We start from the raw sequence: 72,089 nt of genomic DNA on the forward strand, positions 1-72,089 counted from the left end.
TTCGATTCCAGCCTCAGGTGACCAGCTGGGTGGAGTTTGCACATTCTCCCATGTCTGCGTAGGTTAGCTGCCATAATCTGACAACATACAGGTTTGGGGAAATGCAGGGTTATGGGGACAGAGTCTGGGTGGCTTGCTGTTTGGATGGGACATTGTGGACTTGATGGGCCGAATGGCCTGCTTCCGCACTGTAGGGATTCTATGAACCAGGAGGGACAAAGAAAGTCCTTGTCTAATGCTCTTCTTTGAGCAACCACACCTTTGACATCTTAAACCCACAATCTTCCTGAAGTGATGGTGGTGTATTGGTAATGTCGCCCACACTCTGCTAGTAATTCAGAGATTAATAGATTGGGCCCATAGGTTCGAGTTTCACTGCAGCACTAAGGCTCTGGTGACTGTGTGTTAGTGTGTCTACCTCTGAGCCGGATTGAAGTCCCACTGCTCCAGATGTGTGTCATAACATCTCTGAACAAGTTGTTTAGGAAAGTGTCTGATCTCAAGGAGGTGAGACTGTTACTGCGCAACGACTGATAGGCCTGAAACATTAACACTGTTGCTCTGTCCACAGATGTTGCCAGACCCACTGAGAGTTTCCCACACTTTGTTATTATTGGAACATTAACGTATTGCATTACAAAATTTCCAACACAGAACTGCAGTCGAAAGCAGCTCACTTTTTCCCTCCATGTGGAGCTGAAGGAAGGTGCTGACATTTTCCTTGCTAGGGGTAGGGGAAGGGGGATTGGTCTGACTGAACTATCTCTCGCCCCTTCTGTACACAGATGTGGGTTTACTGTGCAAGCTGAACATGTCCTTTTACACAGCTCAGACAAGTCACACATGTGGATATGAAAAAATGGTCAATTTTTATTTAAAAACAAATCTGAATATCCAGGTACAAAGATATCAAAAAAAACAAACAAAATAATTCACATGCAATTTGGCGCAAACATTCACGGTCAAAGCTTCAATCATCTGAGGGCAAATGTTGGACCGAGTGAGTGAGCAAAAGCAGCACATCATGACAGCATTCACCTTAGTGTTCGAAAGAGGTTAGCACCAGGATCAGTGCCATGGAGATGGACAAACGCAAATTACAGGTGGGAACTGATCGAGTTGCCTCCCAGATGGAAGACATCACCTCTGGTTAACAGATTGAATAAGCATGCTTGTTGTACACATTAAACATGGGAAATGGATCATAGCCCAGTCCTGGACTTACCAGAGGATGCATTCAAAAACAACACTCACTGGAAAGTGAGAGGTAGGGTTGCTAGATGATTTGTTATAGCCATTCACCACCAAATATAAACTCATTCCTTTTCACCAAGACTTGGCTATGCCTTTTGACTGTGTAGAATTGGTGGCCGGAATCTGGGACCTGCCTATTGAAGACTGGGTAAAACGTATCAGATCCGGTGGTACATTTCACACACTGAGCCATTAAAGTTTGGGGCGGGGGGGGGAGGGCCCTCATGTTCAACCGGTTTCACACCTCCTTAGGTCTGTTTGACAGAAAGTAAGATTTACTCTGAAGTCTCCAATCTCGGGCGGCTCTTATTTGATGCCAACAAGCCGGTTAGGTGCCATTTCTGAACACTAGCATGGTCTCCATCAATCACACAAAATAGTCCTTTTTATTCTCGTAATACATTTAAAAGTTAGGATCTGCTCTCAAATTCAAAGGGGTAGGGGTAACAATCTCCCAAAAAGCCCAGGCTCGGGTAGCAAGTAGCTTTCTCCACACCCCCACCAGACCCCTTACTGTCAATGTTTCTGAAGTTTTAAACAAGTATAAAAATGTGTGTTTCATAAACATTAAAAAAGTTACAATGCAAGATAACAAGGCTATATTAAAAACAAGGCACTGGCTTTCACCAAATACATTCTGCTCAAACATGCCTTTGCAGAATGTTGGTAGATCAACCTGGAATCTGCTGTGCAAACATCTGACTGCCTTACTGAATACTTCAAATTCAATTTGTGAATCAGAAAGAATTTGTAAAACGTCTAGTTACCCAGGTGATCATTTTCAATCAAAAGATTAAAAGGATTATTTTTTGGTGGTAAGGCATTCAGAAAAGTGGAGGTTTGACTCACCAGAGGTATTTAGAATAAGCAACGATGTGAATTGCTCCCTGGAAGATAACTTAATCCCTTCCACTGTATTTTTATACTTTTCAATATTGAGATGACAGAACAGTGCATTGTGGAATGGTTTACAAATAGACATGGTTCACATAATTAAAAACAATAAAAAGCTATTACAAATTTCTGTCATTTGCCTGAATCTAGTGTCTGAGTTCCCTTACAAAGGATCACTGAGGCAGTTGGTGTTTGAGAGTTTTGGCAGTCTTGCATTTTGGATTGAACAAGAAAGGCAAGACAGAGGAGTAATAAAAAGTCAAATCATTGCGTCCCTTAAAAATCTTCAATAAAGTGCATAGAGTAACAGTCTCCCACAAATCCAGGAAACCAGGGCTAGGTACAAGGTGGTCTTCTGTCCCCACACCTCTTGTCCTCATTCCTGCATCTATAAAACAAACATAAAAACAAAAATGCAATGTGTATAGACATGAATTTCCTTTGTTACTTTTAACACGATCATTTGAGATATTCAGACCAAACAGTGGGGTTCACTTCCATGGAAGCAACATTCAAAAACAGAAAAGTTCTGTTAAAACTTGTACAAAACCTTGGTTTCACTTTATGGAAGTCAGAGCTGTGCACATTGTAAAGACACACTGGTGAGGGTGTGTAAAAAAAAAAGAACTTACAAGGATAACGCCAGATCAAGTGAGGTCACAGCTATCAGGGATATTTGAACAGACTGGGTCCCTTAAAAAGAGAAGACCAAAAGGGACACACTAGAAGTCCTTTATATTTGCTTGTATTTACACATGAACAGGTATGCAAGTAGACCATTGCGTCCCTCTAGTTTACTTAGTCAATAAGGCCATGGTTGGTGTCTCGGATTTCAAATTTCACATTCCCATGTGCACCCAATAACCTTACACATCTATTTAACACCACCTTAAAAAAATATTAAAATTAGCCAACCATCTGAGACAAGAAGGTGCACCACCCTTCGAAGAAAGCTATCTCCCTATCCCTGTCATAAAAGAGAAGCGTCTAAATTTTAAAACATTGCCCCCTCATTCTCAGCTGGGCCACAACAGGAACGATCCTTTCGATGTCCACCTCAACAAGATCTTTCAGGATCTTATACACTTCAATCCAGGCACCCCCTCAGTCTTCTAAACTCCAGTGCAGACAAGTTCAGTCTGTCCAATCTTTCCTGCTTGGACAATTCCAAGTGTTGATCTAGTAAAGCCTTCAATGCATTTACCTCCTTTTCTAAATAAAGAGACAAAAATTGTACACAGCATTCGAGATGTGGCCTCTCCAGTGCCCTGTAATAACTGAAGTAGAATGTTTTTACTTTTATGTTCAATCCCTCACAAAGGACAGCCACCCATTAACCTACTTGATTACATGCCTGGTTGCAAACTAAATATTTTGGCACCTCAGAATTCCATTCTTCTCAATTTAAGTAATACTCAGTTTCTTCATTCATCCTGCTACAGCAAACAACTTCACAATTTCCAATGTTACACTCAGCCGGTCAGAGTTTCGCCCACTCAACAAACTATCCATATCTGCAAACTCCTCACGTCTTCTTCACAACATATTTTCCTACCCGTCTTGGTGTGGTCTCTGAATTTAGCTACCACGCCTTCACTCCCCACATCTAAGCCATTAACGTAAATTGTAAAATGTAGATGTCCCAGCACAATTCCCTACGCAACTCCATTTGTCATAGCTTGCCAAATCAGAAAGTGACCCATTACTGTTATTTTGCCAGCCAGAGAATCTTTTACCCAAATAAATCTACTACTCCATACCACGAGCTTTTATTTCCCCACAGTAAATGTTTCATGGGGCACTTTCACAAATGCTTTCTGAAAATCCAAAACAGTACAGGGCAGCCTGGTGGTTCAGTGGTTAGCACTGCCGCCTAACCCTGGTCCCTAGCAGTGTGAGAGTCCCTCCTCAGGCAATTCTATGTGTGGAATTTGCACATTGTCCCCAGGTCTGCGTGGGTTTCCTCCAGAAACTCTGGTTTTTTCTCAGTCCAAAGACATACAGGTCAGGTGGCTTGGGTATGCTAAGTTGCTGTAGCGTCCAGGAACGTGCAGGCTGGGTGGATTACCCATGAGAAATGCAGGATGATAGAGTGGGGAGGAGGAGGGGGGGGGGAACTAGGTGGTATGCTTTTCTGAGGGTTGGCATAGACTCAATGGGCTGAATGGCCTGCTTCCACACTTTAGGAATGCTATTCCACATCTACAGGCCCCCATCGTCCATTGCACATGCCACTCCTCCAAAAACATACCAATAAGATGGTTAAACAAAACAATGTTGAGTTTACAAAGCCTTGTTGACCCTTCCCAATTGCCTCAAGTCTTTCTAAAAAAGTGTGTAGTTATAACCTTAAGGGATACCACTTTCCAATTGTCAGATTAGCCGGGAGTTGCTGTTTTTTGCCTCCCTTACTCCTTGTATGAGAAAGTTATACTTGTCGCTTCTCATTCTGAAATGGAGGGAATGTTCAAAAATAATCACCAACACCAACCACTTCCTCATTACCAACCTCTTAAGACCCTAGGATCAAGTCTATCAGAATCCAAAGGTTTGTCAACTCACAACACCCCCAGTTTGTCTGGTGATATTACAGTCAGGATGGAGGCAGTACGGAGTTCTCCTATCCCTTCCACCTCCTGACTTACAGCTAATACTGAAACTTTTTTTTATATTCTTGATAGCGAAGACAGAAGCAAAATATTTGTCCAGTTCACCTGCTATTTTCTTATGAGCAGCAGCAGATTCAAGGAGGCACTTTCTGAAGGGCAACTGGAGATGGGCACCACATGCTGGCCCAGTTAGTGATGCCCAAGAACAAAATTAACTATAGCAAACATTTTCTTAACCAGCAACTATGGGAACAGGAGTGCGCCGATTGATTAATTATTTCAGATAATCAAGAGGTCCATAATCAATGCAAAAAGACTAAGTAATAAGAAACGTAATGCAGGAGATAAACACACCACTAATATACTTATTTTTTCCTCAAAGCATAAATCAATTAAGTAATAATGCAACTTCGCCTTAAATAAAACTTAACAAAAGAGAATCTACTCACTCGTACTCTCAACTGACTACTCGGACATTGTGGAGTTCGTGATAATAAAGTAAACTTCCAGTATTTCGGAAGTATAATTTTTGCCAGTCTATCAAGAGTGCTGGTTCATGACGTGCTGGTTAAATCAAAGTTTGCTGTACTAACTTTCCAAGCTCACTCTCTGGAGGACCAACACTCACTTTACTCGCTCTGTCACATCAATGGGTAAGCTGTGCACCCACCAACCCATACAGAGTTCAGTGTCCAAGGTGGCACAGGTATTAACCTGCAAAGAGCAGGACCATTCTTAACATGAAGTGCTGTGAGGATAGTTTATCAGGTGCAGCACCCAGTAACATTTCCAATCAACTCCATTCAAATCCTGGAAACATGATTCCCTGGTCACCCCGCTCGCCATCTTTCTGATTTTCCGGCTCCTACCCCCTTACTGCCCACCTGCCACTCACAATCCATTCCCTCACGTACAGGGAGTTGTGAACAGTCAGGGAGTGGGGCACAGAGAGGCAGACAGGCAGTGAGGGGGGCAGCAGGGAGATGGTCACGGAGCTAACAAATGGGACCACGAGTCAAGTACTGAGCAATTTTTATTTGCTCTAAGCAAATGTTGTTTGTTACTAGGACAGCAATTGTTGGACTTTTTGTGACTGGTCGATTGTTCAGCAATACACTGCTGCTCCAATCTTAACTTCTGTTTCTAAACACAAGGAGAGTCTTTAGTTTAAAGATCCCATATTATCATAAAGACTTTCAGACACTAGTCAGTCCTGCCTGTCTCTCCCCATATTACAGCAAGATTAATTTGCTAACTCGCTCTGAATTTTATTCGACTGATTTCAACTTCATATCTTCCTCTGAATTACTTGCACTTGTTCCATAATTAGTGTGGCCACTAGGTGGCAGGACAACACTGTGTAAGAGTGTCAGCCCAACGTAGATGCAGACACTGCAAAGGGGGTGGGAGCAGAGAGAGGGAACGATTAAAAAGGTGGGATGGAGAGAGGAGAGGATGAGGGGTGGGGGAAGACAGGGAAGGAAGAGGGCGGAGCGAAGAGCATGAGGGATGGGCAGAGAGGGAGGGAAGGGGCAAATAGACAGAGAAAGGGTCAGAGAGAGAGAGAGCGAAAGGGTCAGAGGAAGAAGAGGATAAGGGGTCGAGAAGAGGCAAAGAGGGGAACAGAAAGGGAGAATGAGCTGGGGCAGACAAAAGAGCAAGACTTGGGGATACAGAGGAGGTGGGGGACACACGATCGAACTGGGAAAAAATGGTGTGGTGAAAGTGGAGGGTTGGCTGCTAACAGGAGAGCAGGTAACGATCAGGAACAGGAACTGTAGTTGCTTCTCCTTAGCCTTGAGGTAATAAGGCCATTTCCATCACTAGGGTCCAACGACTCTCCAGCTGCCTCTCGAAATAACAAATGGATTGGACTTCTGTTTAGTTTTATATTGAACCATGATGTACAAAGAATGCAGAAGAGTGATTGTGATGGTGTGGACCAGGTGCATTCTGGGTCTGATGACAGGGAGTTGGGATCAATGCCCTCCTGCACTTACGTTTAGGACTTGGTAGATCCAATCCAGCATTGCGCCCACGTTGCTGTAAACTCCAGGACGGTTTGGGCGGGCACAGCCACTACCCCAGCTCACAATCCCAATTAGCCGCCAACTCTTCACATGCAGAACTAACGGACCCCCACTGTCCCCCTGGAAGGAAACCAGACGGTACATTCAACAGAATTCATCTGACGTCATAAATGAAGGGGTCAGCATCATCTACAGCTGTCCACAGGGAAGAACAGGAGAGACCAGTCAGAGGTCACCCTGACCCCCGAACCTGTCCCTGAATTGGCCACATCATTCATGAACACCCATGACTCCCCCAAATTCCACAATAATTCACTTAAAATTAATCAGCTACTGAACCCCGTTGTAACAGCGTTTAAAATTCATTCATTGGATGTGGGCATCACAGACTAGGCCAGTAATTATTGCCTCCATTCCTGATAGAGTAGGCTGCAGAGAGCGGTCTTCCTGAACCACGGCACATGACATAGATCCCCTCAGGGACGGAGGGAGTTTAACCCAGGAACAAATATATATATGCTGCTGTTATGATCAAGTATTGGCTGTGAAGGGAGTATTTGCTGAACCTGGGGGTTGGGGAACCAATCAAGTGGGCTGCTTTGTTCTGAATGGGGTCAAGTTTCTGGAGTATTGTTGGGGCTGCACCCATCCAGGCAAGTGGGGAGTATTCCATCACACTCCTGACTTGTGCCTGGTAGATTAGGAGTGGATGGGTTTAGGGAAGTCAGCAGGTGAGTTACTCGCTGCAGAATTCCTAGCCTCGGACTCGCTCTTGTAGCCACTGTGTTCACAAGGCAGCACTTTCATGTGGTGGGAATGGCAGCTGCTAATTACCAGCCCAAGCCCGGTATATTGTCTGAAATATTGTCTGGGATCTGCTGCATGTGAACACAGACTAACGCAGTATTTGTTTGTTCTGAATGATGGTCAACATTGTGGGATGTCCAATGCACCACAGACAAATTTCAGCAAAGTGAGGTGGTCCCTTTGGTAAGGGAAACAAAGAGACCGCTTACTCCCTGGACATTAAGAGCTGAGCAGTGACCTTAGATGGGATTTTAAGGCAATAGAAAAAGGGATTTAAATAAGATTCTGCTAATTACCAGAGAATTTGAAGGGATCCAAAAACAAAGAATAACTATTACATCTGAGAAACAAATCTGGTAGAAGTAAGATTAGATTAGATTACTTACGGTGTGGAAACAGGCCCTTCGGCCCAACAAGTCCACACCGACCCGCCAAAGCCACCCATACCCCTACATTTACTCCTTACCTAACACTACGGGCAATTTAGCATGGCCAATTCACCTGACCCGCACATCTTTGTGACGGTTGGAGGAAACCGGAGCACCCGGAGGAAACCCACGCAGACACGGGGAGAACGTGCAAACTCCACACAGTCAGTCGCCTGAGTCGGGAATTGAACCCGGGTCTCAGGCGCTGTGAGGCAGCAGTGCTAACCACTGTGCCACCGTGCCGCCCCAAAGCTGGAGCACAGGCTCGCAAAGACAGTCAGCTCAACCCAACAGCCTGCAAACTTTATAATGGACGCGAGGAATGTTGGATCAACCGTAATTCTATTGAATGGCGGAGCAGGCTCAAGGGACTGAGTGGCAATTCCTGCTCCTTATTCTTACACTGTGACCCCTCACTGTCACTCAGATTGCTCTGTAACCTGCTGCCTCTCTCAGGGATCTGCCATCACATTGGTCTTCATACCTGGCATGCATCCACTTTACCAGCCTGGTAGCCTGCACACAGCATTTGCTCAGTGATCTGCCCACTGTAATACTGCAAACTGTTACAAATCTCCCGTCCAATCACCGAGACATTCGCCTGTTGAAGCGCTGTTGACACTTGACCTATTCAATACAATAGAAAACAAAATTACATCAGAGCGATACCTGGGTGGAGAAGTTGGACGCAGTACAGAGAGAATTCTGCCTTATCAGATAAAAATGTTAACTGTTACTTGGTCTGCCTGCTCAGATCCAACAGCAAGTGTCTGCTCCAACTCCCCGTCACCATTTGTCCCAGTCAATATCCCTTTTGTAAAATGGCCTGGCCATCATCACACCCACATTTGTAGGGGCTAGTTGTTGAAGAGTTGTCAAAGTAACTCAAAAGCTCTGCATTTTTCCAATTCTGCCTCTTGCACATCCAAGATTACCTCATCCCACCGCTGACACTCATTCCCACAACTGTTGCAACCCAAGGGGCTGAACTGCTTCTGTAAACTCCTGCACCTCGCTCCCCACTCCGCCTTAAAACCCAAATCCTTGACCAACCTCCTTAATCTCTTGTGTGTTTCTGATAGCACTATTGTGGAACCTCTTGGGAGATGTGACAAGGTGAAAAAAGGTGCTAAACAAATGCAGATTGGCATTTCCCAGGTGGTCAGTCACAGATGCAGTGTGGTTGTTTGAGGGGGCAGGTGGATGGGAGAACTGGAGGTAAGTGATCACAGGATGAAGCCTCCCAGGACAGGCTCAAACACATCTGGCAATTGTGTGTGTGTGTGTGTGTGTGTGTGTGTGTGTGTGTGTGTGTGTGTGTGTGTTTAGAATACTGTTCTTCCTGACTTCCTCAGTGCCGGATAAATCTTAAATTGGAACCCCAAAATCTGTCAATGAGACCAACTGAGATCTCTAGGATGTAGCAGTAAAATTAAAGACTTTCCACAAAGACATGAAACCCTATGCCCCTGATGCAGTGCATGGGGAAACTCCCTTCTTTCCTACTATCTTCAAAACAATGATCTCATTTCATATCCATAGTGATAATTACCAAATTCTTTAGTGTAGCCCCAGCCAGTGACCCACGCCAAAATTTTCTTTGGAACTGGAGAAGCGTAGTTAGGTAAACAAACAGGCCGAATGTAATCTAGACAGAGAAGAGAAAGAGAGAGAGAAAAAATGATTCAATAGAAAGAAACAGCATTCCTAACATCAACAACGATTGGGCATCCTGGAATATTATGTCCTTTCCAAAGGGAGCAGCTTTTTACTGGGTTAGAGAAACCAGCTTTGTAAATTCAGTGTGAGAAAGGCAAGAGCCACTGACATATTCAACATTGGATATCCATCACGAACTGCCTCTGAACTGGTGGTGGGTAACCACACCCACCCCCTTCAATTGGCTTGTTCAGCCGTTTCAGAGGGAGGCTAGTGGAGAACATGGAGTCACACGCAGGCCAGACCAGGTAAAGGTGGCAGATTGCCCTCTCCCCAGGGCATTAGTGAACCAGATGGGCTTTTACTGAGACTAGCACCTTCTCTCCAGAGCACTGGTCCAGACTTCTGGGTTATCACTCAAACAGAATCGTTATCTAAGTGTTTCCCAGTCCGACATGACTAACATCTAAGCCAAGTGACAACAACATTACATTGGCAAGGATGGGTGGAGGGAGAGAGAGAGAGAGAGCGCGAGAGAGAGAGAGCGCGAGAGAGAGAGAAACAAGTGGGAGGGGGGGGAAAGAGAGCATGAGTGAGAGAATGGGAATATCCTGTTCCCATTTAGTTTTGGGATTTACTGACCGGGTCACTACAAACAGGTCAAGGATCCTTATGGTAGCCTTGGTTGATCTCAGCCAGTTGGTCATCCTACAACTGGATCCACCCCTCAGTGATCACTGCCACAGCCACAAGTGTGCACAGGAAGCGATTACCTGGAAACCCTGCTCATGCCCACAGACTGAAACCAGGATTCAGCTGGACTGTGATGTTCCCACAGTTGAATATCTTTCCAATAGAGCCTGAAATAACCAAAGTGCCACTGCCGTGTAACTGTGCTCCAGTGAGGGGCAAGTGTTACAGTGGTGAGGGTTAGTGCCAGTCTCTCAGGAAAAATGCACCACCAGGTCAGTAAGAAGCAAGCTGCCCTAACAAAGCTGTTTGACGGTCTCACCTGAGAAAGGGACAGAGTGGTGTTAGATCTTTAACAATCTGATAACACAGCCATGCGCTCGGTTTTATACTCAGCTTGAGCCTCACCTGTGAATGGTAGCGGTGACCTAACTTTAATGAGGGCTATATCGTAGTTGCTGGTCACTGAATTGTACTTGGCGTTGATGACAACTTTCATAATGGAGAAGGTGCTTCCCCCAGAGTAGAGAACATCACTGCCAGCAAACACTCTCCAGTTTGCAATCTGGTTATACTCCCTGAAATAAACACCACCATTCAGAAAATCATTCCATAAAGAAAAGCAGTGCAGTGAGACTTTTACTCAATGTCTAATCCAGCGCTGTCTGTGTCCTGGGAGCTTTCAATGTGGATGATGTGGAGGAGCCTTACTTTCTGTTTAGAAAAGGTGTAGGAGAAGCTTTGCTTGCAGTTTGGGGGAAAAAAAAACAGTATGAGAGCTTTAGATTAGATTACCTACAGTGTGGAAACAGGCCCTTTGGCCCGACAAGTCCACACCGACCCGCCGAAGCGCAACCCACCCATACCCCTACATATACCCCTTACCTAACACTATGGGCAATTTAGCATGGCCAATTCACCTGACCCGCACATCTTTGTGACTGTGGGAGGAAACCGGAGCACCCGGAGGAAACCCACGCAGACACGGGGAGAACGTGCAAACTCCACACAGTCAGTCGCCTGAGGCGGGAATTGAACCCAGGTCCCTGGCGCTGTGAGGCAGCAGTGCTAACCACTGTGCCACCGTGCCGCCCTGCATCCAACCCCACCCTGTCCCTGACCTGGGAGTGTATGATGGGAGAGAGTGTAGAGGGAGCTTTACTCTGTATCTAATCCCACACGGTCCCTGTCCTGGGAGTGTATGATGGGAGAGAGTGTAGAGGGAGCTTTACTCTGCATCCAATCCCACACTGTCCTGGGAGTGTATGATGGGAGAGAGTGTAGAGGCAGCTTTACTCTGTATCTAATCCCATGCTGTCCCTGTCATGGGAGTGTATGATGGGGAACACTGGAGAAGGAGCTTTACTCTGTATCTAACCCCGTGCTGTCCTGTCCTGGGAGTGTTTGATGAGGGATGGTGTAGAAAGATCAATTGGCGGGTGATGGAGTGTTCGGTGATATTTGTGGGGAGCGGGTGGTGTTGCGGCGTGATAGTTACTTACTCTGGGAAACAGTGAGCAGCAGTCAGGATCCACCGGTGGTTTATGATACTCCCACCACACAGATGCTGTTTCTTGTACTGAAGGCTGACCTGCCAGGGCCATTCATCAATACTAGCATCCGTACCCCCAACTATCCGGTCAGTGGCACTCCGCTCACATCCTGAAATAATGCAGCACAAAAAAACAAACCCAGTAGGTATTCAAACAGAAAACACAGTCTCAGGAAAATCCAAATACAAAATACTCCTTGGAACACCATACAACATAGAACATAGAACATAGAAGGATACAGCGCAGTACAGGCCCTTCGGCCCTCGATGTTGCGCCGACCGAATCCTACCTAACCTATACTAGCCCAATAACTTCCAAATGCCTATCCAATGCCCGCTTAAATGACCATAAAGAAGGAGAGTTCACCACTGATACGGGCAGGGCATTCCATGAACTCACAACCCACTGTGTGAAGAATCTACCCCTAACATCTGTCCTATACCTACCACCCCTTAATTTAAAGCTATGTCCCCTAGTAACACCTGACTCCATTAGCGGTAAAAGGTTCTTAGTATCTAAACCCCTAATCATCTTATACACTTCTATCAGATCTCCCCTAAACCTTCTCTTCTCCAATGAGAACAGCCCCAAGTGCCTCAGCCTTTCCTCATAAGATTTTCCTACCATTCCAGGCAACATCCTGGTAAACCTCCTCTGCACTCGTTCTAAAGCTTCCACATCCTTCCTATAGTATGGCGACCAAAACTGCACACAATACTCCAGATGAGAAGTTGTAGTAGCAGGAAAACCCCCTTTGATCCAGATGTCCTTTTTTGCAATCTGAATATACTCCTTAAAATAAACAACTCCATTCATAAAGTCATTTCAAAAAAGGAATCATTGATTAACAATAAACAGAGAAAACAGGAATACATCTAATTGACTTAAGTTAGTTGGTTTATTTTATGTAAGTGGATTGTACATTGTGACTTATCTAGATTTGAACAGCCACCATTCCCCTACTTGGAACAGCCAGCAGAGCAGGTCAGAGGCTGGGAGTTCTGCATGAACTCATCTCCTGACCCCCCAAAGTCTGCCCATCATTGATAAGGCACAAGTCAGGAGTGTGAGGGAATATCCCACACTTGCCTGGAAGGGGGCAACTAACACTGTGGATGAACAACACCATCCAGAACAAAGTAGCTCCACTTGAATGGCCCCACTGGCTTCAACATGTCCTCCCTGCATCACAGGAGTGTGTACCATCTGCATGAATGCACTACAGCAGAGTACTGTGCCTCTTTACGCCACCATCCAGGCCTGTAATTTCTACCCCTTGAAGGACAAGTCACAGGGCAAAACCACCACCAGCTCCAGGTTCAGCCAGTGCACACACTACCTTCACACTTGGAAAGGCTCTGCTGTCCCTTAATCAGAACTGGGTCAAAACATGTGTGCTCTCTTCCTAACTACATTGCTGGAGGTAGCATTAATGACACAGGCTGCAGCAGTTCACCACAGCCTTAGAGAGTCATATAACATGGAAGGAGACCCTTCGGTTCAATGCATCCCTGCCAACGAGGTTTCCCAAGCTAAACTAGTCCCATTTGCTTTCATTTGGCCCATATCCCTCTAAATCATTCCTATTCATGTACTTGTAGAGTCATAGAGCAGAACGGAAACAGACCCTTTGGTCCAACCCGTCCACGCCGACCAGATATCCCAACCCAATCTAGTCCCACCTGCCAGCACGCAGCCCATATTCCTCCAAACCCTTCCTATTCATATACCCATCCAAATGTCTTTTAAATGTTATGACTGTACCAACCACCACCTCTGGCCGCTCATTCCACAGATGTACCACCCTCTGTGTGAAAAAGTTGCCCCTTAGGTCTCTTTATATCTTTCCCCTCTCACCCTAAACCTATGCCCTCTAGTTCTGGACTTCCCAACCCCAGGGAAAAGACTTTGTCTATTTACCCTATCCAGCCCCTTCATGAGTTTTTAAACCTCCATAAAGGTCACCCCTCAGCCTCCGACACTCCAGGGAAAACAGCCCCAGCTTATTCAACCTCTCCCTATAGCTCAAATCTTCCAACCCTGACAACATCCTTGTAAATCTTTTCTGAACCCTTTCAAGTTTCACGATATCGTTTCGATAGGAAGGAGACCAGAATTGCATGCAGTATTCCAACAGTGGCCTAACAAATGTCCTGTACAGCCACAACATGACATCCCAACTGCTGTACTCAATATCCTGACCAATAAAGAAAAGTATACCAAACGCCTTCTTCACTATCCTATCTACCTGCGACTCACTTTCAAGGAGCTATGAGCCTGCACTCCAAGGTCTCTTTCTTCAGCAACACTCCCTCGGACCTTACCATTAAGTGTATAACTCCTGCTAAGATTTGCTTTCCCAATTGTTACTGTACCTGCATTTACCATTTCCTCTAGCAGTTCATTCCACACTCAAACCCACAGCTGTGTAAAAAAAACGTTGCCCATCAGCTCTCTTTTATCTCTTTCTCCACTCACCTTAAAATTATGGCCTTGAACACCCCTACCCTAGGGAAAAACTTTGGCTATTCACTTAATCTATGCTGCTCATGATTTTATAGACAACAGAGACTGGCCCAGTCAGTGATGCCAGTATCTCATGACTGAATTGACAAAAATGACACAGGAAAGAAATGAAGACAGGTGCACAGAGACTCTTCCTCCAGCTTGAAGAGGACACAAAGAACTTTATAAACAAACATCTCTGAAAATCGATGGGAGGCAAGACAAGATGGATGCTACTGAAACCAGACAAAGCAAAATGACCAAATGTTTGCCCAATAGAAGCGCAGGAACCAAACAGTTATATACACAGAGAAATCAGAGTTAGCGTTTCGGATTGAGTGACCCTTCCTCAGGACTAATTCTGAGGAGGGTTCACTGGTCCTGACACGTTAACTCTGGTTTCTCTCCACAGATGCTGCCAGATCTTTTCCAGCAATTTCTGTTGTTGGTTACAGTAACTGCAATTCTTTCAGTTTTTATAAAAACCGAGATGTCAGCCCCTGCCTGGGTCCGGCACAGACACATTGATAAGAAGTTAATCACTGTGTCCCAACAACTCCCAGTATCATTGCACCATGCAACTACAAGATGGTAGATGGGTTTTTAAGAGGAGGAGGAAAGGGGGGAGGGGTTGCTTATTCTTCCTTCAGCTAAGAATTCCCATCTCCCTACACAACTTCCCAGCAACAAACCTGTCTTTGACTTCACTGAAAACACAATGTGAAGAATTCAATTTGAAAGATTTTGCTAACAGTTTGACAAACAAACAAAAACTCTTTAAAAAGGAATCCATGAACTTACGTGCACAGACCAAAGACACGATGTTCCCAGAAGAACAAGATCTGTACAGAAAGCAAAAAAAAACAATGATGAAAATTGTTGGAATACTTCTCAGTTAAGCTTTAAATTTTAGATTTGATTTTACTTCTGTCCCCTAGTGACAAGATGTTGTCTGGCTACCAGGGAGATATAGTTAAATGCAATAATTATAATGAGGGTTCATCAGGAAAGCTCCGAGCTTCATTCCTGATTTTAGATTATAAGGTATTTGATATCTGGACCATTCCTTGGACATGTGATTTCCTGATTTTAAAGTTTTGATGTGAAATTTTCTACCTCTCTCAACATTTCTCACAAATTAATCTGGCATCATTCTAAACTTCACATGGGTTGTTCCTCCATGATCCAACATTACAACGTATTCAAAAGCAACTCAACGACCACATTCAGATGAAGCAAGTCACAGGACACCAGGGGAGAGAGCGATCGCACTACTGTAGTGCTACAGGGACCAGGGAACAAGCTGGGAGTTCCAATCAGCGTCAAAAGTGTAGCGTTGGAAAAGCTTCTCCTGCTCCTCGGATGCTGCCTGACCTGCTGTGCTTTTCCAGCACCACTCTCGACTCTGATCTCCAGCACCTTCCTGATGAAGGGCTTATGCCCGAAACGTCGAATTTCCTGCTCCTTGGATGCTGCCTGACCTGTGCGCTTTTCCAGCAACACATTTTCAGCATGTGATTTCACCCCCGTAACGACACAATCCCTGGCTTTCTGTTTGATATTAGCCCTGACTGAAATTTAAAATCACGAAGGGCTTTGATCAAGTAAGAAAAGCTGTTTCTACCACCTGAAACTCAATCACCAGTGGGCAGAAACTTAAAGTTATTTACACAGAACCAGAGGCAATGAGGGAAGAAAAAACTTTGTAATCCAATACAGCCAGGTTTGACAGAGTCATACAGCATGGGAGCACACTCCTTGGTCCAATGCATCCCAGGCAACCAGGTATTCAAAACTGATCTAGCCCTACGTGCCAGCATTTGGCCCATACCCCTCGATAAAAACATAGGAACATAAAACAGGAGGAGTAGGTCATCCAGCCCATCCAGCCTTCTCCACCATTCAATAAAATCATGGCTGATGTTTTCATGGACTCAGCTCAACTTACCCACCCATTCACCATAATCCTTAATTCCTTCATTGTTGAATGTTTTTAAGACAAATGTTGAACAAAGATAGCCTCAATTTTTTCATTGGGCAGGGAATTCCCCAGATTCACAACCCTCCGGTGAAGAGGTTCCTCCTCAACTCAGTCCTAAATCTGCTCCCCCTTATTTTTTCTTGAAACCAATCAACCCACCACTCTCCCATTTTGGATGCTTGAACCAGATTTGAACCTGAGTCCTCAGAACATTACCAGAGTAATTGGATTAAAAGGCCAGTGACAATACTACTAGGCAATCAGCCCCAACTTGATGGGTCAGTGGTTAGCACTGCTGCCTCACAGCACGAGGGACCTAGTCGATTCCTGCCTCAGGTAAGTGTCTGTGTGGAGTTTGCACATTCTCCCAGTGTCTGCTGGGTTTCCTCCGGGTGCTCCGGTTTCCTCCCACTATCCAAAGACGTGCAGGTTAAGTGAATTGGTCACACTAAATTGCCCATAGTCAGGGGTGAAGAAGGGGAATGGGTCTGGGTGGGTTACTCTTCAGCGGGTTGATATGGACTTGTTGGGCCGAAGTGCCTGTTTTCATACTGTAGGGAATCAAATCTATTTTGAGTCTTTGCCCCCTAGTTTGAGTTTCACTCACCAGTGAAAACAACCTCCCCTCTAAACCCTTCCTATTCATATACCTATCCTGACGTCTTTTAAAATGTTGCAATTGTACCAGCCTCCACCATTTCCTCTGACAGCGCATTCCAAACACCAATGACCCTCTGCACAAAAAAATTGCCCCTCCAGTCCCTTTCAAATCTTTTCCCCTCTCACCTTAAACCTATGTCCTCTAGTTTTGAGCTCCCCTACCCTGGGAAACAGATCTTGGTTACTCAACAATGAATCATGCCCCTCATGATTTTATAAACCTCTATCAGGTCACCCCTCAGCCTCCAACACTCCAGAGAAAACAGCCCCAAGCCTGTTCAGCCTCTCCCTATAGCTCAAACCTTCCAACCCTGGCACACCCTTGTAAATCTTTTCTGAACCGTTCCAAGTTTAACAACATCTTTCTTATAAGCACAAGGCAGGGGGAGCTGTTTCTATAAGAACTTGCCAAGAGGGAATTGGACAGATACTTGAAGACTAGAAACTGATAGAAGAAGGCGAAGATTCAAAACAGCTGCTCAAGGATTGATGAGCTGAATGCTCTCAGTCTTTACTGTGCTATTTTAAAGTTTTGATGTGAAATTTTCTACCTCTCTCAACATTTCTCACAAATTAATCTAGCATCATTCTAAACTTCACATGGGTTGTTCCTCCATGATCCAACATTACAACGTATTCAAAAGCAACTCAACGACCACATTCAGATGAAGCAAGTCACAGGACACCAGGGGAGAGAGCGATCGCACTACTGTAGTGCTTCAGGGACCAGGGAACAAGCTGGGATTTCCAATCAGCGTCAAAAGTGTAGCGTTGGAAAAGCTTCTCCTGCTCCTCGGATGCAGCCTGACCTGCTGTGCTTTTCCAGCACCACTCTCGACTCTGATCTCCAGCATCTGCAGTCCTCACTTTCCCCTGGGATTTCCAATCAACTGGGGCTGCCCAAGGAACACTAATGAGACTTCTGAACACTGCTAGAAGCAAATTCAGCAAAGTCAACAGGATATTTAAAGACATTGGGACTGCCTCACAGTGCAAGGGACCCGGGTTCGATTCCACCCTTGGGCGACTGTGCAAATTCCACATGTTTTCCCCGTGTCTGGATGGGTTTCTTCCAGGTACCTCCCCATATCTGCACCCAGATGTGCAGGTTAGGTGGATTGGCCATGCTAAATTGCCCCATAATGTCCAGAGCTGTGGGTGAGCCACAGTTAAAAACCCCATTTGGGGTTACGGGGTTTGGTGTGGGATGCTCTGAGGGAGAGTACAGACTTGATGGGCCAAATGGCTTCTTTCTGCATTGTAGGTACCCTATGATTCTATGAAATATTTTTTTTTAATTATAAAGATATCGGATAAAAGATCAGTTGGGCTAACAGTCAAGTGTTGCCCTGGCAGAAGACTGATGAAGAATATTCTAGTTAGTATAGGAATACATTGCACTGACAACACACATACATGGGGTAACTGATGGCAGAAGTGTGATGCCAAGATAATTGAAAATAAAGTAATACATACGATGGGGAAACCTGTAGGAATATGTTCAACCAGAGCTTTGGCAACATGAGACTGGACATTCTGGTTGGACAATGTAGATGCAGCTTTTGCCATAGTGGAGTGTGCATTAATTTATCTGGGAGTGTCTCACTCCAAGACTGGGGATCTGACTATTTTGCCATTTCATTCTCAATGTCAACCATGGGCGAGTGAACATTTTTACCCTCTCTCAGGTGATTGTCAGGTGATGAAGGCGCGTCGCTCCAAAAGCTAGTGTGCTTCCAATTAAACCTGTTGGACTATAACCTGGTGTTGTGTGATTTTTAACTTTGTACACCCCAGTCCAACACCGGCATCTCCAAATCATTCCCTTGTTACAAACAGTGATCAATTTCTCTCCACTTCTAAAGGAATGAGAACCAGATGGGTTCTACACAGGGAAACCAATCCCCCTCGGGTCAAGGGGAAAACTAGCACCATGCTCTTTACACAGTTCTACAAGTTCCTTCATAGTCCCATCAGAATATGCCTGCAAGATCCATGTCAGATCGAAATGATAATGATTTGCTTCCAGAGTTAATAACAATAGCACTAGTAACAATCATGTCTCCACCACTTACATTCCCTAATCTGGATTTAATCCCTGAAATATGTCAAGGCAAATTCCATTTGTAAATCAGAAGCTAACACTGGAGAATCTAATGCACCTCAACAAAAAAAAATCACCCACACGCTTAAATGCCAAACCTAGCCCTGCTATAAACCACAGAGATTATAATCCCAGAGGAGTGCTAAACTCATCATTTCCTCTTCAACTATGCATCAGTTCATTGAGGATTGTACTCACCCTTCTATTAACACACTTTGAATGGAGACAGGGTTGGTGACTTTGCTGAAGTCGACTATCTTGTATGAGGGCCACAGTCCCTTGTCCACAGGACTACCCATAGGGCTACTGCAGAGTAATAATATTCTTTCATTAAAACCTTCCAACATGGTCCATACATCACTGCTGTTAGAAACGACTTGCTGCATTTGCTTAACTCAGGATCCAGTTTGTTGCGATCTGACAATGTGACTGACCTCAGAATTCTTAAAAATAAAAACTCAGTAACAGACTGCTTGGTGTTGCAGATCTTTGTTTTTTGAAAGTTCACTCACAGGACATAGGCGTCACTGACTTGGCCAGTATTTATTGCCCATCTCTACTCCAGAGGGTTCAGGTGACTGAACTGCTGCCCAGTTTCTGTAGCCTTTCCTCCTAACTCAGTTTGCCCACACCAGCTCGCAGCATGCAGTCACCTTCCCCAAGGTGTGGGGGTCTGTGGTGCCTATTATTGTAGGCTGTACCTGAAGGGAAGCCAGAGCAGCATTCCGTGCAACCTCCATTGACCTACTTCATTTCTGATTGCACCCTCTACCCTTAAAGTTCAAGATTCTAGTGTCCCCTTTATTACTGTTGCACAAAAGAAGGTGGGCTTACACACCATGACCTCCATCATTGGGAAGGTAAGGATGCAGGTTCCCAATCCACTCCAGCTAGAACAGGGCTCAAACCCAGTTAGCTCTAACCTGATCACCCAACTGCACTATGAGAGTGATCAGGAATCTCTCCTGCCATGGTCATGTATTGGAAGGATTTACATGTTGATGCTCAACCTGTTTGGCCACATCAGGAGCTCTGCTTTGGTGGTTGTCAACGCCTGGAGTAGGACTTGGACCCAGAGCTTCTTGCTCAGAGGCAGGGACACTACCCACTGCACAAGACCTCCTACTGTTACCATACATTGATGAATCAATCACTGATGTCTTTTGGCACAACGTCTTCAAATCTCTCGTGTCATGTCCTGTAAATCAATAAGTTACTCCATGACCTAACTACGAATGTACGTTAAACATCAGTCGCTCATCATCAACTCTGTTCTACCCTGATCTTTGTTCAGCTGGATCCTAGTATGAGGGTCTCCCAGAGAGGGATCATTTGTTAAAAAAAATGCAATAAGGTAACTTTTAAACCTTTCAGCTCAGACAGCCTTACTGCTCAAGTGGATGTTAACAATCCCATGGTATTTTGAAAAATACCTTCCATTCTCCTTTAGTGCCATTGGAGACTGTTAACTGCACACCCATCCCCTTAATGATATGAGATCATGCTGAGCAAAACCTGCCCCATGTCTAACATTACTGATCTTCAAAGCAACTCATTCTTTGAGGTGTTTCCAGATGTTAAGGCAAAGAAACATTCGCTAGATTCTGTTCTCAATCAAGATCTGGACTCTAGGTTCTGAAAATGTCCTAGCAAATTGGAAAACCACTAATGCAACACCATTATTCAAGAAAGGAAAGAAACGCATAGGAAAGTTAACCTGACCTATCTCAATGTTAGGAGCTACTATAAAATACAGAGTAGCAGGACATTTTGAACACCATAATACAGTAATACTGAATCAATTTTAAAAAAGGTAACAGAAGTTGTTGGAAAAAAGCTCATCAGGACTGGCAGCATCTATAGAGAGAAAGCAGAGTCAACATTTCTCATCCCACCAGTTCTGAAGAAGGGTCACTGGACTAATTTGGATTTCTCTCTGCAAATACTGCCAGACCTGCTGTATTTTTCCAACAATTTCTGCTTTCGTTTCTTATTTCCAATATCTGCAATTCTTTCAGATTTTTGTCTGTGAAAAGGAACTTACTTTTGACAAATTTATTTGACAATGTAACAAGAAGGGTGGTTAAAACAGGAACCAGTGCGAGACATAAATGTGGATTTCCAAAAGGCATGTGATAAGGTGCCACATCAAAAATGCCATGAGATGAGGAAGCAGTCACATTACTGAACGCCAGGCTAATACACTGGGGACATGGGTTTAAATGCCATTTGGCAGATAGTGAAATCTGAATTCAATAAAAATATATGGAATAAGAAGCTAGTCTAACAGCTACCATGAAACTTGTCATTAAAAATTCATCTGGTTTACTGGCATCCTTGAGGGAAAGAAATCTGTTATCTCCACCTGGTCTGGTCTATATGTGACTTGAGACAGACAGCAATGTGATAGATTCTTAACTGCCCTCTGAAATGGCCCCTGCTCAGTTCAAGGGAAAATTACTGGCCCAGCCAATGATGCCCACATCACATGAACCAATGAGAAAGTCCATGTTGTTAGGGGTGATACATTGTTATGGTTTGAGGATTGGCTAACCAATAGGGTCGGGATAAATGGGTCATTCTTAGGTTAGTGAGCTGCAACTCAGGGAGAGACACCGGGAGCAGTGCTGAGGCCTCGGCTATTTACTGTTGATAGGAATGGTGCAGATGAAGGGATAGTCAGTCAGTAGCCAAGCCTGATGACACAACTTCCAATCTCATCTATTTTTGTGAGGAGGATACAAAGAGTCTGCAAGAGGTATGCAGATAGTGAAAGACTGAGAAGGAAAATCAAGCCCCCATTTTCATCCATTCATGTTCACATGCTCGATTATTTCTATACTTTATACTACTATTTCAAACATATTTCAAATTTCAATGTTGCAGTTATTGGTGAACTGTAAGGCCCCACAAATAGAAACAGGCTAAAATGACAAAAAAAAACACAAGTTGTTGGAAAAGCTCAGAAGGTCTGGCCGCATCTGTGAAGTGAAATCAGAGTTAGCGTTTCATATCTAATGACCCTCCTTCAGGACATTCCCTCGGTTAACTCTGATTTCTCTCCACAGATACTGCCAGACCTGCTAAGATTTGCCAGCAATTACTATTTTCATTTCAGATTTCCAGTGCCCGCAGTGCTTTCGGTTTTTTTTGTAAAAATATAAAATATAATCTGTTTAAGGTAAATGTTGGTTGGGGGATAAAGTCTGGGCCACATCAAAAATAGCCAGATCACCCTCCTCAAGCTTCTCCAAATAAAAATAAAGAGACAGCTCGGGGATTTTGTTAACATCCAGCTGAAAGGGCAGACATTAAACGCCTGAGCTGACAAGCATCAGGATAGAAGCAGAGCGGGAGATGCTTTGCATTACTTTGAGTATCCCAGCTGCTTGCATGTTACTTCTGCGAGGCTGGGACGCCAGTTGTCATAACAGATGCTCTTCCATTGCTGGGTTCCTGAATCCCTCACTTGCAGAATGGATTTGGATCCATAGATTCGCACTGGAGGGAAGAGAATGAACACAGGTTGTCACAGCTCTGTTGAACGTACAGCAATCTTGAGAAACACAGACACACCACCAGCCGGCTCGTCGTTTACCTGGGAAAGGGTCTCGGAATGTGACGTTCATCACACACTCACGCTCATCTTCACCTTGAGAACAATCCAAGATTCCGTTGCATTGGGAATCACGAGAGATGAACTTAAAGGTTTTGGAGCAGAAGTAATAATATTCATTGACGGCAACTTTCACTGCAGAAAAAAAGGGAAGAGAATGCCACTAGTCACACATCAGTCAGCTGTCTCTTGGTTGTACTGAAGCTGCTGGTAAGACAATTCAAGGCTCCCCAGCAGCCTTGCCGACACAGTTAAAAATCACACAACATCAGGTTGTCGTCCAACAGGTTTAATTGGAAGCACTAGCTTTCGGAGCGCCGCTCCTTCATCAGGTGGCTGTGGAGTATAAGATTGTAAGACACAGAAGATATAGCAAAAATGTCTTCCAATTAAACCTATTGGACTATCACCTGGTGTTGTGTAGTTTTTAACATTGTACACCCCAGTCCAACACCAGCATCTCCAAATCATTTTGCCTAACACAGCAGAATCAAAACAAAGATAACACCCCCATATCTTGCCTAAGCAGTGATTTCTTACTGTGAACCTAAATAGTGAGCTCCGATGGGACACATAAAACGGTGGGAAACTTTCCAGAGGATTCCCAGATTGGGAAGTAGTTGAGTTGAGCTCAGTGTCAGTGAGATGATCAGAGCAACACGAGAAACAGATTCAGCACCTCTGGACTTGGGGTGGGGGTGGATGGGGGTTTAAGGTTTGCCAAGATCCCTTTGTCCCAGTGCTGCCCAATGATTACAAAACAGGCACAAAAACACAGGAACTGAAACAATCATTTCCTCTGGATGTGGGAGAATTTTCCTGCGGGCAAAGTTCTGACCCTTGTTTTAGCATGTTCCTGACAAACTGCAGTGACGAATGTGATTGATTTTCTAAATACTTTAATTAAGCCCTCAGGACAGAACACGCCAGCACGTCACACCATCAGAAGCAGCAAACGTGCAAGCAAGTTATAGTAGCACCTGGCTCAGTTTCCAAAACCATCTTCTCACGCAGGGGAACAGAAATCTGTCCCCTCGGAGCTGGGGGGGTCAACCGAAGAGTTCAAAAGTTATTTAGTGGGAAATGGAATGGAGATGCAGGTCAACTGTTATCTAATTAAATTGTGGAACAGGCTGCAAGGGATGAATGGCCTCCCACTACCCTTATGACTTGGTGACAGCAGCCATGACAGCTATCCTCAATATCCCCTGGCTGGTGTTGAGGGCTGGTTAAAGTTGGTTAAAACCCACTAGTGGCGCCAATCCTGATCACTGACTGGAAAATGCGTCGAGTGTCAGTGAGGCAGTAGGCCGGGATTAGATCAGGCTCTGAGCTGCCTCGCGTAGCCAATAATCCTGGCTGTGGGCAAAATCAGAGGATCACAAACCAACAATTGAAATACCAAACTGCAGAAAATAAAGGGCATGATGAGGAGGAGCATTTAATAACATTTTGAACAAGGAAGAGAACTTACCGAAATAAATGGCAACCACAAGAATTGCAATGACAGTAATGACCGAGAGTACAGTTATAATGATCTTCCGTTTAGACATTTTGCATTTGCATGGAAATCTGGTCAATATTTCTGGAGATTGGAAAATATGTATTTATTAGTATGTGGACATTAAATTATCCCAACACTTACTGGCTATGAAGGAGGATGCTGTTTGGTTAAATTGGGTACAATTTATTTACAAGTTTGTGGAAACATGCAGGGAATTAAAAAGTTCAATTGTTTTAAAGGACGAAAAGTTATTGTGGATTTATCCCATCCCAGGAAGAGGAGAGTTAGGAGAGGAGCCAAAATTCCTACAGTATCTCCAAGAGCAGGAGGAGGAGAGCTGCTCAGATCCAGAAAGGAATTTGAAATGAAAAACAAAAATGCATTCATATAGTGCCTAATACAACCTCAGGATGTCCCAAACTACTTTTCAGCCAATTAAAGGCTTTTTTTAAAAAAAAAGTCACTGTTGAAAGGCAGGAACCTAGCAATCAACTTGCACACACAAAGTTCTCACATGCAGGAATATACTAATGACTAGACCATCCCTTTCAGTGATATTACTTAGGAAACAAACATTAGCCAGGCCACCAAATGACACCAATAATTTCTTACATCTACCCAAGATGGCAAACAGACCCTTGGATTTTTTCATCTCATCTTAAAGACTGTACACTAAGTGGGGGTACTGTGATTGTCAACTAAGATTTCATCAAGGCTCTGAATTAGGACTTGAACTCGCAACATGCTGACTCAGACAGGAGAGATTATAGATCTTGGCATGCTCACATGATGTGAAAATGACTCATTTATGTCTCCAGCAAGTCTCTTAACTCTTCTTGTGACGGTCTCATTTTATAAAACGAAAAACAATTATTAGGGTGTCAGATTTAGGGCTGAACCAAAATCTTCCAAGTGGAATGCTGCGCATCAACGTCACACATTCCTGGGATATCGTTAGTAGATGTCTAATTGCAACAATAGTCACACTCTCCTGCTGTTTGCGAAAGGAATGATTTTACCCTCTACCCATTTACTTCTCTGAAATGTTTCTCCCCTCTGACCAATAAAAACTCATCTGGGTTCCAGTCTCTCTGATAGCATTCAAAATGCAAATTTATTTTTATGATGATTGTCTAATCAGCTATAATTACATCTTCACAAATCATTAACTATAGCAATGCAGAAAAAGGTCATTAAAACAAACAAGTACTGGGGCTTATTTCTGGAAGGAAGACAAGTTACGCTAAATTTGTCTGAACCTTGGTTAGATCATTCTTAGAATAGCCAAACAGAAATATCTTTAAATAGAAATAGTGTAAAGAATATGGAGCTTGTCAAGTGAAGTAATTGAGGGAAATTAGCCGCATCTCAGAAAAGCTGGTTAAACACAAGAAGAAAATCGTGGATATGTTGATGAGGGGAAATAAGGATGGCATGGAAAGGATGGCACGGTGGGGTCAGTGATTAGCACTGCTGCCTTCAATTCCCGTCTCGGGCAACTGTCTGTGTGGACTTTGCACATTTTCCCTGTTTCTGCGCTGGTTTCCTTCAGGTGCTCCGGTTTCCTCCCACAATCCAAAAGATGTGCAAGTTATGTGAATTGGCCATGCTAAATTACCCACAGTATTAGGTGCATTAGTCAGAGGGAAATGGGTCTGAGTGGGTTAGTCTTTGGTGCAGACTTGTTGGGCCAAATGGCCTGTTTCCACACTGTAGGGTATCACGGTAGGGGTCCATTGAGCAGAATAGGGGTGACGTGGTGGTAATCTCACCAAATTAGAAACCCACAGACCCCCATCTAACACACCAGAGACTTGGGTTCAAATCTCATCACTCAAACTGGCATAAGTGGAAATACTAAATTTGGAGTTAAAATTTAGTTTAATGGTAATAGTGTGTCGACTGACGCAATCAAAAAATGTCTGGTTCACACCTGCCCTTTAGGGAAGGAAATCTGCCATTTTAACTCAATCTGGCCTCAATTGACTCCAGATCAACAGTAATATGCTTGGCTCCGTAATGACCCAGCAAGCTTTTCAGTTCAAAGTCAGTTAGGAATGGGCAACACATGTTAGCCTTGCCTGTGTGATCCTCATCTCATGAAAGATTTTTTTTAAAAATGGCCATTTTTGCCACAAATCGAAACACCGGGTCATTTGGCCATGTCCTGCCTTCCCTCCATATCCCGGCAGTAATGGGTTCCCCATTCCCCGCTCCTTTCTCTTCTGATCCAATTCCCAATGAGCAACCTTTCGACACCAGTTCAGCCTCAACTCCTTTACCAAAACCAAAGCAAGATTCCATCAAAGAATAAGGTCAACAGCTTCCCTCAAGAAGGGTAAAGCAAAATGGGTTTCAGGCCCCAACATGCCACCCATTAGCCCCCAGGAACATAACATGAAGAGTTCGATTTTAAACCTGGATCCATTGGAATGGTTGGACTCGAAGGTTTGAGGCTAACAGACTCATCCGTCTCTTCCCTTGACGTCACACTCTCCCGGACCTGAAAAAAGGTATTCAAGAAGGACACAGTCAAAATGCTTTCTGGTGTCAAGAGTTGAAGAAGATAAAAAGAAATCTGGGTGCAACAGTGTCCTTGAGTTGAAGGAGTGCACTTTTGCTACCACCATAATAGGAAGATCCTGGTGCTACGTAGTTACTAAGTCTCCATCACGCTGGTGGTGGAAAGTATATAATGGGCTCACATTGGGTCACAGTCCCACAGCAGTTATTCTCTTCACTATCCCAGAGGTTCAGAGACAATTGCTGTGCCAGCGATCAGTGGCGCAGTCAACATGTCCACAAACCAAAGCTTACTAGCCCCCAAAATTGGATGGGCAGAATGGCCCTGCAATTAACAAAACAGATTTCAATACAGATCAAAGCAAGATGGTGCATTTTGGTGAGCAAGCATAAGGAGGTCACATACTGCTGGGAGAACAACTCTAAATACTGGAGACAAGCAAACAGACTCTCCCCCCACCCCCCACCCCAACATTGATAGGCAAACCACAAAGTAGCAACACAACTGTAAAAAAAACATGTAAAAGCAAACGAACTAAAGGGATACAATTGAAAAATACAAAGTTACGGTAAACTTGTATATTGCAAAATAATTTGACAGATCACATGGAGTTCTCGTCTCCATATTATTTTTAAAAAAGAGAGACACCAGACAAAATGCAATAAACAATTTACAAGTTTGCTACCAGATGCAAACAGCTATAACATGGAAGTCTGAACAAGATGGGACTGTATTCTCCAGAAAGGAGAGGAGGCTAAGGGCTTCTCTATTACCATCTTGAGAATTCCAAAATGGTTTGAGAGGGTAGAGGACGAAGAGATTTTCGTTGTGCGGTAAATGAAAGCTGCAACGTAAAGTCAGTAAAGTTCAATTGGCTGGACGGCTGATTTGCAGAAGCAAAGGATACAAACAGCATGCATTCAGCTCCCAGATCAGCTGAGGTTACTATAAAAAAATTCTCTTCCGCAATCCATCACCTCACCGGAGGTATGGTGAGCCTCAGGTTAAACCAACACCAGTCATTTCTCTCTATATAATGGTCTTAAATGCTGTGAGGAATCCAATAGAAATTCCTTTGACCAGAACATGATAAGAAGGTGGAACTCACAGATTGTTCAATACAATAGCAGTGCTGCCTTTAAGATGACATGTAGTAAACATGAGAGAGAATGGAATGTAGAGCAGGTGAGACAAAGCTGATGTGGAGCATAAACACTGGGATGGACCAGCAATGTCACGAGGTCCATTTCAGTCTGAACATACTATGTATTTCACAAATTTCAAACAAGTGAATAAACAGCCAGACTGCGTGTATGATTCCTGTGTGTATGAGGGTGTCTGGTGGTCTCCACAGCTTGAACTTTCCCCACACAGCATTGACAAGTTCAGTAATGACTCTTTTGCTCAGAGGCTGCCATCTACTCTAATAATGCCTCCTGAGGGCTGGATCATTGACAATACACAGTGTGAGGGTCTTGGTATGGCCAGAAGATCTCAAGAGGATCAGCAGTCCAAATCCCACAATAACCTGATCCAATAAATCTGGTCATTTGTAGACTGGCATCAGAAATAAAGTGTCTATGGAATCTGTTAGAGTGTTGTTAAAAAAAAAGTCACTGGTCCTTCAGCCTAAAACAGCTTTCCTTCATAAGGGAAGAAAACTGCTGGAGGAACTCAGTAGGTCTGGCAGCTGTGGAGAGAGAAACTGAGTTAGTGTTTAGAATCACAACTCTTCAAATGCCATCCGCCCAACTGAGTTGCCTTAGCACTTTCTCCTTTTATTTCTGATTTCCAGCATCTGCAGTATTTTGCTTTGATTGGAGAACTTTACTCAATCCTCCATGTAATTCTAAATCCACCCAATCTGCTCAAGTCACAGTGTCTTTTGAAATGGAGAAACCTGCTAATCCTACCTTTCCAGAACAACTGAAAAGAGAAATTATACAACTCTGCCCCCAACAACTATTGTATCATGGCTCTGAAGGAGGGTGACTGGGCCCAAAATGTTAACGCTGCTTTCTCTCCACCAGACCTGCTGAGATTTTCCAGCTGTTTCTGTTTTCATTTCACATTTCCAGCTCTTCGGTTTTTTAAATTATTGCATCTTCTCCGCCTCCCAGCTTCACGAGGCTAAAAATCACTGATTCTTACTTGCTGGGGAATAGCCAAAGGAAGGTTAGGATTGAAACATCAATGAAAAATTCATCTGGATCAAATATGTTCAATTCTCCCTCATGTCAGTCTCTGGTAACACCAGTCCCTGGAGTCAATGAGGATGGAGGTGGGGGACAAATGAGCAAAAAGAAGAGAAATCTGACAGTAGCTTCAGAAAACCTCTCCAAGTGAAATATTGAGCTACTCCAGGTCAGGGTTATCACAGAGACTCTTGGGTGGTTTAATCCCCTAGTTACACCAATCTCCTCCTTGCTTGACATCAACACGAGTTCCTGTTCTGTGTTTTCACTGATTAACCTGTTTGGAAACGCTACGACATATCTCTGGAGCAGACAGGACTTGAACTCCGGCTTCCTGGTCCTGGGGTAGGGACGCGTGGACTGCAGCAGTTCAAGAAGGCAGCTCACCACCACTTTTTCAAAGGCAACTAGGGACTGACAATAACTGCTGGCCTGGTGAGCGATGCCCACGGCCCATAGATGCATAAAAAAGCCCACTGTAAGAGTCTTTCACACAAGCTCCTATTGTATGTTGAAAAATTAAAAACAGTCAGACATTCAGCCGCTCAAATCTGTTCCAAAAGATCACAAGGGACATGGATAGGGTGAATAGACAAGGTCTTTTTCCCAGGATATAGGAGTCCAAAGCTAGATGGCACAGATTTAAAGGTGGCGGGGAAGGATTTAAAAGGGCAACTTTTTCACACAGAGGGTGGTGTGTTTTTGGAATGAGCTGCCAGAGGAAGTGGTGGAGGCTGGTACAATTACAGTATTTAAAAGGCATCGGGATGGGTATATGAAAAAGAAGGGGTTAGAGGGTTATGGGTCAAGTGCTGGCAAATGGGACTATAGTAATTTCAGATATCTGATCAGCATGGACCAGCTGGAGCAAAGGGTTTGTTTACATGCTATAAAACCCTATGACTAATTAAATTATGTCATAGCAGACCTGAATCATAACTCCATTTTCCTCACGCACATCACACAAAAACGTATTCATTGCAATGTTCATGGTTTCAACTGAACTTCAGTCTTAGAGGTTTGCATTCAGGACATGTTACATTTCAAATCCTTTATATGAAGGAGTGCTACCCAGTGCCAGCCCCGAATGACTTTTATGGGTTATACTTTTCAGATTATGGTGCTCCTTGTTCAGGACTCCCTATTGTCACCTCTACCAACAAATGGAAATATAGTTTCTCCCTATTTATCAACTCCTTTTAAGTATCTTCAACATCTTAATTAGATCCCCCTTTAACCTTTTACATTTCTATTTTTAACCAAAACTCAGAGGCAAGCAGAAGTGTTAAGAAACATTTCCTCACTCTCAGAGATCAAGTAAATGTTGTTAGAGAACACAAGGATATGGTGGGAACAGAGAATGTATGGGGCTGGTCACCCAGAGGACAGGGGTTCAATTTTTTAAAAAAATTTGAAATCAGTTTTACAAAAATCTGAAATCTAATAAAACAGATATCAGTAAAAGTGACTAGAAAGCTATCAAATGGTGATTAAGAATCCAAAGAGGAGAGAAAATTTGCTGCTGTTATGTAGTCAAATGTAACCCCACATTAACACAGTAATATTTAACTGCCTTGTTAGCTCGGTTGGCTAGACAGCTGGCCTACAATACAGAGGGATCCCAATTGAGTGGGCTTAATTCCCAAACCAACAGAGATCCGACCTTCTCAAACCCTCCCCTTCCCTGAGGAATGATGATCTTGCAGCTACTCCTGGGATTGCAGGCTTAGTTAACGATTTATGACAGTTTCTATTTAAAATTATTAGTCATTATAATTTACCATACATAAATAGGAAAGGTTTGGAGAGATATGGCCCAGGTGGGATTAGTTTAGTTTGGGATTATGTTCGGCATGGACTGGTTGGATTGTTTCCAGTAAAAAAATGAGGTCTGCAGATGCTGGAGATCACAGCTGCAAATGTGTTGCTGGTCAAAGCACAGCAGGCCAGGCAGCATCCATCTTATATGACTCTATGATTCTGGTTAGACCACCATCAGTCATCTCTCTAATGAGAGAGACTGCAGGCCTATGGTCTGGCAAGACTATTGCAGCTTTACCTTTTTATATCTGGCTGATTAATTGTTCAGTGTCTCAGTCACTGGTCAGAGGTAAGTGCTTGTGAATAGAGAAAATAGTTATCTTTCAGTTTTTGCTTACTTCATTACAGATAAAGAAAGAGCCATTGCCTTTTGCAGTCTGGAGAACTTCTGCCTCAATATTCTTCTGCAACACACACACACACACACACACACACACACACACACCTACCCCCCCACCCCCACCCACAATCTGCCCAGGAGTCAGAGTGTTGATCTCATGCTAGTCTCCACAACTGGTCCTAATGGAATGACTGCTGAATGGGTTGCCTTTGGGTGAAGCTTGCTCTGCACACCCACCCCCGTGCCATTGGGTCTTAAACCCATTTCTTGAACAAAACAACAGTGTAAACACCACTCACAATGAGCTACAGTGACTTGTTTCTAAGATGTGCAACTCCTTCCACACTCCTTGGTTTACAGTAGACCTTTTCCCATTTCCATACACAATTCAAATCAAAAGGTAAAAAGATGAGGCTTTTACAACTGCTTTATCGAGAGAATGTGTCTTGCTCCAGCATCTACATACTTTACTTGCTTCAAATTTTCTTTGTTCCAATCCTACTCTGGCACACACTTTTCAAGGACATGGACGGCTGTATCTGTGCCATTTCCTGATGTTGCTCTGAACTGGAAAATTTCATCGGCTTTACTTCTCAACTTCACATGGTCCATCTCCAACTCTTCCCTTCTATTCAACCTCTGTCTCCACTTCTGAGACAAGTTATTTACTAATATTCGCTATAAATCCATGACTACACTCCCTAACACGCACTAACCACAAGGATTGGTTGTATTCTCCCAGATCTCTCCAGCTCAGTCACATCTCTCATGTTGATGCAACCTCTCACAACAGTGTTTCTGAGATGTCTGCTTTTCTTCTCAGGAGGACTGCCCCAATCATGGCTGATAGGGCCCTTGATCAGATCTGCCCCATGTCATGGCACATTTGCTCTCACCTTTTCCCCTCGCTCCTAATCCAAGATAGGGTTCTCCAAGCCCTCACCTTCCACCACAGTATTCAATTAATACCACTACTTCCAACATGCCCCCCACCTCCAACATGATTCCAATACCAAGAACCTGACTCCAACTCCTGTCAGCATTCCAGGGGGACACTTTCCTCTACAAATCCCTTGTCCATTTCTCAAGTTCTCTCAGTACTCTCACCCTTCCCTTGGCACTTACTCAGAGGTGCAACATCTGCCTGCTTTTTATTAAAAATTGTCTCTCTCCGGTCACTTTCCAAAGACAGAAACAGAGGTATGCTGCACCTCTTCAATTTAGAATACAGTATTCCCACCCTCACAACACGGTCCCCTCAGAAACAAGGCAGCTGACAGCTTGGCGGCTTTGTGGAACATCTCCTTCCAGTCCAGGGGTGTGTCCCTGAGTTTTGTGTCACCTACTAATTTAATTTTGTGACCTGTACAGAGCTCCTCGCCCTAGGCCTACTGATTTATTCCAGTAAAGTGGGCGGCACGGTAGCACAGTGGTTAGCACTGCTGCCTCACAGCGCCTGAGACCCGGGTTCATTTCCCGACTCAGGCGACAGACTGTGTGGAGTTTGCACGTTCTCCCCGTGTCTGCGTGGGTTTCCTCCGGGTGCTCCGGTTTCCTCCCACAGTCCAAAGATGTGCGGGTCAGGTGAATTGGCCATGCTAAATTGCCCGTAGTGCTAGGTAAGGGGTAAATGTAGGGGTATGGGTGGGTTGCGCTTCGGCGGGTCGGTGTGGACTTGTTGGGCCGAAGGGCCTGTTTCCACACTGTAAGTCTAATCTAATCATAATCTAAAGGCTCCAGATAAGCTTGAAGAATAGCACCTTATCTTTTGATTAAGCACAACACAGCATTTCAGACAATAGCAACTTCAAGAATTTCGGATTGTAAATCTCTGCATCCATTTTGTTTCATTTCTCTTTGAGAGTTTCAGTTTCATTGTTTTCTTTCAGATGGAAGTGCAGGGTGATAGGGACTGGATGGGATGCTCTTCGAAAGGTCAATGGGCCCAATGGTTTGCTTCCACACTGCAGGGATTCTAGATGGGATTGTTTTGTTAAACTACAAACCCAGTCATTTGCAAATGAGACAAGCACTGTGCTGCAGATTTATAAACTGGATTTAAAGTCTCCCCCAGCTGTTAAAGTGTCTCTGCAACTTTAGACACAGGCTCTGGAATATGATTGCAGTGAAATTACCCTCTCAATGAAGGCATCTGGATGGGTACATGAATAGGAAGGGTTTGGAGGGATATGGGCTGGGTGCTGGCAGGTGGGACTAGATTGAGGTGGGATATCTGGTCGGCATGGACGAGTTGGACTGAAGGGTCTATTTCCGTGCTGTACATCTCTATGACTCTATGGTGAATAGTCAGTCAGGGGTGTGTTGTGGGGATAGGGTTGAGCGCAAGGTGTTGTGTTCAAATCAGCCAGAGTTGAATGATGTTCCACTGTCTCTCTCCCACAGCCAGGTGACTGAAACATATTTTCTCATTCCCCAAGATGGGTTAACAAACACAACCAAAATGACTATTCAAAATAAAGGCAGTCCCCAGAATTCTTATTCTCAAAAGAAAAAATGAACAGGCATTAAAAATAGAAAATATGTTGCTGGAAAAGTGCAGCAGGTCAGGCAGCATCCAAGGATCAGGAGATTCGACGTTCCTGAAGAAGGGCTTATGCCCGAAACGTTGAATCTCCTATTCCTTGGATGCTGCCTGACCTGCTGCGCTTTTCCAGCAACACATTTTCAGCTCTGATCTCCAGCATCTGCAGACCTCACTTTCTCCTTAAAAATAGAAAACCCCACCTCACTACCTGAGCCCTGCTTCATAAGAATTAAGGAGATTGGGTCATTCAGCCCATCTCAGATCATGGCTGATCCGATTGTGGTTTCAACACTTTCTTCTCCGTCCTCCATAACCTTGAATCCCATTTGTTGATCAAAAATCTGTCCAACGCTCTGCCTTGAATATATTCAATGACCCAGCCTCCACTACTCACTGGGGGCAAAAAGATTCCAAACACTAAATACCATCAGAGAAAGGATTTATCCTCATCTCAGTTTTAAACTGTGCCACACCCAATTGTTCTAGACTGTCGAAGGAGGACTATCTTCTCAGTATCCACCCTGTCAGGTTCCTTGAAGATTCTTCAATAAGAAATACCTGGGGTGGCACGCTGGCTCAGTGGTTAGCAATGATGCCTCACAGTGCCAGGGTCCTGGTTCGATTCCCACCTCGGATGACTGTGTGGAGTTTGCACATTCTCCCCGTGTCTTGTGAGTTTCCTCCCACAATCCAAAGATATGCAGGTTAAGTTAATTGGCCATGCTAAATTGCCCATAGTGTTAGGTATATTAGTCCGGGATAAATATAGGGGAATGGGTTCGGGTGAGTTGCTGTTCAGAAGGTCAGTGTGGACCTGTTGGGCCGAAAGGCGTGTTTTGATACTATAGGAAATCTAATCTAAAACTTCTAACTTTCAAATTATACAGGCCCAACCTGTTCCATTATTCTTTTTAAGATAAGCCCATAGGGCAGCCTCACAGTGCCAGGGACTCAGGTTCAATTCCACACTCGGGTGGCTGTCTGTGTGGAGTTTGCACATTCTCCCCATGTCAGTGTGGGTTTCCTCCGGGTGAACCAGTTTCCTGACACAATCCAACGATGTACATGATTTGGAGATGCCGGTGTTGGACTGGGGTGTACAAAGTTAAAAATCACACAACACCAGGTTATAGTCCAACAGGTTTAATTGGAAGCACACTAGCTTTCAGGAGCGTCGCTCCGAAAGCTAGTGTGCTTCCAATTAAACCTGTTGGACTATAACCTGGTGTTGTGTGATTTTTAATCAAAGATGTACAGGTTAGATAGATTGGTCATGTTAAATTGCCCATAGTGTCCAGTGATGTGTGGACGAGGTGGATTAGCCAGGGGAAATGCGGGGTTACAAGGATAGGGTAGGTAGGCTGGGTCCGGGTGGGCTGCTGGTCAGAGGGTCAATATGGACTTGATGGGTTGAATGGTCTGCTTCCACACTGCGAGGATCCCATGATTCTTTGATTATCCCAGGTATCAGCTGAGTAAGCAATCTTGCTGAGGATGTACACAGGTTATTGAAGGCAACAGGATAGGTGGTTAGGGGTTTAATGTGGGATACTAGTGTTCATTAGTCAAGGTATTGAATACCAGAGTTGGGAGATTACAATGGAGCGGTATAGGACACAGTCAGTCCACAGCTTTAGTACGGTATGCAATTCTGGGTTATCACACTAAAGGAAGGATGTAACATATAGGGGTTAAAAATCACACAATACCAGGTTATAGTCCAACAGATTTAATTGGAAGCACACTAGCTATCGGAGTGCCACTCCTTCACCAGGTGATAGTGGAGGACACAATTCTAAGGCACAGAATTTATAAAAAAAATTTAGTGTCATGTAACTGAAATTATACACTGAAAAATGTCTTGATTGTCTGTTGAGTCTTTCATCTGTTTGAATACCATGATAGTTTCACTTCTTTCATGTGTAAATCACAAAACCTTTTTTAAAAGTTGCATTCTCAGGTTAGCTGTTAACAATGGTGATAGCTAGACAATATGTTGAAGGTGTTAGCCCCGTGTTCTCTGTTTATGCCATGATGATTAGATTGATCTCACACACACTCCCACAGGCATCCTCTCAGAGACTTAGACCACTCTACATTCATGCACACACGTATACACTCTCTCTCACAGACACTCACAAACCCCCACCCCAGACAGACAGACAGACACACCTATATTTTGTGGGGTGAATTTGTACTTGCAGGGTTACATTGTACTTTGCTCAAAAATTGCATGAATTCATGTAAAACTCTGTTATCTCACTTTTTAGATTAGAATCAATCTAATCATCATGGCATAGACAGAGAACACGGGGCTAACACCTTCAACATATTGTCTAGTTATCACCATTGTTAACAGCTAACCCGAGAATGCCACTTTTAAAAAAAGGTTTTGTGATTTACACATGAAAGAAGTGAAACTATCATGGTATTCGAACAGATGAAAGACTTAACAGAAAATCAAGGCATTTTTCAATGTATAATTTCAGTTACATCATACTAAATTTTTTCTATACATTCTGTGCCTTAGAATTGTGTTCTCCACCATCACCTGATGAAGGAGCGTCACTCCGAAAGCTAGTGTGCTTCCAATTAAACCTGTTGGACTATAACCTGGTGTTGTGTGATTTTTAACTTTGTACACCCCAGTCCAACACCGGCATCTCCAAATCATAACATATAGGGGAGTTTGCAGGGGAGATTTATCAGGATGTAGCCTGGCCTGAAACTATTTTATTATGAATATAAACTCAATAGACTGAAGGCTGAAGAGGGATTCCTGATTGAAGTCCACAAATTTTGAAGGGCTTTGATAGGTTTGCTAGGAAGGAGCTTCTCTCATTAGAGGTGGTCAATTACCGGGAGGAAAGATTTAAGGGAAGAACCAGGGCGTTTAGAGGGGATTTAAGGATTGTTTCTTTTCCACCCAGGGGGTGGTGGGTACCTGGAACTGATTGCCTTAAAAGGGCGACCGAGGCAGGAAACGTCACATTAAAAAATTATTCAGATGAGCACTTGAAATGCCATGGAAAGGCTATGGAAATAAGTACTGGGCAGTGAGGTTAGAGTAGGTACAAAATAGATAGATTAGTTGCTAGATGGCTGGCTATTGTGATAGTCTAAGACTCAAAACCTTCTCTGTACTGCTTCTAGCACAAAGGTAGCACAAGTAGATCCAAACTGCACACAACACTCCAGCTGCAGTTTCACTGAGATCTTGTAAATTTGCAGCAGAACTTCCTTCCACTCGATTTTGTTTTGCAATAAACACCAATATTTCAGTAACTGTGAGTGTAACTCAGGAGGTTGCCTAGAAACAGCTAACGCAATGCACAGAAGACGGACAACAACTGATCCATTTCAACATCGCACCAACTACATTTCCACAAATGAAAACAAATATTTTAGGATTTAGAAACATTTTGGAGTGCCCAAAGAGCGATCAGTACGAACAGAGCAAGAACACATCAAAGTGGTCTAATGATCTAAAGTTTCAGGTAACCTCAATGAGGATTCACCTGGGCCACACAAATGACTGGAATCGCACTGACCTGGGCTCACAGCATTATTGTTCCACATGACTTCTATTCCTACAGTTTTCTCCCTCCTTCTGTTCCTGAATCCTTTTCATATATGCGAGAAACCTTTGGGGAACTTCGCACACTTCCCTGATGAGAACAATAAACCTTGCCCAACTTATCCTCAACGCTGCCCAGAACACCTGTGAATTATAGTTAGTTGATCCTCAAACCCCAAAGCTCCCATATGACGAATGCAACACCCTCACTCTATTGAGCGAGAAACTCATCGTAATTGCTTTATTCATTCTGAGTAATGTAACCTGCAAGTTTACACCCCCGAACCTTCACTTCCTCAAACAACCTGCAGTCTCAAAATGTTGCCTGATCATTACTCATGCGATTTATTGTCACATTTAGAATTACTTCCACTGTTTAGGAATTGGTGCATTAGAGACTTACACGAACTAGTATATCAATTATCCAAATACTACACATATAGAAAACCATTTGAAGTCCCTCACATATCCATACTGATTTAAAGAAAAACATTGACGTGATAAAGACTTCACAACAGACCAATCACATTCCTGGTTGCTTACAACATGGGAATGATTGTAAATCTGCAGGATATCTGAAAGTTACCGTTGATGTGGAGATGCCAGTGTTGGACTGGGATGGACAAAGTTAAAAATCACAACACCAGGTTATAGCCCAACACGTTTAATTGGAAGCACTAGCTTTCAGAGCATTGCACTTTTGCACAGAGAGAGAGAAATAAAGCAAGGGACAGATTGTGGGGGGGGGGAAAGAGGAGGAAGAGGAGGGTGGGGGCAGAGGAGGGGAGAAGTCTGAAGTCTGAAACAACAATGAACTGTTGGAGAAACTCAGCAGGTCTGGCAGTGTCTGTGGAGAGAGAAGCACAGCTAATATTTCAAGTCCAGTGAGCCTTTGTCAGAACAGTGATTGCCATGATCATGAAGTTACTCCACTGCAGAAGGAAACCAACTGCTGGCTATACCAACACAGAAAAGAACTCCAGGACTTTAATCAAAACGCTCTGGATTGAGCTGAACCCTCCACAGTCAGCTGCACTGCTTTCCAATGCTCCCCCCACCAGCAGGATAAACACCAATGAGGTCAGTGGTGGGAAAGATGCTGGAGTCAATTATAAAAGATGAAATTACGACTCATTTGGATAGCAGTAACAGGATAGGTCAGAGTCAGCATGGATTTACGAAGGGAAAATCATGCTTGACTAATTTTTTTGAGGATGTAGCTATGGAGATGGACAAGGGAGAGCCAGTGGATGTAGTGTACCTGGACTTTCAGAAAGCCATTGCTAAAGTCCCACATAGGAGATTAGAGAGCAAAATTAGGCTACATGGTATTGGGGGCAAAATACTGACTTGGATTGAAAATCGGCTGGCTGATAGGAAACAAAGAGTAGTGATAAACGGCTCCCTTTCGGAATGGCAGGTAGTGACTACAAGATTCGGTGCTGGGACCACAGCTGTTTACAATACACATCAATGATATAGATGAAGGCATGAAAAATAATGTTAGCAAATCTGCTGATGATACAAAGCTGGGTGGCAGGGTGAAATGTGAGGAGGATGTTACGAGAATACAGGGTGACTTGGACAGGCTAGGTGAGTGAACAGATGCATGACAGATGCAGTTTAATGTGGATAAATGTATGGTTATCCACTTTGGTGGCAAGAACAGGAAAGAAGATTATTATTTAAATGGAGTCAAGTTAGGTAAAGGGGAAGTACAACGAGATCTAAGTGTTCTTGTACATGGGTCAATGAAAGCAAGTATGCAGGTTCAGCAGGCAGTGAAGATATGCTGGCTTTCATAACAAGAGGAATTGAGTATAGAAGTAAAGAGGCCCTTCTGCAGCTGTACAGGGCCCTGGTGAGATCGCACCTGGAGTACTGTGTGCAGTTTTGGTCTCCAAATTTGAGGAAAGACATTCTGGCTGTTGAGAGAGTGCAGCATAGGTTCACGAGGTCAATTCCTGGAATGGCAGGACTATCATATGTTGAAAGATTGGAGTGACTGGGCTTATATACACTTGAATTTAGAAGGATGAGAGAGGATCTGATTGAGATGTATAAGATTATAAAAAGAATTGGACACTTTGGAGACAGGAAGTATGTTTCCGCTAATGGGTGAGTCCAGAACCAGAGGACACAGTTTAAAAATAAGGGGTAGGCCATTTATAACAGAGTTGAGAAGAAACGTCTTCACCCAGAGAGTGGTGGGTATATGGAATGCTCTGCCCCAGAAGGCAGTGGAGGCCAAGTCTCTGGATATTTTCAAGAAAGAAATGGATAGAGCTCTTGAAGATAGTGGAATCAAGGGTTATGGGGATAAGGCAGGAACAGGATACTGACTGTGGATGATCAGCCATGATCATAATGAATGGTGGTGCTGGCTCGAAGGGCCGAATGTCCTACTTCTGCATCTATTGATGGACAAGAAAAATTCAGAAAGAACACTTGCATAATTGACTTGAAGAATGAAGTGTTGGATTTTTGGCTCATTCCTAATTGCCATATCAGCAGAAACACAGTATGACACAGCACTGGAGGCCATTCAGCTCAAATTAGTATATTTTAGAATTAGATATTGTTGTCCAGTGTACATACAGTGAAAACTGAACAATGTCACCATTCTCTCGCACCATCTTGGTTACAAAACTAAAATTCAAAAGAAAAACAAGACAAATTTTTTTAAAAGTCCAAAAGGTAAGAAAAATTCCAAATCTTAAAGTCTAAAGCTTTACCTCCACAAAATGTGTTTGGAATGCTCAGCCACCAATGTAGGTATTTGGGGCTAGTCACAGCCTGGAATCTCGTTCAGCTGTGAGTCTCTCATTTCACCTGTACCAGTTCTTTGAAAGACCCACTGAACTGATCCCACTTCCTAGCCCTTTCCTCATAAATTGGAGAAATTTACAAGTCTAAATGTATATCCAATTCCCTTGCAAAAGTTATCAGCACCTGTTTCAGGAAGCACATTGTTGATCAACATAACTCCCTGTAAAAGAATTCTCATGTTGCTCCTGTTGTATTTATTGACCCTTCCTCCTTTGAATTGCTGCCAAACAAAATGCAAATTGGCGGTGGAATTTGATCTGAAAATGTGTTGCTGGAAAAGCGCAGCAGGTCAGGCAGCATCCAAGGAACAGGAGATTCGACGTTTCGGGCATAAGCCCTTCTTCAGGCTTATGCCCGAAACGTCGAATCGCCTGTTCCTTGGATGCTGCCTGACCTGCTGCGCTTTTCCAGCAACACAGTTTCAGCTCTGATCTCCAGCATCTGCAGTCCTCACTTTCTCCTCGGTGGAATTTGATCACAAAGTGAATTACACCTAAAGCCTTTGTTGTGATCTTTAGATTCTCACCCTCTGATTGTAACAGCAGTTATCAAATTGAGTTGTGCCCAGATTTTTAACCATTGTGCTCGGACATGTTATTACATGCATCTGGGAGCAGATGGTACTTGAAACCAAGTCTGCTGGCAGTTATAGAGAAGAACAGACCCTTTGGTCCAACTCATCCATCCTAACCTATCCAGTCCCATTTGCTAGCACTTGGCCCATATCCCTCTAAACCCTTCCTATTCATATACCCATCCAGATGCCTTTTCAATACTGTCATTGTATCTGCCTCCACCACTTCATCTGGCATTTCATCCATACATACACCACCCTCTACGTGAAAAAGTTACTCTTCAGGTTCCTTTTAAACTTCCCCCCTCACCTCAAACATTTGCCATCTATAACTTTGCTCACCCCTACTCTGGAGAAAAGAGCTTGACTATATAGCCTATCCATGCCCATCATGGTTTTATAAACCTCTATAAGGTCATCCCTCAGCCCCTGACGCTCCAGAGAAAATAGCCCTAGCCTGTTCAGCATTTCTCTGTAGCTAAAATCCTCCAACCCTAGCAACATCCTTGTAAATCTTTTCTGAACCCTTTCAAGTTTAACAACATCCTTCCAATAGCAAGGAGGCCAGAGGTAGGGACGCTACTAATTCACCACAAGAGCCCTTTGTTGTGGTGATCTCTTACACCAGCTAAATCATCTCCCATTCCCCAAACTGTGGCAAAAAAAATTGCAATATTTTACTTGTCCTGGAAGACTGGTCAAAAGGCTTATGTTTGTCTTAGCTGCACATGTACCAGTTCACAAGTTGTAAGTGGTGCGTCATATCAAAAGTACATGTATTGTTCAAACTAATTAATGTATACCAGTGAGATTTACAAATATCAGTATATTTTAAGCAATTTTCAACAAAATTATTTCCACTCAAACATTCATACACTACTCCCGATCATTTTTAACCACAATCCATAAAACTGATTTCAACTTAAAATAGACCAGGGAAAATTATCTAAATGGAAATTTACAAAAGACAAGTTACAATTTATTACCCTACTGATCTACTCTGCTTCAAGCATTTCCAAGTTTCTAATTATGCAAATAGTCATACAAACTCAATATTGAACAGGTTAATTCTGTATATTAATCTCAGTGCCATTTCCTGATTGCTAAATTTCCCAATATTTTCCCTCCACACTCCTTCTCAGGAGAGGGGAGACCGTGACACTTTTGCAACAGCAGAACAACACTGCCCTCGAAGCCTCATGCCCTCCAGGATTGACCCTAGTGTGCCTCCAAGGATTGAAGATTAACCTCGGGATTCTGCTTGCAATGTTTTTTTTTGCCTGGGTTTCGATTAAAAGGGCTTTATTCATCATTCATTTTCTTTGAACACCCCATTTATAGCTCATGGAATAAAAGGGACAGTATCCTCATGAAGACAAAATTGGCTCAGTGACAGGAAAGTGGGGGGTATGTTTTCTTTGGGGAGGAGGTTACAGTGATGCGCCCCAGGAATGTGTTTTCAGACTCCTGCACTTCCTAATGTACATTACTGATTTACGCCTCTGGTGTAGAGGTCACAATTGCAAAATTTGTTGGTGAAACAAAAGCTTGCATAGGATTATGAACTGTGAGGAGAAGCATGGATAACTCCAAAAAAGGTCAAAGTGCTTCAAATTAAAAAGGTAATTACATTTAAGCAGGAAAGTATGAAGAGAATTACTTTGGTCAGAAGAACACAGAGCCAAAAAGATATAACTCAAAATGCGGCTGGGAAGGAGGGGTGGCAGCCAGGAGCAGGCAGAAGGATGGCAAGGCAGGTTGGAGGTAATGGTTATTAAAGCTTATACCGTGCTGGGAGTGATCAACAAGGGGGCAGAGCACAAAATGATTCAAGCCTCACTCGCAGGATTGTGGCAAACGTGGAAGACCACACTTTAAGAAAAGCAATGGACAGGGTACAAGCATGATTCACAGGAATCTTGTGAATGTGAAATTTTAGTTGTGTGGACAGATTGGAGACTGCTCTCCTTTAGGAGAGCGAAAGGAGATCTGATTGAGGAGGTCAAATCATAAGGGATCTGGACCGAGTCAATAAGGAAAACTTGTTCCCATTAATGGTAGGGCAGAGAACTAGGCAGCACGGACTTCCAGTAATAGATTAAAAAAAACAATGGAAATAGGAGGAGAAACCTTCTCACACAGAATGCATTGCCGGAGAGTACAGGGGCAGCAGATTCAAGTGAGATATCCAAGAGGCAATTGGATTGTCATCTGAAAAATAATAATTTGCAGGATATAGGGAAAAGACATAATAATGAAAAAAAAAACCAGCAAGGAGAAAGGAAAGGGAATGGCACAAGGTGAACTGTAGCTGCGGAGGGCCAGCACAGACAACAGGTTGAATGGCCTTCTCCTGGGACTTTCTCAGATTGTATTGGTTCTAAAAATACTGGAGGTGAGAAGAAAAGACCCACCCAGTAACACAGCAAAAGTGAGTGCTGCAGATGCTGGAAATCAGAGTCTAGATCAGAGTGGTGCTGGAAAAACACAGCAGGTCAGGCAGTATCCGAGGAGCAGGGAAAAAAAAAATCGATGTTTCGGGCAAAAGCCCTTCACATTCCTGATGAAGGGCTTTTGCCTGAAATGTTGATTTTCCTGCTCCTCGGATGCCGCCTTACCTGCTGTGCTTTTCCAGCACCACTCTAATCTAGCCATCCAATAACACGTCAAGTTTGACCCAGTTGGGCAGCCCAAGAGTCCACTTCCTTCCCAGCTGGATGCCGGAGTGTGGGACTGGGGCAGTGTGAGGATAGAGCAATGCAGTCACCCAAAACTGACAACCCTACCTTGGCAGAGTGTGAGCAATTTTCTCCAGTCTGTACGCACGCAGAACTCCAGTCTCCAGCTCCCTCCCTGTAGCAGATGGCAGGTACCCAGGGGTCCCAGTCACTGCAAACTGGCAGCTCCCTGGCATTCAGAAGCAGTGTGACTGGGTTTATTTTCAGGCACTTCCTCCTACACTAATCCCTTCCCCCTGTCCTACCCCCACCTCGCAGCAGTTGTTAGTCATATGGACCTTAATTTAAAGTTGATGTTAATTATTAACATTCACAAATTGTACAAACAACATACATGGAAAATAGTTTGATCTAATCACACTTGGTTAATGATGTGGAGGTAATTGCCTCCTCTCTTCAATCAGCCCCTTTGGAAGCTGCAATGGGTAAAGCTGCCTGATTTGGAGTACACATGCATTCAAAACGTAAGAGTCTTGGAATATCAAAATTAGGATTTAAAGGTTGAGAGAACATCTGAAGGAGAGTTCACCCTCAGGACACTGACAAGGATGTTGTGAAAACCTCAGAGCAGGAGATGATGTTCTGTCACTGGACTTGTAATCCAGAACCCCAAGTTAGTACCCTACAGCAAAGAACTGCAGATGCTGGAAATCTAAAACAAAACCAGAAATCATTGGAAAAACTCAGCAGGACTGGCAGCATCAGTGGAGAGAAAGTAGAGTTAACGTTACAAATCCCATTACTGTTCTTCAAAATGGGTCAGAGCATTCTGAAGAAGGGATACTGGGCTGGAATCATTGACACTGCTTTCTTTCCAAAGTGGCTTCCAAAACTGCTGAGTTTCTCCAGCAATTTCTATTTCCATTTAACACTCAAGGTTCTTGACTCTATCAGCAGATGGGGAAATTGGAATGCAGTATATTTAAAAAAAAGGAAATTTTTTAAAAAGTCATTGGTTAAAAACAAATATCTGGTTCTCTTTCCTTTTGGGAAGGAAATCTGCTGCCCTTACCCAATCTGAACTACACAATCTGACTCCAGACCCACAACAATGTGGTTGATGTTCACTGTCCTCTGAGCAATTAGAGACAGGCAGCAAAATCTAATTTCACCAGGGATGCTCAGAAATAATGGAAATTAACTGCCTAATCTGGGGAAATACACATAAATAAATAAATAAATACTCTTTTTAAAAGTCCTGGCTGTTTATGGAGAAGTGGGCGGCACGGTGGCACAGTGGTTAGCGCTGCTGCCTCACAGCGCCTGAGACCCGGGTTCAATTCCCGACTCAGGCGACTGACTGTGTGGCGTTTGCACGTTCTCCCCATGTCTGCGTGGGTTTCCTCCGGGTGCTCCGGTTTCCTCCCACAGTCCAAAGATGTGCGGGTCAGGTGAATTGGCCATGCTAAAATTGTCCGTAGTGTTAGGTAAGGGGTAAATGTAGGGGTATGGGTGGGTTGCGCTTCGGCGGGTCGGTGTGGACTTGTTGGGCCGAAGGGCCTGTTTCCACACTGCAAGTCTAATCTAATCTAAAAAAAAATTAACGTCCCAATGTGATGGAACTGTGGCCCAATGAAGTAATGGGTCAGAATTGAGAGGAATGAGATGTTTCCAGTGATTTATGATTCAAGCAAGGACCTGGGCACAAGGCTAATGCAAAGACTGAAAGCAGAAGGAACACAGATGGCTGCAGTATATGGAGGAAGGATTGTTTGACCATTTCAGAACAGTAAGTCACATTGCTGCTGGTAAAAGTCACGTGAGATCTAACCGTGCAACGCTCACAACTTTTCTTTCCAGAATAAGAAGGGAAGTTAGTGATCCACTTTGGTCCTTCTCGTTAATCCTTACGACTGCATTTACTCATTTACCAATTTCGCATTCCCAAAAACCTCAGAAGCAGGGGGACTGCTTACCAAAAACTCAAACGGGGTCAGCTGCAGAAACCAACCACAACAAAAACCACAAAATCTCCAAAACTACAAGTAGGAGATGCTGACAGAGGGCACATTGGCTCTATCTCTGCCAAGTACATACAGGGCATTGACAAAGGGAGAAAGAACAAGCCTGGTGGGCAAAAATAGGAAAAAGCAGTGTACAATGCAATTGAGAAAAAGCTACAGTAAGTGATACGACTGAGAAACTTTTCCACCACCAATCCAACTTCCTGATATAAATCTAAGATCCTCGCACCATCTGGGAAGGATCACTCTATAAAGTAGGCAGCAGAAGATAGGGTCAATCTCGATAAGCAGCAACGCTTTGTTACACAGTACTTTATAACTAGTTACATTCCATCTGAGGTACAGGATGGTCTAATCAGACACATGCTCACCTTCAGAGTAAGATGACATTCCTACTTACAAATCATTACATTGCATAACAAACACAATTGGTTAGCTCGGAAATAAAACCAAGCAACGCAGATGCTGGAAATCTGAAACAGAAACAGAAATTGCTGGAGAAACTCAGCAGGTTTGGGAGCATCTTAGACAGTCACTGGACTCAAAACATTAACTCAGTTTCTGTCTCTGTACAGAATCTTCCTTACCTGTTGAGTTTCTCCCACAGGTTTTTGTTACAAAATTGGTTAACTCCTATGTGGAGGAGTTATATCTTAATAAGCACAGTTTATCTTGTGATTCAGTTAACCCTCTTTCTACTAACTACCTTATACAAGCAAGGGGTGGGGAGGAAGAGAAAGGCAGACACACACACTTTCATAACATCAAGCCATTCCAAAGTTCGTCACGGGCAAAAACGGCATCCTTTCAAAGTCCAATCATGATTGTTATATTGAATGAGTGTCAGCCAATGTACACACAGTAAGATTAGTGGCCTGATATTATGTTTCAGTTCGGATGAAGGATTACTCGACTCGAAGTGCTAACTCTACTTTCTCTCCACAAATAATGCCAGACCTGCTGAGTTTCTCCAGCAATGTTAGCTCAACAAGAAATGACCATGTTACAGGGAAAGCTCCTGTATCATTACATTTCCTTGATTTAAAGTCTGACACAATGCAGCCAGGTCTCTAGAGCACAACTTGAACTCCTGGGTGCCCGCAACTGAACTTCAAAGTCAGAAAGTTACGGATTCAAAGTCTTCAATACAAAATGTAGGTTTGAACACCATTGAAGTACTAAGAGGCTGCTGCACCATCAGAGGCACAGTTGTATTGAAGAGACAACAAACATCTCTGCCCCTCTCAAATGGACAGAAAGAATCCCAATGCACTATTTTGGGAATTTTCCCCAATGTCTGAATTAATGTTCATCCTTCAACCAGTAAAACACAATATGTATTTTTTAAATACTGCTTTGCAGGAGCTTACTATGTATTAATTTATTGTCATATTTCCTATATTTCAAGAATGACACAACTTCAAAAAAATTAAGCAATTGGCTGAGTCACCAAATGGGTTGTATTATTCCTAGCAGTTTCAGTGTTTTTAAACATTTATTCTGGGATGTAAACTTCGCTGGTTGAACTAGCATTTATTGTTCATCCCTAGATTTTCCCTGGAGTGTCGGAAGCTGACGGGTGACCTTATTGACGCTTATAAAATCATGAGGGGCATAGATAGGGTAAATAGACAAGGCCTTTTCCCCAGGGTACCCCACAGTTTGAAATTAAAGGGAATAGGTTTAAGTTAAGAAGGGAAAGACTTAAAAGGGACCTAAGGGCCAATTTTTTTCATGCAGAGGGTGGTGTGTGTATGGTGTGAGTTGCCAGGGGAAGTGGTGGAGGCTGGTATAATTACAAACAGTTAAAAAGGTGTCTGGATGGTGTATGAATAGGAAGGGTTTGGAAGGATATGAGCCTAGTGCTGACAAATGGGGCTAGATTTATTCAGGATATCTAGTCAGCATGGATGAGTTGGACCAAAGGGTCTGTTTCCATGCTGTACTTCTGTACGGCTCTATGCCCTTGAGAAATGAGTAGTGAAAAGTCAGAGTTTATTTGGTGTTGGTAAGCTGACACTGAACACTGGTCCTGGGCTAGTCTAACTGTAGTTGGACAGAATTTAAATTGGTTTCAGCAATTGCAGAAACCTCTAACGACTGCAGGGTAGAAAGATCAGGATTACTGACTTATAAACCAAGCTTGGACTCACCTCTCTTCAAACTGGATAGATTCCCCTTCCCTGCTCTTTCATCTGTTCATGCCTCACACATTTCTAGTTTTGTTTAGACTGGTTTCCTGAACTCCCAATGCCATTGCTGGCCTCACACCCACAGCACTGTCCTCTCAGCTAGCTGTCAATAGTATCTGTGCCAATCCCCAACTTGTTTTTACCTTCCAGATTAATCACTGTCCCATCTGATTCACCTTGGCAATTCCTCAATAGAGAGAGAGACATTTGCATTTACATAGTGCTTTTCACAATCAACAAACATTACAGTTATTCCCTGCCATTGGAATATCACAGAATGCCCACTGTACAGAAAGAGACCAGACAGCCTGTCAAGTCTGCTCCAACCCTCCAAACAGTATCACACTCTATGCCCATAGCCCCACATTTCCCATAGCTAATCCACCTAGCCTGCAGATCTTGGACTGTGGGAGGAAACCAGAGCACCCAGAGATACAGGGAGAACATGCAAACTCCACACAGTCGCCTGAGGCTGGAATCAAACCTGGGTCCCTGGCGTTGTGAGGCAGCAGTGCTAACCACTGAGCTACTGTGCTCCTCAATGCTGGCTCAACGAATACTTTTTTAAAAAAAATAGTCACTGTGTTGCAGTGTAAGCTGCCAATAGGGAAACCTCCCAAACCAGCAATCTGTTAATGGAGACATTGCTTTAGCAGTAAAGTGATGTGGTTGTAGAGTTGTGGGGAGAATGCAGGGTGACATAAGGAAGTTGAGTGAGTGAGCAAACACATGGCAGATGCAGTGGATAAATGTTACACACTTTGGAGTGAAAAGCAGAAATACAGAGTATTATTTAAATAGTGATATATTGAGGACTGTAGAGCACAAAAGGATCTGGGTGTTCTTATACACCAGTCAATTAAAAGACTCAGGCAGGTGTAGCAAGCAACTAGGAAAGCAAATGGTTGCTGAGCTTCAGTGCAAGAGGTTGGAAGATGAGATATAGGGGTGTCTTACTAGAGTTTTACAGGGCCTCGATCAGACTGCACCTAGAGTACCATGTATAGTTTTGGTTTCCCTACCTAAAAAAGTATATACCTGCCATAGACGGAGTGTAATGGAGGGTCATTAGACTGACACTCTGGCAGGATTGCCTATGAGGGGAGAGTAGTTTGACCGGGCCTGTCTTCTCTGGAGTTTAGAAGGACGAGAGCAGATCTGACTGGAACATATAACATTCTAACAGGACTGGCCAGACTGGATGAGGAAGGGTGTTTCCCTTGATTGAGAAGTCTAGAACCAGGGGGCACAGTTGACAAAGGAATAGACAGAGACACAGGGAGAGAAGGATGAGCATGGCATCACTACTATGACTCTGATGGAACAGAAATAGAAATGGAAACAAAGCAGGGGAGTGATGGGGGGTAGGGGAGTGAGGGAGGGAGAAATGTGTCAGCCATTGCCCATCAGTCAAGTTCCCAGATTCACACCTGGGACAGGTAACCATGGCTCAAGGATTGAGCAAACGTCAACAAGTATGAACAAGTGAAACCAGGGAATAAAAAAGTTAAAATGACAAAGATCTGCATTAGAAAATGATATGGAGGTGCTGGTGTTGGACTGGGGTGGACAAAGTTAAAAATCACACAACATCAGGTTGCAGTCCAACAGGTTTAATTGGAAGCATTAGCTTCCGGAGCGCTTCTCCTTCATCAAGTGGCTGTGGAGTATAAGCTTGTGAAGGAAAGGCATTCTGAAAACTAGTGCTTCCAAATAAACCGGTTTGTAGCCTGGTGTTGTGTGATTTTTAACTTTGCATTAGAAAAGGTCGAACTGTTGATTTCCATCAGTCAGTCTGATGATATTCTTCACCATTTCATACTCAGTGGAAAAAAACAGAAACACAGGATAGTTACAGCATGGGAGACTCTCCATTAGCACCTTGTCCCCATCTTGGCTCTTTGCAAGAAAGGGAGCCAGACCCCTGGGTAGTCCCTGCAAACATCTCTTTCCTTAGACACATGCCCCATTTCCCTTGAAACTCCACACCCGAATCTGCTCCCATGCATTCTCAGTATTATATTTGCCCTATGTCTCTTTTGTTTTTTTTTTCAACGGATTAATTTAAATTGGTGCCCTCTGGTTCTTGAGCCTTCTACAGTAGAACTAGTTCCTCCTTCCTTCTCTGCTCTGACCAGCCATCTCTTGATGTTAACACCTTGACCAAACCTCCTTTACACCCCTCCCAAATCTCTACATGTTAATACAATCTCTCATTCTCCAATCTTTCAGCACACTCTCTAATGCCTTCATATTAAAGCGATAAATGTTTCCAAGTATTTGACTATCATAACTGCAAAGATCCAGAGTGTAACCACATAATAACAAACTCACACAGCACTGAGCAGAAACTCACAGTCAGAACAGACCCCTCCAGCCCTTGTGTTCTAACATGTTCAGGCTAATTTTCTTTAAGCAACAAAACAATCAAACCGTGGTGGAGATAAAACAAAAAGCTCACTTACCTTTCGGGACTTTTTAACCATTGTTGCAGCAACAGAAACTGTTTGCAATGTTAGATCTCACTTCAGACTATGAGCAGGAAGTGTTTGCCTCCGAGAGACGAGCAAGTGATGTCACACTGATCAGGAAAAACCCAGGTGAGTGGAGAGAGAATAACGTGTAATATGACAGCACCTTAAGGAACTGACAGATTGATGAAACATGCGGAGACAGTTTATTAATAGAACAGGTACAGCTGGTTACAGACACAGTTTGGGGTCTGTCATAGTTAGCAGCAGCAAAACATACAACTGAGTCAGGAAGTTTGCACCAGTGAACAAAACTCAGGTAAACTTCCCCAATGCAGTGCTCAGGGAGTGCAGCATTGTAAGAGGCCGGGCTTGGTCTAAGGGATTCAGAGCCCAGGGTGTTAGGGGTTTGGTGTAGTTAGATCAGGAGCTGGTCTGGGTCCAGGGCTGGTAACTTTTGAACTCGACATTGAACAGAGATCCAAATCCACCATCCCAAAGAAGAGTACAAGGCATCCCCAAAATGATTCAAACAAAGAACCAGGGAGATCTCCTCAGTATCTTGGCCAATATTCATCACTCAACTTCCATCATTAAATAGCAAGGATCCTACTGTCTGGGGAGCATGCTGTGTACATACTGGCTGCCACACTTCCTGCCCTGCAACACTTAGTTACTAAACTCTCAAACTATTGTATTGGCTTAAAAATGCTTTGGGGCATACTGCAGCTGTGAGGGTTTTAGACAAATTCAAGTTGTAGCTTTATTAAAATAAATTGAATTCCAAGGAAGGGAATCACAGTCTGAAATGTAATCAAGGCAGTTTATATTCAGGCACGGCTTCTTCATCATCTGGGTCAGGAGTAGCACATGGCAGAGCACAAATTGGATTAAACAACATTACATTTTGAGATGAATCCCAACTGCATGCGGATGAAGTCGGATTCAGCAGATCCTGAAATCCAAGGATCCATTAAAAAGGCATCTGTATGGGTACACTAGTAGGAAGGCTTTTAGAGCAATATAGGCCAAATGCTGGCAAATGGCACTAGATCCATTTAGAATATCTGGTGGGCATGGATGAGTTGGACTGAAGGGTATGTTCCTGTAATGTAGAGGTGCCGGTGTTGGACTGGGGTGGACAAAGTTAAAAAAAATCACGCAACACCAGGTTATAGTCCAACAGGTTTATTTGGAAATACCAGCTTTCAGACCGCTGCTCCTTTGTCAGGTAACTGTGGAGCAAGATCTTAAAACACAGAATTAATAAAATCTGTATCTTATGATCCTGCTCCACAGCTATCTGATGAAGGAGCAGCGCTCCAAAAGCTAGTGCTTCCAAATAAACCTGTTGGACTATAACCTGGTGTTGTGTGATTTTTAACTTTAAAACAACAGTGAAATGGTTAACTTGGCTGCAAAGTCTAACAACACAAAACCGGTCTGCCCAGAATTTTTATGTCCCGTGGATGTGTCTGTGCAGAACAATTTGTCTCTGATCCAAAACAGAATTCAATTCTTTGTTCTAACAACAATCCTTCCCCCACCTTTTCCATTGTTCTGCTTTTGAAATACTTGTCTATCTTTCATAATTCTGCATTCTGGGGAAAGGCCGGCAGAACAAAACACCTACTCTAACCTTTCCACTGACATGGGTTTCCAACTTCCCTGGTTCTTATTCTCGACTGACACAAACATGTCACTATACCTCCTGCCTGGAGGCTATGGACAGACACACTGCCTCGTCTGATAATAAGCTATAATCACCTGTGCCCCCAGGCTGTAGTGCTCTGTTGATACCATCTCGGTGGTGAGTAATGAGTAAGTTAATTAATCTCAGTGTTTACTAGGTTACCAAACATGCCCCGAGGCCTGACCCATTGTCTCTGGTCCAATCTTCAATATCCGACTGAATTACCTTTTTCTACAAATGTATATTTCATGGGTGTGGTCGTTTCTGGCATGGGGCCAACATTCATCTTCATCCCTCAATGCCCTTGACCCGAGCCATTTCAGGGGGGGCAGTGAGATTAGATTAGATTCCCTACAGTGTGGAAACAGCCCTTCGGCCCAACAAGTCCACACTGACCCTCCAAAGAGTAATCCGCCCAGACCCAGACTAATGCACCTAACACTACAGGCAATTTAGCATGGCCAATCCACCCGACTGGCACATCTTTGGACTGTGGGAGGAAACCGGAGCACCTGGAGGAAACCCAGGCAGACACGGGGAGAATGTGCAAACTCCACATGGTCAGTCGCCGGAGGCTGGAATCAAGCCTAGGACCCTGGTGCTGTGAGGCAGCAGTGTTAACCACTGAGCCACGGTGCCACCCCTAAGTTAACCAAATAAAAACCGAAAGAACTGCAGATGCTGCCAATCAGGAGCAAAAAGAGATTGCTGGAAAAGCTCAGCAGGTCTGGCAGCATCTGTGGAGAGAAACCAGAGTTAACATTTCAGGTCCGGTGACCCTTCCTCAGAGTGAACCACATTGTTGTGGATCTGTAATCACATGCAGACCAGACGAGGTAAAGACAGCGGATTTCACTCCCTAAAAGGGCACAAGTGTACCAGGCAGATTTTACAACAATTGACCATAGCAAGAAATTATCACCAGCTTCCAATTGTAGAATTATTTATTAATTGAATTTGGGGTTCAAACCTGTCTCCAATAGCAGTAACCCAAACTCCTAGATTGGTTGTCCAGGGATATTACCATTAAATCTTATTCCCCCCTTATTTAACAGTTATAAATATATCAGACAGATAGAAAAACAAAATGCTAGCTGACCATCAAGGGTCATCCACAGAGGTGACCAATAACTTGCATCTGCTGCCAATGAGGGTGGTCACACCATCGATGTCAAAGGTTGAAGTGAATGAGTCGGGCAGGAATTCACAAGTTACAACCACTCAGAGTTTCCAACTCAACCACCAGCACGCGTCCAACCCATTGCATCTCAATCAACCCAAAACCTGAAACTGCTGGAGAAACTCAGCAGGTCTCGCAGCACCCGTGGAGAGAAAGGAGTGAACATTTAGAATTCAGCGAGTCTTCTTCAGAACCACATACCATCACATCTCAATCTAACTCTAATTGTTAGTATTGGATTCTGTAAATAGGATGTGAAAGATGCAGGAATAACAAGGTAACAAGACAAGTAAGTGTTGTGAACTAATTAGTTTTTAAAGTATATTGCTAGGAAGCACTTAGCATTACGAGAAAGGTGACGAGATTTAAAATCACCTTCTGTCTGGGAGACTTTACCAGGTCATATGACGGCAGGGTAAAATATTGAAATGGGTATGGGCTCTTGTGGTGCAGTGGTAATGTCCCTGATACTGAGCCAAGCGGTTGGATCCAAGCTCTGTCTGCTCCAGAGGTATGAAGAGGAATAAGCCATTCAGTCCCTTGAACCTGTTCAACCATTTAATGAGATCACGGCTGATCTGGGCCTAATTCCATATACTCGCCTTTGGCCAATTTTCTTCAATACCTTTGCTTAACAAAATTTTTAAATTGGAGATAGATAAATTAAAGAAATGATCCAGCACCCACTGCCATTGTGGAAGAGCTTTCCAAGGCGCTCCCACCTTTGTGTGGAGAAGTGCTTCCTAACATCTTAGATTAGATTACTTACAGTGTGGAAACAGGCCCTTCGGCCCAACAAGTCCACACTGACCCGCCGAAGCGCAACCCACCCATACATTAACCCTTTATCTATCACTATGGGCAATTTAGCATGGCGAATTCACCTGACCTGCACATCTTTGGACTGTGGGAAGAAACCGGAGCACCTGGAGGAAACCCACGCAGACACGGGGAGAACGTGCAAACTCCACACAGTCAGTCGCCTGAGGCAGGAATTGAACCCAGGTCTCTGGTGCTGTGAGGCAGCAGTGCTAACCACTGTGCCACCATGCCGCCCCCGCTGTGCCACCATGCCGCCCCCTGAGTGGTCTGGCTCTACTTCTCAGACTATGTCTCTAGTTCCAGAATCCCCCTCCAGTGGACATGGTTTATCTCCTCCGTCTTTTCCTTTAACTGCATCATAATTGGGTGTGTTGCAACATCTATTAAAATGTACATGGGCTCTTGAGGCACAATGACAGTGTTAGGGAGTTTTCAGAAGACTTGTAGCTCAGGTTGAGGTTCTGGACGTAGGTTTGCCTGCTGAGCTGGAAGGTTTGTGTTCAGATGTTTCGTCACCATACTAGGTAACATCTTCAGTGAGCCTCCGCATGAAGCTTCGTCTGAAAATGAACCTTTCAGCTCAGCAAGCCAACCTACATTCAGAACAATGGTAGTGTCCCCGCCTCTGAACCAGAAAGCCCAGGTTCAAGTCCCACCTGTCCTAGAAACATGTTGCAGAATATCTGAACAGGTTTATTAAAATAACTATCAAAATGCATGCAATGGTGCTATGGTAGTGTCCCTACTTCTGAGCTAGGGGACTCAGGCTCAAATCCCAACTGCCCTGTAGCTGCATCACAGTATGTCCAAACAGGTCATTCTAAAAAATAAAAATGTATATAAAAGAAGTCAACGAGAAGGTCAGTTGGAATATGCCTTAACTTCATTTAAAATCATGTCCCTTCTAGCATACAACACCAATATCTATTGGCGCACAACTGAGTACAGATGAATCAGGAATTGTAAAAAGACCCCATTAGGATTGTGCTGTCACTCACTGAATGATTGGAAATCTCATTGTACACTGACAATTGCTCATCTTGACCCTTTAAGGTTCCTTTGATCTCTTCCTGATCTTGTATTTTATTGTTGTTCTCTTGATGGAAATCACAGGATCAAACAGTCACAGATTAAATACAGGCCATATGGCCCAAACAGACCATACTGGTGTTCATGCTTCATTCAAACCTCCTTGAACTTTTCCTCAAATCTCTCATTTTATTTCCTTCTCCTCAACATTGTCTAGTTTCCCTTGTACATATCTATACTGTTTACTTCCACCATTCAGAGAAAGAGTTTCACATTCTTTGGGTAAAGATCTTTCTTCCATATCCCCGGTTGGATTTCTTGCTGACTTATTGATATACTCAAACTTTTCTCTTCCTCACACGAGGAACCGTTTTCTGTGTCCACTCAATCAAAATTAGTCACCTTTCAGACAAGGAGCGAGTCGAAATGCAGGCCAACAGGACTAGTTCAGTTTGGGAAACTTGGTCATCATGACTATTAGATTAGATTCCCTAGAGTGTGGAATCAGTCCACACCAACCCTCCAAAGAGTAACCCACTCAGACCCATTTCCCTCTAACTATTGCACCTAACACTATGGGCAATTTAGCATGGCCAATTCACCTGACTTGCACACCTTTGGACTGTGGGAGGAAACCGGAGCACCGGAGGAAACCCACACAGATATGGGAAGAATGTGCAAATTCCACACTGAACCACCAACTGCTGGCTCCTTCTGTGCATGCCCCCCCCCCGAGTTCAAATTCCATAGCAACAACAAAGTCATAGTTTAAGGAAACAATGTTGCACCGATACAGCAATTCCATTCTCCATCTTTCTGTGAATATTTGGTATGGTTTCAGTCAGATGTACAGCATGGAAAAAGACCCTTCGGTCCAACTTGTCCATGCCGATCAGATATCCTAAATTAATCTAGCCCCAATTGTCAGCATTTGGTCGGTATCCCTCTAAACCCTTTCTATTCATATACCCATTCAGGTGCCTTTTAAATGTTGCAATTGTATCAGCCTTCACCACTTCCTCTGGCAGCTCATTCCATACACGTACCACCCTCTGTGAAAAAGTTGCCCCTTAGGTTCCTTTTGTATCTTTCCCCTCTCACCTCAAACCTATGCCCTCTAGTTCTGGACTCCCCTACCTTGAAAAAAAAATCTTGGCTATTGAACCTATTCATGATTTCATAAACTTCTATTAGGTCATCCCTCAGCCTTCAACCTTCCAGGGAAAATAATCCCAGCCTATTTGGCTTCTCCCTATAGCTCAAACCCACCAAACATACCAACATCCTTGTAACTCTTTTCTGAACCTTTTCAAGTTTAACAACATATTTCCAGAACTAAACGCGATATTCCAAATGTGGCCTAACCAATGTCCTGTACAGCCGTAACACAACCTCCCAATTCCTATACTCAATGCTCTGACCAATAAAGGGAAGCATACTGAATGCCTTCTTCACTATCCTGTCTATCTGCATTTCCACCTTGAATGATTATGAACCTGGACCTCAAGGTCTCTTTGTTCGGTAACGCTCCCTAGGTTCCTACCATTAACTGTACAAGTCATGATCTGATTTGCAACACGTCATTTATTTAAATCAAACTCAACTGCCACTCTTCAGCTCCTCAGCCCACCTAATCAAGATCCCGTTGTAATCTGAGGTAACCTTCTTCTCTGTCCACTACACCACCAATTTTGGTGTTATCTGCAAACTTACTAACTATACCTCTGACATTCACATCTAAATCATTTATATAAATGACAAAAAGCAATTGGTCTTGGTGGCACATCACTGAACACGTGCTTCCATTCCAAAAAGCAACCTTCCATCACCACCCTCTGTCTTTTACCTTCCAGCCAACGTTGTATCCAGATGGCTAGCTCTTGTGATCTAACCTTGCTCACCAATCTACCACGCAGAACTTTGACAAGCACTTTGCAGAAGTCCACTGCTCTGCCTTCATCAATATTCTTTGTCACTTCTTCAAAAAAACTCAATCAAGTTAGTGAGACACAAGTTCTAACACACAAAACCATGTTGGCTATCCCTTATCAGTCCTTGCCTTTCCAAATACTTATAAATCTTGTCTCTCAGAATACCCTCCAACAACTTCCCCACCACTGATGCAAGGCTCACTGGCCTATCATCCCCATGCTTTTCTTTATGCCTTTCTTCAACAGTGGTACCACATTAGCCAACCTCCAGTCTTCTGACACCTCACCTGTGGCTATCGATGATATAAATATCTCAGCAAGGGACCAACAATCACTTCCCACAAAGTTTGAAGATACATCTGGGGTTTTATCCACGTTTATATGCATTTTAAGACTTCCAGCGTCATCACCTCTGTAATATGGACACTTTTCAATATAATCTCCACAGTAAATACTGACACAAAATACTCGCTTAGTATCTCCCCATTTCGTAGAGTTTCACACATAAATGGCTTTGTTGATCTTTAAGGGGCTCTATTCTCTCCCTTGTTACTCTTTTGTCCTTAATGTATTTGTAGAATCTCTTTGGATTCTCCTTAACTCTATTTGCCAAAGCTATCTCAAGTCCCCTTATTGCCCTCTTGATTTCCCTCAAGATGTTCCTACCACCCTTACACTCAGAGGGATTCACTTGCTCCCAGTTGTTTATACAAACATATGACCAGAGCCTCAATTTCTCTAGTTATTCAGCATTTCCTACACCTACCAGCCTCGCCCTTCACACCAACAGAAACATACTCTCTCTGGACTCTCGTTACCTTGTTTTTAAAGGCCTCCTACTTTCAAACTGTCCCTTCACCTGTGAATAGCCTCTCCCAATCAACTTTTGAAAGTTTTTGCCTAAGACTGTCAAAACTGGCCTTACTCCTATATAGACCCTTAACATTTAGGCCTGAACAAGCCTTTTCCATAACTGTTTCAAAACTAATACAATTATGCTCACTGGCCCCAAAGTGCTCCCCCACTGACACCTCAGTCACTTGCCTTGCCTTATTTCACAAGAGGAGGTAAAGTTTTGCACCTTCTCCAATAGATATATCTCCATACTGAACATGAAAATTTTCTTGTACACACTTAAATTCCTCTCCATTCAAGCCTTTAACACTTGGGCAGTCCTCAGTTCTCTTGAGGTTTCTAATTCAATTCTGTTTACACCAACAAGTCCCGTAACTATGCTGTTTCTTGTGACTTGTTGATAGTCTGTCCAAGGAGGGATACACAGCTAGGAATTTGCTCACAGTTAGAGGTTTTGATGGAGTAATTATGGAAAAACCGTTTCCTTTGGCGGGAAGGTCATTAACCACATGACACAGGTTAAGGCAATAAGAAAAAGACATGGTGAATTTTCTTCACTCAACCAGTTTGATCTGGAGTGCGTTATCTGATAAGGTTGGTGGAAACAAACTCAAAAAAAGAAATAAGCTAATAAAAATGAAACAGAATTACACAGAAATTACTGGACATGGAGTCAGAGAGACGTACATCATGGAAACAGCTTCGGTCCAACTCATCCATGCCCACCAGTTTTCCTACACTGAACTAGTCCCATCTGCCAGCATCTGGCCTATATCCTTCCAAACCCTTCCTATTCACATACCCAAACAAATACCTTTTAAATGTAATTGTACCAGCCTCCACCACTTTCTCTGGCAGCTCATTCCATACACACACCACTCTCTGCATGAAAAAGTTACCCCTTCGGTTCTTTTTAAATTTTTCCCCTCTCACCATAAATCTATGGCCTTGAGTTCTGGACTCCCCCATCTCAGGGAAAAGACCTTGTCTATTGATCCTATCTAAGCCCCTCATGATTTTATAAACCTCTACAAGGTCAAACCTCAGCCTTCGACACTCCAGGGCAGCCCTGTTCAAAAAAACGCAACCAAGTTTGTGAGACATTATTTCCCACACACTAAGCCATGTTGACTAATCAGAACAAATACATGTAAGTCCTGTCCCTCCAACATCTTGCCCAAGACTGATGTCAGGCTCACTGGTCTCTAGTTCGCTGGTTTTTCCTTACCATCTTTCTTAAATAGTGGCACCATGTTAGCCTACCTCCAATCTTCAGGCACCTCATCAATGGCTGTCAGTGATATAAATAATCCAGTCATTCAGCCACAGTAGTCCATTACACTCTACGTGAGCTTAGGAGTAATTTACAGGATGATCAAGGGCACGTTACATTACATTACAGTGTGGAAACAGGCCCTTCGGCCCAACAAGTCCACACTGACCCGCCGAAGCGCAACCCACCCATACCTCTACATTTACCCCTTACCCAACACTATGGGCAATTTAGCATGGCCAATTCACTTGACCTGCACATCTTTGGACTGTGGGAGGAAACCCACGCAGACACGGGGAGAATGTGCAAACTCCACACAGTCAGTCGCCTGAGGCGGGAATTGAACCCAGGTCTCAGGCGCTGTGAGGCAGCAGTGCTAACCACTGTGCCACCATTAGGGCATGGGACTTCTAGCCCAGAGGTATGGACATTACCATCACACCACAGAAAATAGTTGGTGATATGGTTTTCATTGCCTCCTTCAGCTTTTATTATTTTTAACGTCTAAATTAAGTCCCTTATCGTTTCACCAAAACCGTGCTCCCCTTCCCAACACCAACAACTGCCCCCCAGCTCAACCTGTTTTCAGCCTGGGGAGAGAAAAGGGGAATGCTAATGTTTGAGTAAATTTAGTACCTGAAAAAGGGATGGAAAATGTTACTGTCAACGCCCAATCACTTTACTTTCCTAAACTGACTACAGCAAACTCTCTCGGCAGAATCAACCAGCCTCCCTGCTGGCAGGATAAATGCAAATTGTGCTAAACTGGGGGCGCCACACAAATGCAGATTCTTGCCGGATTGTTTATATTTTCGTTACCTGCTCGATTGCGGGGTTGGAAGGAGAGAACCCTTCGATAAAATAAAAACCACGCCTCAGCCCAGTGTAAAAGGATGTGAACCTTTCTCCTCTGGGACCTCCGTTCAACTCCAGTCAAGAATAGCCATGATTTCAGAACAAACAAAAACTCCTTTACCTGGCGCCTGTCCTTTCCTTTCAATAACTTTCGCATGGTTTGCCTTTTCCTACAGCGAAGGTCGCGCTGTTGAGGAACTGATAGGAGTTGCCTCACCTCGCTCCGTGATCACAGAGATAATGAAACTGTCCTAAAACATTTGAACACAAAGAGACGGTGAGAATACAAACACTTCCCTTTATGGCGGCTATAAAATACACCTGCCTGTGAAAAAGAAGCCGCTTTCTTTTTGCAGTAAGAACCATTTAAGAACTAACAAATTAATTGGCCACAGTTTATTCTCGAGAAGTTTGGCCCAATTTTTTTTCCAAAAAGGTCTTGTTTGCAGCTAAAGCTCATTCATTCCTTGCCATATGAACTTGTAGTCAGTGGGTGTCAGACCCACGTGGGGACTCACCCTGCCTAACTATATTCCAACTAAAGCCTTCCTCCTGAGATACACAGTCATGTCCTGCCCCAGAGTCCTCCAGTGAACAGGGGAGAGGTCCAGGATCTGGACTGTGCTTACACTTCACTGGGTCACACTGATAGGAACAAATTGGAGCAAATTACTGCAGATGCTGGACTCTACAGAAAACACCAAATGCTGGAGATCACAGTGGGTCAGACATCATCCATGGAGAGCGAGCAAGTTTACCCACTGTGATCCCCATCACTTAAATGAGATGGACTTTCTCCCATACTTGATAAAAGTGCAGATAAGGTTGCACTTCAGACTTCCTTCGACTGTCAACACCCAATAGGAGGAAGTGAGGACTGTAGATGCTGGAGATCAGAGTCCAGAGTGTGGTGCTGGAAAAGCACAGCAGGTCAGGCAGCATCCAAGGAACAGAAGAATCAATGTTTTGGGCAAAAGCCTGAAGATGAAGGGCTTTTGCCTGAAACGTCGATTCTCCTGCTCCTCAGATACTGCCTGACCTGCTGTGCTTTTCCAGCACCACACTCTCGACTCTTAATACCCATTTCCCAACCAGCCTTTTCTTGGGAGAGTATTTGCGAACACAACTGACATAGCAGTTACAATGAAAGGCACTGACCAATCTCTCCTGAAGTTCTGTGATTGGAGTCTTTCCCATACATTTTGCTGGACGTTTACTGCCATCCTGTCTGCTATTGGTTAAGATTTGATTATACAGGTGAAGCAGCCACATGATGGTTACACTTTGAATACTATCTCCATTCAAACAAACCTCCAGTTAACACTGGCTGCAGAATTTCACCATTAATGGTCAGAATCTGATTTGATGCGTTACCCTGTATTGGGAGTGTTCACATCTGTCTCCATTTCAAAATCCCAGGACCACAATTTAGCTAAGCACAGGAACTTAGCAAGTGCTTACAGAGCACCTAAATGTTCTGTATACAAAGAATTGCTTTAAAAACTGCAGTTCAAATTATTCTGAGGTAAGTTCAAGAGGCAAGTTATAATTGGAACATCCCACAAACACTGAACTGCTAAGAATTAATCTATTTAATGTGATTAGATTAGGAGTTTAGGCCAAGGGAATAAATTAGTTAGAAAACACATCTATCCTGTGTAAGGTTTTCATATTAGATTCCCTACTGTGTAGAACAGGCCATTTGGCCCAACAAGTGCAGACTGACCCTCCGAAGAATAACTCCAATTTAGCATAGCCAATCCACCTGACCTGCACACCTTTGGATTGTGGGAAGAAACCCACACAGACATGGGGAGAACGTGTAAACTGCACACAGACAGTCACACAAGGTTGGAATTGAACCAGGTCCCTAGCGCTTTAAGGCTATAGTGCAAACCACCAAGCCACTGTGCCTTCCCAATATTAAGGTATAATATGACTCCAAACCAGTTGGTCATACATGAGACTAGACACTAATATCTTTGATAACGAGTGTAATTATACAATGCAGGGTTACATGCGTTAGTTCCAATTCAGCCAAGGTGTCCGAGTGAGCACTAGTTTAAAATAAGCCAATCAAACCAAATTGAAAAATGGTAGTGTCTCAAAAGGGATACTGTGACAAAAGTCAATACTACAAAGGGAACAGAAAATCAAAAGAACTGCAGATGCTGGAAATCAGAAATAAAAACAAATTGCTGGGAAAAATTCAGCAGGTCTGGTAGCATTAATGGAGAGAGAAACAAAGTTGATGTGTCGGGTCCAGAGACACTTCTTCAGCTTCTGTTTTTCCAGCAATTTCTGTTTTTACTGCAAAGGAACAGTCTCTTTATACTACTTTATATAAATAAAATATTTCAAAATCAACATCTCAGACTTGTTATAGCACACCTGCAGAGCAGTTGGGACTTGACCCTGACCTCCTATCCTAGAGGGAGTGACACTACCACAAAGTTCCTCTTACCCTATTTTAGATCGAACTTTCAAACCCAATGAGAATGGAACTGTCTGTCTAATCGTTATTGAAATTTTGGACACTTCCTGATAGGTCACAGGTCAGGCCGTTGCCATATCCCTCAAGAACTTTATTTTTGTTCTTCTGTCACCTCGCTTTAATCATACTGGCTGTTGTGCAATTGGAACTGTGCACCAAGCACGTCAGCCCAATTCTGTAAATTCATAGTTTCAGAGCCATTGTCATTCCAAACACTTTTTTAAAAAAAGGAGATAGCCAACTGGATTTAACAAAAATACATAGAATGGATTTTGAAACTCTTGGATTAAACCACTATAAGTTCTGTGAAAGTGTCATCCAGTGCACATTAGTTTAACTGAAAGAAAGGATGCTCAAACTTATTGCCTTACTAGGTGACTAAGTCACAATGCAAAACAACCAGTCTCTGTCACTTGTTTTAATTAACCTGCTCAGACACTTCTCATCAACCTGTTAAGAGATTTTATGACTCATCTCAGGAGCAAGTGGGACTTGAGTCTGTGTCTCCTAGCTTGGAATCATAGAATCCCTACAGTGTGGAAACTGGCCATTCAGCCCAAAGAGTCCATACCGACCCTCCAAAGAGATTCCCAACCACCTACTCTACCTCAGTCACCCTGCATTTCCCATGGTCAATCCACATAGCCTATCCATCCCTGAGACAATTTAGCATGGCCATTCCACCTGATCTGCATATCTTTGGATTGCAGGAGGAAATCCACACAGACACAGGGAGAACATGCAAATTCCACACAAAGTCATCTCCTGGTGAAGAGCTTTTGCTCCTAACGTCGGATTTCCTGCTCCTCGAATGCTGCCTGACCTGCTGTGCTTTTCCAGAACCACACTCTTGGCTCCATACAAAGTAACCCAAGGGTGGAATCAAACCCAAGTCATTGGTGCTGTGAGGCAGCAGTGCTAACCACTGAGCCAGACTGCTGCCCCAATAGCCCTAGAGATGGAGACACTACCACCACAGTAGCTCTTACACGTTTCTAATTAAGCTGCTCAGGCATGTTATGACACACCCCAGGCCAGCTGACACATGAACAATCACCCTGCCCTCAGCAATATGGACAATACTACTGTGTTCTCTAATCTCCCTTCATACCATTTTGAACTAAATAAAAGCAACTAATCAAATAAAGTTAACAGTCCCCTAAAAGGAGAATTGGAACTAACGCAAGTCCAGTCACCAAAGTAAACTTACATTTGGCGTTACATTTTGGCAGGTGGCTGGAAGCACAGGATTATGTACTTCAGTCCCACGCTCTCTCTTTATTTAGAACAGAGAACATTACAGAGCAGTACAGGCCCTTCAGCCCTTGATTTTGTGTCGACCTGTGGAACCAATCTGAAGTCCATCTAACCTACACTATTCCATTCTCGTCCATATGCCTATCCAATGACTATTTAAATGCCCCTTAAAGTTGGTGAGCCTACTACTGCTGCAGGCAAGGCATTCCACACCCCTTCTACTCTCTATTAAAGAAACTACTTCTGACATCTGTCCTATATCTATCACCCCTCAATTTAACACTATGTCCCCTCATGCTAGCCATCACCATCTGAGGAAAAAGGCTGTCACTGTCCACCCTATCTAACCCACTGATTTTTATCTTATATGTCTCAATTAAGTCACCTCTCAACCTTCTTCTCCCTAATGAAAACAGCTTCAAGTCTCTCAGCCTTTCTTCATCGACTCTCCCTCCACACCAGGTAAAAACAAGGACTGTAGAAGCTGGAAACCAGAGTCTAGATTAAAGTGGTGCTGGAAAAGCACAGCAGGTCAAGCAGCATCCGAGGAGCAGGAAAATCGACGTTTCGGACAATAGCTCTTCGTCCTGATGAAGGGCTTTTACCCGAAACGTCGATTTTCCTGCTCCTCGGAAGCTGCCTGACCTGCTGTGACTTCCCTCCACACCAGGCAACATCCTGGTAAATCTCCTTTCAACCCTTTCCAAAGCTTCCACATCCATCCTCTAATGCGATGACCAGAACTGTACGCAATACTCCAGGTCTGACTGCACCAGAGTTTTGTACAGTTGCAACATGACCTCATGGCTCCGAAACTCAATCCCTCTACCAATAAAAGCTAACGCACAGTATGCCTTCTTAACAACCCTATCAACCTGGGTGACAACTTTCAGGGATCTATGTACATGGACACCAAGATCTCTGTGCTCATCTACTCTACCAAGAATCTTACCATTAGCCCAGTACTCTGCATTCCTGTTGCTCCTTCCAAAGTAAATCACCTCATACTTTTCCACATTAAACTCCATTTGCCACCTCTCAGCCCAGCTCTGCAGCTTATCCATGTCCCTCTGTAACCTACAACATCCTTCAGCGCTATCCACAACTCCACCAACCTTAGTGTCATCTGCAAATTTATGAACCCATCCTTCTACACCCTCATCCAGGTCAATTATAAAAATGACAAACAGCAATACACCACTAGTAACTGAGCTCCAGGATGAACATTTCCAATCAACCACCATCTTGTCATCTTTCAGCTAGCCAATTTCTGATCCAAAATGCTAAATCACCCTCAATACCACACCTCTATATTTTGTGCAATAGCCTACTATGGGAAATCTTATCAAACGCCTTACTGAAATCCATATACACCACATTAACCACTTTACCCTCATCTACCTGTTTGTTCACCTTCTCAAAGAACTCAATAAGATTTGTGAGACTCAGCCCACCCTTCACAAAACTGTGTTGACTATCCCTAATCAACTTATTTAGGAGTATTTCAAATCAAATCAATCTGAATATGTTCTGACTTACCTATGGGTTAGGAGGTGTGTTTCAAACCTAGATGTTCTGGCCTTGCAGTAGGGAAGGCCTGCTACCACAATTATATAAAGGCTTTAATAATTTCTATTCAATCTACGGACCCAGGTTCGATTCCAGCCTCGGGCGACTGTCTGTATGGAGATTGCACATTCTCCCTGTGTCTGCGTGGGTTTCCTCTGGGTGCTCTGGTTTCCTCCCACAGTCCAAAGATGTGCAGGTCAGCTAGATTTGCTAAGCTAAGTTGCCCATAGTGTTCAGAGGGAAATGGGTCTGGGTGGGTTACTCATCGGAGGGTCAGTTTGGCCTTGTTGGGCTGAAGGGCATGTTTCCATACTGTAGGGAACCTAATCTAATCTATTCAGCAATGTTATTATACAAGTCTGCAGTAGCTGGGATTTGAACCCAGGATTCCTGGTTTAGAGGTAGGGACACTTCCACTGTACTACAAGTGACCTTGCAAGAGTTTTTTTTAAAATTTAACCTATTTTTCTTACAAACCTGTTCAGAAATGTTGCTACACACCTCTGGAGTGGGTGAGACTTGAACCAATGTCTCCTGGTCCAGGGGGTAGGGACATAATCACTGCACCACAAGAGCCCCTTATAAGTGCTCTAAGTACTGAATTATCCAATGCCCTTCGGCTGTGCATCTTAACATTATTAACATACCATGAATGTGAAACCCTGACCTGATAACAAGAATCATAGGGTCATAGAGTCACAGAGATGCACAACACCGAAACAGACCCTTCAGTCCAACTTGTCCATGCTGACCAGATTTCCCAACCTAATCTAGTCCCACTTGCCAGCACTTGGCCCATATCTCTCCTTACCCTTCCAATTCATAAATCCATCCAGATGCCTTTTAAATGTTGCAATTGTACCAGCCTCCACCACTTCCTCTGGCAGTTCATTCCATACACGTACCACCCTCTGTGTGAAAAAGATGCCCCTTAGGTCTCTTTTATATCTTTCCCCTCTCACCCTTAACCTATGCCCTCTAGTTCTGGACTCCCCCACCCTAGGGAAAATACTTTGTCTCTTTATCCTATTCAATCTCCTCATGATTTTATAAACCTCTATACGATCACCCCACAGCCTCTGATGCTCCGGAGAAAACAGCCCCAGCCTGTTAAACCTCTCCCTAAAGCTCAAATCCTCCAACCCTGGCAACATCCTTGTAAATCTTTTCTGAATCCTTTCAAGTTTCACAACATCCTTCTGATTGGAAGGAGACCAGAATTGCACGCAATATTCCAACAGTGGCCTAACCAATGTCCTGTACAGCCACAATATGACCTCCAAACTCCCATACTCAATATTCTGACCAATAAAGGAAAGCATACCAAACGCCTTCTTCACTATCCTATCTACCTGCGACTCTACTTTCAAGGAGCTATGAACCTGCACGCCAAGGTCTCCGATGTGAGCTCAATTAATAATTTTAATTCTGAAATTGATAGTTTTTTTGTGTGTGGGAATCATATTAAAGAACAAAGAGACAAATTAAGTTCAAAACACAGCCCTTTCAAACAGGCTGATTACTTTTATCCTGTTCACATGTGGGCAAAGGAGGAATATAGACCAGGGCACGTTTTTTGATCTTTGTGTTCATTCAATAATGCCATAGGCTCATTGACATTCACTCAAAGCACCAGAAGAAACTGGTAACAACCTTGATTTAGGGAGTCATTACAGCACCAGCCTTTCTAGTCTAGGTTGTGTACACATATGAGCTCAGTATTGTGTTCCAAATCACAACTTTCTGTTCTGAAGGGAAGAGTCATCAACAGAGCCAAGGTGGCAAATACAATGCTTTTATTTCACTCTGAAAGCCTAGCTGAAGGCTCTGACGCAAGCCTCTCAAAATTTACACAGGATTCAAGGAAGTAGATAAAAATTAACCAAGGTTCAAACTCTCGATTATCGACTGAAAAGTGAAATTCTGTGGGCATGTACTAAGGAGAAGCTTTATGAGTTAAGAAACAAACAAAGATCCACTTGTAGGTGAGGGAAGACAACAGGGACAGTTATTGAGAGCTGGGGAGACAGCACCTCACACCCAGTTGCCTTTGAATTGCACACAAAGGAAAGGTTAGTACTCTCAAAGGGGAAAGAGTGGAAAAACAAATTCAGTTACCAGTTGCAGTTAATTAGCTAACTCTTAAAAAGGAATGAAGTTCATCTTTCAATTCAAACAAAGATATACAGTGAAAGAAAAACACAAAAAGGAAACATGTTGGAATTGAAGAAGGAAATATGGTGTCATAGATATTACAACAATTCAGACTTCTGGGTTAAGCGAGTGGGTGAAATTGTGGAGCTAATATTAAGTTAACTCAATATAAATAGAATGTGCTCAGTCAATTAACTAACTAACTACTTTATCAACTATTTAACCGATTCATTAACTTGAGTCAATGACAGCATGAGGCTGTGTATGCATGACTCTTCCCCATTTCCCTTAGGGACCTAGGGTGGAGGATATTGCATGCAGATTGCAGTGGTTCACAGACTCCCAGCCCAACTGCTTATTTTGTGGAGTGCCTGGACATGTGTACATTGATTGTGAGCCTTTACTTTCTCTTTTCAGTCACCTGAAGGACCTCCTCTTCTGCTTTTGGTTGCACTTCAGCCCCATGCTCCTGATCCTCACATGGTGCAGAGGGGAGTGGGCAGATCGGGGAATCTCCTCAGGGGCCTGGTCAGACTGGCTATAAACAAGTCCAGGCAGTGGGCCGTGGTGGTGGGGGGTGGGGGGGGGTCATTACAGTTGACCTCCTGCCCCTCTTCTGTGGCTATGTTTGACTCCAGGTGTCCATGGAGACAGAGAGTGCTGTTTCCACCAACACACTCAATGTTTCTAAGGTGAGGTGGGTACCACAGGGAGTGGAGTGCTTTGTTTCTCTCTCCAATTCTATTTTGATTTGAATCCCTATCCCGCTTTCTCTCTGTTTATCACATAAGTATTGCCCTGACCAGGCTTTACTTGTTACTGGTCCCCTGGCCACATGGATGTTTTGCCTGATGGAAATCTGGAACAAAACTATTTTGCACACGGTGATTTTACTGAGTCCCAGCACTTACACACACACACACACCTCAGATGCTGTGCAGAACACAAGCACTACAGCTGTGCAGCAGTAGTTTGCAGATACAGAAAAGAAAGCATGAAAAATCATTTGTAGATAGAACTTAAAAGTAAAGAAGTTAGGTGAAACCTGTGTTGAATCTTGATTGCATTATACCTCGAGTCAAGAGTGTGGTGCTGGAAAAGTACAGTAGGTCAGGCAGCAGCCAAGGAGCAGGAGAATCAACGTTTTGGGCAAGAGCACTTCATCAGGAATGAGGTTCTCCTGCTCCTCGAATGCTGCCTGACCTGCTGTGCTTTTCCAGCAGTACACTCTCGACTCTGATCTCCAGCATCTGCAGTCCACGCTTTTTCCAGCATATATCTAGGTCTAGTGTAACAAAGCAGCTGAGAAAGTGAGAGAGATTTATAAAATCATGAGGGGATCAATAGCCAAGGACTTGTTCCTGGGGTGGGGGAGTCCAAAATTACAGGGTGTGGGTTTAAGCTGAGAGAAGAAAGATTTAAAAAGGACCAGAGGAGAACCTTTTCATGCTGAGGGTGGTGCTGTATGGAATGAACCAGAGGAAATGATGGAGGTGGGTACAATGTCATTTGGATGGGTATAGGAATATAGAGGATTTAGAGGAATATGGGCCAAATGCTGGCAAACAGGACCAGCTCTCTGCAGATGGGTTGGATAGCTGTATGAGGTTTAAATCTCTTTGGAAAGATTAAACAGAATGGAGACAGTCCTTTGCAAAAGGAGAAGCGTGGAGGTGGGGATTTTTCACCAGATAGAAGCCTTGAAGACAGTAAAAAGGTTTGATAAGGTAAATATGAAGAAGATGTTTGAAGTTGTGGTCGAGTCCAAGACTAGCAACTATCAATATAATATTGTGGTGGTTGAGTCAATGCTAAATCCGGGATAATTTTTTTTTATTCTGTAAAAGCCTAGTCTGTGGCTCTTGACACTGTCTAGAGTATTTGAGGTGATACCATGAATGCATTCAGCAGGGACTGAGATACACAAAGAGAGCAGGGGGAGCAGGAGATGACGAGAGATATATTGGGCTGAATGGCCTATTCCTGTGTTGTATATTTCTATCTAATTATTTCTATCTATTTGTCAAGGACATTCTTCTGAAGTGTATGTTTGAGATATGAGGACATAGTTCAATGGCAATCTCAGTGCTGCAGTAATTCAATGGCCTCTTTTAATGCACTTACAGTTAAATAATAAACCTGAAATATAAAGTTAGTCATCAGTGATTATGACCATAAAACTATCATTGTTAAAAGCCTGTTTTGGAGAAGGATCACGGACCCAAAATATTAACTCTGCTTTATTTCTCCACAGTGGTTAGCACTGCTGCCTCACAGCACCAGGTTGATTCCAGCCTATGTCAGTGTGGCGTTTGCACATTCTCCCTGTGTCTGCATAAGTTTCCTCTGGGTGCTCCAGTTTCCTCCCACAATTCAAAGATGTGCAGGTCAGGTGAATTGGTCATGCTAAATTGCCCATAGTGTTAAGTGCATTAGTCAGAGGGAAATGGGTCTGGGTGGGTTGTCCTTCGGAGGGTTGGTGTGGACTGGTTGGGCCGAAGGGCCTGTTTACACACTGTAGGGAATCTAAATGCAACCAGACCTACTCAGTTTTACCAGAAGTTTCTGATTTCCAGTTTCCCCTTTTTTAAATTGTTAAACGCCTATCTAGTTCTTAAATGTCTTTGAGGGAAAGAAATCTGCAGTCCTTACCCCATCTGATTTACATGTGACTCCAAACAATGTGCTTGACTTCTAACTATGCTCTGAAATATTTGAGAGAACGAATCAAAAACGCCCACACACCATGAATGAATTGTGTGTCGTTGTTGTGTTGGGGCAAGGTATGGTGTTTGGAATGTAGGTTGTTGACATGTTGATGGCATTTATTCTTAAATGTCAGACAAAGAATACAAAGGAATGAGGAATGAGCAAAGATATAATGAGAGTTTTGTGTTTGCTAAAGGTGTAGAATTTGTTTTCCAGCTGAAGCTCAGAAATACAACGAGAGATTCTCCTACCTAATTTCTTTGCAACTTTCATTGTGCAGAAGGTGTTTAGTGAAAATAAGAGAGATCCATCTGACTCTCTGAATGCTAACATCAATTAATTGGAGGAACAAAAAAGAAGCAAGTTTGGGCACCAGCACAAGGCTGTCAACTTTGAAGTGGGGATGCCGGTGTTGTACTGAGGTGGACAAAGTTAAAAATCACAGAACATCAGGTTATAGTCCAACAGGTTTATTTGGAAGCACTAGCTTTCAGAGTGTTGCTCCTTCATCAGGTAGCTATGGAACAGGATCATAAGACACAGAATTTATATCAAAAGATCACAGTGCCATGCAACTGAAATGAAATATGAACAAACCTACATTGCTGTTAAGTCTTTCATTTTTTAGAATAGGTTGCAGGTTTCGGTTCATTAATTCGTAAATCCCAGAACTTCTTTGAAGCCGTATTCTTGATTTTTTAAAAAGTGACTCCTCAGCTCAGACAATACATTAATGGTCTACCTGTATCCCAATCTTGAGCCAGACTGGTTCTATTTCCAAAGTAAGAATTTATAAAATATTACAGAGATTGACTGCCTGCATTCACTGACTCCAGATTGTACCATGCACATACTCACACTCTCTCTCTCATGGGCGCGCACACACACATCCATCTATGGGGTGAATTTGCTTTTGAACATTATATTTGCAGATACATTCTATTTTGCTCAAAAAACCACACAATCTAAAGGCAATCAATGCAGGCAGTCAATCCATGTAATATTTTATAAATTTCTACTTTGGGAGGTCATGTTGCAGCTGCACAGGACGTTGGTTAGGCCACTTTTGGACTATTGCAATTCTGGTCTCCCTCCTATAGGAAGGACATTGTGAAATTTGAAACAATTCAGAAAAGATTTACAAGGATGTTGCCAGGTTTGGAGGGTTTGAGCTATAGGGAGAGGCTGAATAGGCTGTTGCTATTTCCTTGGAGAGTCAGAGGCTGAAGGGTGACCTGATAGAGGTTAATAAAATAGGCAAGGTCTGTTCCCTGGGGTGGGTGACGCCAGAACTAGAAGGCATAGTTTTAAGGTGAGAGGAGAAAGATATAAAAGGGATCTAAGGGGGAACATTTTCAAGCAGAGGGTGGTGTGTGTGAAATGGGCTGCCAGAGGAAGTGGTGGAAGGTAGTACAATTACAAGATTTAAAAAGCATCTGGTTGGGTATATGATTAGGAAGGGTTTAGAGGAGGATGGGCCAAATGCTGGCAAATGAGACTAGATTAATTTAGGATATCTGGTCAGCACAGATGAGTTGGATGGAAAATCTGTTTCTGTGCTGAATATCTCTGTGACTCTATGACTTGACTCTGTTTCTCTCTCTCCACAGATGCTGCCAAAACTGCTGAGTTTCTCCAGCAATTTCTGATTTCATGAAGGTTTTCATGTTTATTATGAACCTATCCAATTTGTCCAATTCCTCTATTGTTTTCTTACAGTTCTCTAAACTTATTTTCTTTTCAAAGGTTTATCCTGTTTCACTTTCGAAAATTGAAATTGAAACCGTTTCCATTAAGTTTCCAGGCAGTTATAAGTAGTTTTTTAGATTTAATTTTTTTAAGTTCCCAAGATGCCTTCAGTTATTTTGCCAATCTCCTTAAATCTGCCTGGTTGGCATTTTGAAATGTTCTCACTTTAGACACACAGAGGTGAAGTCAACCTATGTCTTTTTTTATAAAAAGAATAAAGAAAAGCAGGATGACACCTGGTTCTTTCATGAGTTAGTGATGTCAACAGCAGGAGGTACGATGACTGCTGTAATCTGATGAGTCACTGTTGAACGTGGCATCATTGACAGGTTTGGCACAGTGTCAACATATTCTAACTGGAACTAAATCACTGTTCCTTCACTGTTGCTGTTAGATCAAAATAATGAGACACCTTTTGCAATGACACCGTGAGTGTGTGTAGTGCTCTTGGACCG

The 72,089-nt window shown here is 43.5% G+C and overlaps 1 protein-coding gene across 3 annotated transcripts; it reads right to left on the reverse strand.

Annotated features, from left to right (window-relative positions):
• Window positions 1–848: 848 nt before the first annotated feature.
• tmprss4a (transmembrane serine protease 4a) lies at window positions 849–59,928 on the reverse strand. 3 transcript variants are annotated; one of them, XM_060846747.1, is made up of 13 exons: window positions 59,824–59,928; window positions 26,713–26,797; window positions 24,265–24,375; window positions 22,773–22,925; window positions 22,546–22,675; window positions 19,373–19,480; window positions 15,231–15,271; window positions 11,874–12,033; window positions 10,780–10,949; window positions 9,575–9,670; window positions 8,507–8,649; window positions 6,758–6,907; window positions 849–2,536 (listed from the first exon to the last, which is right to left on the reverse strand). In XM_060846747.1, exons 1-13 carry the CDS (start codon window positions 59,857–59,859, stop codon window positions 2,525–2,527), a joined length of 1,395 nt encoding a protein of 464 aa, XP_060702730.1. In that variant the 5' UTR covers window positions 59,860–59,928; the 3' UTR covers window positions 849–2,524. The 3 variants fall into 3 exon arrangements, with proteins under 3 accessions (XP_060702730.1, XP_060702731.1, XP_060702732.1); XM_060846748.1 differs by lacking the exon at window positions 59,824–59,928 and adding an exon at window positions 50,059–50,147; XM_060846749.1 differs by lacking the exon at window positions 24,265–24,375.
• Between the last annotated feature and the right edge of the window lie 12,161 nt (window positions 59,929–72,089).

This window comes from Hemiscyllium ocellatum, chromosome 29, assembly GCF_020745735.1.
Source record: "Hemiscyllium ocellatum isolate sHemOce1 chromosome 29, sHemOce1.pat.X.cur, whole genome shotgun sequence".
Classification (NCBI taxonomy): domain Eukaryota; kingdom Metazoa; phylum Chordata; class Chondrichthyes; order Orectolobiformes; family Hemiscylliidae; genus Hemiscyllium; species Hemiscyllium ocellatum.

Excerpts from the sequence above, each read along its gene's own strand:
- tmprss4a (XM_060846747.1), bottom strand. The coding sequence starts at position 59,859 with ATGCGAAAGTTATTGAAAGGAAAGGACAGGCGCCAG. Across the intron at positions 9,671-10,779 it reads GTCACCGCTACCATTCACAG|ATTACATTCGGCCTGTTTGT; the intron begins GTGAGGCTCAAG and ends TTCTCTGTCTAG. Across the intron at positions 8,650-9,574 it reads GGGCTACACTAAAGAATTTG|GTCAAGTGTCAACAGCGCTT; the intron begins GTAATTATCACT and ends TGTATTGAATAG.